The sequence below is a fragment of the Mobula hypostoma genome, chromosome 5 (genome assembly GCF_963921235.1).
Source record: "Mobula hypostoma chromosome 5, sMobHyp1.1, whole genome shotgun sequence".
Classification (NCBI taxonomy): domain Eukaryota; kingdom Metazoa; phylum Chordata; class Chondrichthyes; order Myliobatiformes; family Myliobatidae; genus Mobula; species Mobula hypostoma.
Genome location: NC_086101.1, coordinates 107,896,691 through 107,966,138, shown reverse-complemented (window position 1 = coordinate 107,966,138; position 69,448 = coordinate 107,896,691). Strand labels below are relative to the sequence as shown.

Here is a 69,448-nt window from a genome sequence, read left to right as displayed (position 1 = left end):
AGAGCCAACCACAGTGCTATCGGTCTGGCTGCTGCTGGGCAACCCCTCAGCAGTATCAAGGGGTATTCCCGTTACTGAGGGAAACGGCCACGTGGGGACCCTGCACTGACTTCTCCCTCCCTTAACTCTCTCGTGATCACCCATCTACTCCCGAATTCTGCACTCTGGGTGTAACCACCTGCTCAAAAGTCTTATCTATCAACTGCTCTGCCTCCCGGATGTATTATTTATTTGCCTTGTTATTTGTCTTCTTTTGCAAATTGGTTGCATTTTATTTTCCTGAAATTGCCCACAACAAAAATAAATCTCAGGGTAGTATACGGTGACATAAACGTACTTTAATAATAAATGTACTTTGACCGTTGAATTTCACCGAGGTTCCACCCCGTACACTTAGTCAGAACACGGTGGTGTAATGGGTGGAACCCGCTGAGACCTGAGTTCCATTCCCCCCCTACCCCCTGCACTGTGTGTGTGTGTGTGTGTGTGTGTAATTCGCACATTCTCTCTGTGACCAGCGTGTGTTCCCCCACCACCTCTAGGATGGTCAGGTAGGCGAGCTAACAGCGTAATAGATTGGGTGCTCGATGGCCAGCATAGATTCAATGAGCCAAATGGCCTTTTCTGCGCTACATCACTCTTTGCTGAACAGGCCGGTGACCATACACACCCAGGTTGTCAGTACATGCGAGGTAGCTTTTTGCAAAATCATCACAGTACGTCACAGACACGGCAAGCATAAAAAAAGTTAAACTTAACAAACGTAATATACCAAATCCTATCTGGAGAATACCCCAACTCTGTGTAGATAGACGGGGAGAAACCTATCCACGAGTCTACATGAACTTCAGCTCGTCGTTGGAAGACCCGATCCTCCGTCACTCATCTCAATGCATGAAGATCAAGGAGGACACACTTTCGTCCGGGAAACTACAAAAATCCTGGCCGAAACACAAATCAAGAAATGAAGAGATTTCGTAGAACCTTATTTCTCAGCGGAAGACGGTGGCCAAACGTGTTAATTCCCATTCCGACGAGTCGGTCCACAGCCTCCTCGTCTTGTCCCAAGATGAAGCCACCCTCGGAGTGGAGGAGCAACACATTGTATTCCATCCGGGCAGCCTCCAAGCTGATGGCCTGAACATCAATTTCTCCCTTTGGCAAAAAAAAATCCGACCCCTTTCCCTCTTCTCCGATTCCCCACACTGGCCTCTTACCTCTTCTCACCTGCCTATCATCTTCCCCACGGTCCCCTGCTCCTTCCCTTTCTCCTATGGTCCACTCTCCCCTCCGATCAGATTCCTTCCTCTCCAGCCCACCTGGCCTGACTTTCACCTTCCAGCTACACTCCTTCCCCTGACCCACACCTTCCTGTTCTGGCATCCTGACGAAGGGTCTCAGCCCAAAACGTCGATAGTTTATTCAAGTCCACAGATGCTGCCTGCCCTGCTGAGTTCCTCCAGCATTTCGTGTGCGTTGGTTTTTTATTAGCAAGCATATTGAACTGGATGCAGTTTACGAACCACTCTGTCTGTGGGATCGAGGTCGAGGGGTGAGCCGCGGACACTCGAGGAACCAAAGCTCCCAATGACCGATAACCAGGGATACACGCCAGCGGAGGTCACCCAGCTATCGGGTTGACCAGGATCCAGCCGAGCCTAGCGGTTAACGCGACAGCCAACCACCCAGAACAACGACTCGGACCAATATACTGTACAGTAAACGCGAGCCCGCAGAAACAACACTCAACGGTGTCACCTCACCGGTGAAGAAACATGGGCAACCCAGCGTCCATGGTCAGCGAACAACCGTACAAACCAGCAGCCAACCCGAGCTTCCAGTCCTCTCTTTCAATTAAATTATACATAATTTACACAAATGAGCAAAATTAAACGTAAATCGAGGGGAACATTGTTTGAAGGAGCACTCAAGGATTAGGAGATGCTGGAGAGGGCGAGGAGACTGGCGAAGAGGGGCTGAATGGACCACTCTCATCTTACAGGTCTGAGACTGGTCGTGAGTGTGGGGCAGACCCTCGATCGAGCAGCACTCCGGTGGGGAGCGGAGCTTTGGCTCACCGGGGGAGGTTGCGAGGCAGCTGGATGGGTCGCCTCTCTGCGGAGATCCTGTCCAGGGGGTTCCCGAATCCGTGAGCTAGCGGCCCCCTCGCTCCACGCCTGCCGGGGGTCTCCGCCGACAAGTCCGGGCCCTCGAAATCGGCATCATCGGCGAACCACGAGCGCAGGGGGTTCAGCTCTGCGGCGGGGACGTCCGCGGCCTGCAGTTCCCCATCCGTCAGGGGGAAGCGAAACGGGGGGAGAGAGGGATGGAGAAAGGGAAGGGGGGAGAGAGGGTGGAGGGAGGAGAGAGGGATGGAGAAAGGGGAGTGAGGGGAGGAGGAGAGTGAGGGTGGAGGGAGGAGAGAGGTATGGAGAAAGGGAAGGGAGGGGGAGAGTGAGAGAAAGGTAGGGGTGGAGGGAAGGGGACAGAGGAGACGAGGATGGAGGGAATGGAGAGAAGGATGGAGAGAGATGGGGATACAGAAATGAGGGAGGAGAGAGGTGGGTAAGGGAGGTCAGAGAGGAGAGAGATGGTGTGTGTGAGAGGCTCTGATGTTTAGCTTCCCCTCTCCCTTACCCTCTCTATCATTCACTGCTTCTGCCCCACCCTTCCTTATCACACTCCCTCTCTTGCTCTGTCTAGTTCCCTCTCTCTCTCTGCCTCACTCCCTCCATCTTACTCCTTTCCTGTCTCTCCTTTCCTCACTCATCCTCTCTGTCTTACACCCTCTTTCTTCCTCCCTCTCTGCCTCACTCCCTCCACCCTACCCTCACTCCCTTCCCTCCTCAGCATACTCCCTTCCTTATCATTCCCTTCCTCTTTCCCTCCTTCCCCCTCACACCCTCTTTTTCACTCCCTTTCTCATTCTATCTGGTCCCCTCCCTCTATCCCTCTTTCCCTCTCATTCTCTGTCCCACACCCTCTGTCTCCCCTTCCTCCTATCTTGTTCCCTCCTTTTCTCACTCACTCTCTCCCTCCCTGCCTTTCTCCTTCTGTCCCTTACCCTGCTCCATCCCATCCCTCATTTCCCTCCTCCTTCAGCCCACCTCTTGCCCCAACAATCTCACCTGCCTTCTGCTTCTCCTGAGGACGAGGCCCCCACTCAGATGGACGAGGAGACACACCAGCAGAAGGCGGCCCAGGGCTTGGGGCAAAAACATCTGAGGGAGAAGGACACTGGTTATCAATAGGCCGGGCAGAGAACGGGTCACGGGTATAACTGCTATCCGCCCCCTGCTCTAGTAATAGTTTCAACATAAAGATTAGCTTGGTTAGTCACACGTACATCGAAACACCAAAACATAGAGTGAAATGCGTCAACAGTCCGAGGATGTGCTGGGGGCAGCCTGCGTCTCACTATCACTGGTGCTGGAATAGTGTTGTAAGACAATGGAGCAGCATTAGGCCATTCAGCCCATCGAGTCTGCTCCGCCATCCAATCAGAGGCTGATTTATTTTCCCTCTCAACCCCATTCTTCTGCTTTTCTTTGACACCCTGACTAATCACAAACCTATCAACCTCTGCTTTGAATATACCCAATGACTTGCCCCCCGACAGCCATCCGTGGCAATGAATTCTACAGATTCACCACCCTCCGGCTAAAGAAAGGGACACCCTTCTATTCTGAGGCAATTCCCTCTGGTCCTAGACTCTCCCACTATTACAAACATCCTCTCTATGTCCTTTCAATATCTGATAGGTTTCAATGAGATCCCCCCAGTAAACTCCAGAGAGTACAGGCTGATAAACCTCAAATGTTCCTATTAACGCTTTCATTTCTGGGATAATTCTCATAAATATCTTCTGGAGCTTCTCCAATGCTAGCCCAGCATATCATTTCTTAGGTAAGGGGCCCAAAACTTCTCACAGTACTCCAAGTGCGGTCTGACCAAAGCCTCGGTATTACATTCCTGCTTTTATATTCTTGTCCTCTCGACCGGAATCTCCTGAATCTGCTCGCACTGCGTTCCCGACCACAATACCTTCCCCTCCTCTCCCCTCTGGTTCTTCGCTCCGTATCCTCTGGGCACCCGCCCTCCTATCCCCGGAACAGTTTCCCCATATTCACTGTCCCTCCCCCCCTAGATTCCCAGCACCTCCATCAGCCCGTCCTGAACCTACTCTGAGGGAGCACCCCCAGGTCCCCGGAATCCCCTGGAACTGATATGACTTTGGTATGTCACCAAAGGCACTCACAAATTTCTACAGATGTAACCCAGTGAAGAGCATTCTAACGCTGCATCACCGTCTGGTATGGTGCGAGGGGTAGGGGGGGATACTGCACTGGATCGAAGTAAGCTGCACAGAGTTGTGAACTCAGGCAGCCCCATCATGGGCACTGACCTCCGTAGTATCCAGGACATCTTCAAGGCGCGATACCTCAAAAAGGCAGTGTCCATCATTAAACACCCACATCACCCAGGACATGCCCTTTTCTCACTGTTACCATCAGGAAGGAGGTACAGGAGCCCGAAGGCACACACTCAGTGATTCAGGAACACCTTCTTTCCCTCTGCTATCTGATTTCTGAACGGACATCGAACCCATGAACACTACATCACTACTTTTTATTTCTATTTTTGCACTACTTATTTAATTTAACTATTTAATATATATATATATTTCCTGCTGTAATTCACAGTTTTTTCTATATTATATATTACATTGCACTGCAGCTGGAAAGACAACAGATTTCATGACATATGCCAGCGATAATAAATCTGATTCCAATTCTGAACATCCTTCTGCCCGGGACCATCTCTCCAAATTTCACTGTTCTTTTCTTTCAAGGACCTCACCACCTCTAACTCTGAGCTGGGAAGTGTTTTCCCTGATGCCCAGTGTGTGCACTCCCCAAGTGATATTAGCCAGCATCGAACGAATAAAAGTCCTGCACAGCAAAGGCCCCTCAGCTCACAAAGTTGTGCTCATCCTTTAACCAAATCCAAGATCAATCTAACCCTTCCCTCCCACATTATCCTCCATTTTTCTACAATCCACGTCACTTAAATCTCCCTAACGTATCTTCCTCTACCGTCACCTCTGGCAGGGTGTCCCTCGCACCCACCACTCTCTATGACACCCCTCCTAAGCTTTCCGCCAGTCACCTTAAACTTCTGTCATTTCCACTCTGGGTCTCCACTCAACCTATGCCCCTTATCACCTTCTACACCTCTGTCGTGTCACCTCTCATTAAAACAATTTACTTGGTAAATACCTCAGCCTCTTGTGGATCTTATCTTGTCTGCTACAGAGAACACATTCATGTGATTCACCACCATTAAGCCTACTGCAGTATCTATGTTAAAACCTTCTAAACATGGTGGGAATCCGCAAAGCAAATGAAACGAGACAATAATCTGCAAAGCTATTAATCGATAATCCCTCCCAACCTTTATTTGGAGATACTCACACCTTCAGTGTCTTAGTCAACCTTCTTCAGCCCCTTTCTTCGCTGCCTTTGGGATACACGGACTCTGCACTGCCTCCTCGTGTCAAGGGATTTATACAGTGTGCACTGGGTGGGTTTTTAACAAGTTTAAAGTCACGTGGATTGCTTTGACCTGGGTTCATTTGGGTTATTTTTTCCCCTCCCTATTTTAATCTTAATAAAAATCAATTGAAAACACAGTGGAGATCTACCCCTCCCAAAAACACAGACAGAGAGATGGTTTCAAAGTCAAAGTAAAAATAGTATCAAAGTACCTATGTGTCATGACATACTACCTTGAGATTAATTTTCCTGAAGACATTTACAGTAAAGAAATACAATAGAATATATGAAAAACTATACATAAACAAAGACCGAAACAATGAATGTACAAAAGAGGGAAAACAAATAAAAAATACTGAGAACATGAGTTGTAAAGTCCTTGAAAGTGAGTCTGTAGGTCATAGAATCAGGTCAGAGTTGTGGTGAGAGAAGTTATCCACACCAGTTTAGAAGTCTGATAGTTGAAGGGTAATAACTCTTCCCGAGCCTGGTTGTGTTGTACCTAAGGCTCCTGTACCTTCTGCCCGATGATAGTAGTGGGAACTGACCTGGCACCTTTGTGTCAAGTGAGTTTCAGACACAGTGGACAACGTCGCTTCAATGGATTTGATCACTAACTGGGTTCTCACTTCCGCAGCCCAATTTGAGCAGAAAGACCAACAAAAAGTTTAAAGAAATGTTATCTTGTAGAACTCTGATTATCCAGCACCATCAGGACTTTGGAGAATGCTGCAGATTTTATGAAATATTGTTAGTTATTCTTAAAATGAGTGGCATGGTAGCATAGTGGTTAGTATAACACTTCACTGCATCAGCAGTCCGCGATTGGAATTCAGTTCCTGCCTCTGCCAGTAAGGACTTCGGACTTTCTTCCCATTACACTGTGGGTTTCTTCCGGTGCTCTGGTTTCCTCCCACATTCCAAAGACATACCAGTAAGTTGTGGGCATGCTATGTTGACACCAGAAGTGTTGTGACACTTGTGGGCTGTGCCCAGCACATCATCGGATGTGTTGGTCATTGACACAAACACCAGAACCAGGGGAGGAGAAGATGGCGGTGCGATGCAGCATGCGCGGCGGCTCCAAATTGATATCGTATTTATGTAGTTGGATGCCGTGCACAATCCTGATTTGATGGAGGCAGCCGTGAGAAGCACGGAGGAACATCTGGAGAAACTTCCGAAATGCCTGCTTCGTTGCTGTTGCTACTGTGTTACTGAGAATCTCTGGAGGGGAAGGCCCGAATCCTTGGTTTTGCCTATTGCCTGTTGCCAGGGCCGGGGTCAAAGCGCTCGGCAGAGATGGTGCTTGGTGTCAGAGGCTTGAAGTTTTCGGACGGACTCGGAGTTGGACTGTGGTCGAGTGCTTCCAGGATGCTGCATCGACAAGTTTGCGGTGCTGGAAGCTCATGGCAGGAAGAGTTTTCTTCCTTCAACCATCTCCGTGAGATGATGGGATTTTCGAGAGACTTTGAGGCTTTTTTTTACCGTGCCCATGGTCTGTTCTTCTATCAAATTACGGTATTGCTTGCACTGTTGTAACTATCTGTTATAATTATGTGGTTTTTGTCAGTTTTTTTAGTCTTGGTTTGTCTTGTGTTTCTGTGATATCATTCTGGAGGAACAAATTGCATCATTTCTTAATGCATGCATTACTAAATGACAATAAAAGAGGACTGCGTGTCCTCATAATCCAATCTAATCTAATGTTTCGACGTACATATAATAAATAAAAGTTAATCTTTAATCTTAACCTTTAATGTTTTTAAAATGATACACAATGGTGTTTTTTCCAGTGAAAACAGTAAGTGTGGGAAATGGGGCCTGAGTGGGTTTACAGGGAAATAGGACCCTGGTGGGTTTAAAGGGAGTGTGGGGAACATTACTCAATGAGGCAGACACTGGATTATCAGAATTTCTAAACTGTCAGACGGAGAATTATCGGAGTCTTACTGCGATTGAATTGCCTCTGTAAAACACAGTCCCCACCAGGTTAAAGAAAATACCGACTGCACGAGAAACACAAGAGATTCTGCAGATGCTGAAAATCCAGAGCAACACACACAAAATGCTGGAGGAACTCAGTAGGTCAGGCAGCATCTACGGAGAGGAATAAACAGTCAATATTTCAGGCCGAGAAAAGCAGCAGCAGAGGAAGCCATGGACAGATGTCACCACGGAAACGGGCAGTGGAATTGATATGAGTGGCCATCAGGAGGTCCTCCCCCTTGCAGTGCTGGATGAAGCACTCCCCCAGCCTGCATCAGGTCCCGGTGATGTGGAGGTCACTGTACCTCACTGATGCAGTATATAACTCTCCACTGAGCTACCCTGCTTAAAATGACAATTTTCTTTCAACCTATCAGAGACATTCATGCCAACAGCCAGTTCAAGTGTCAGAGTGATACACAGTGGTCCAGAGCATTAACTATAGGAAAGGAGAAGCTTTTTCCCACAGTGTACTCCCAACAAGAGCTGGCTCACGTTGACCAGATCACCTGCTTCTGTGTTCTTTTAAGGAATTACTTGAAACTGGATGATCTACTGAGTTCCCAGATCACTGCCTGTGTTTAAATTTTCATTGATGGTGGAATTATTTGGGACATGCAGACCCGATATATTTTCACTAACAATGAACCTGCATTTGTTGGATGCGTTCAGGGGATTTTAATTTTTTTGTGTTTATGACTGATAAAAATCATCCAGGTGTTCTTCCTGTGGTCTGTTCTCCTATTTTCTTTCTTCTTCCTGGTGGCCACATATTTTAATTCAATTCCCATACCCATTCCAATATATCTGTCCATGTTCTCCTCTACAGCCATGATGAGGCCGCTCTCAGGCTGGAGAAGATCATCTCATATTCCAACTGGGTAGCCTCTAACTTGACGCCACGAACATCAATTTCTCCAACTTCTGGTAATATCTCACCCACTCCCCTCTCTTTTATCGTCCATTCCCCATTTTGGTTCCGGTTTCACCCTTCTCCTTGTCTGCCCATCACCTCCCTCTGCTTCCCCTCCTCCTTCCCTTTAGAATAGAATAGAGCTTAGTCATTGCTCAGGACAACGAGATTGCAGTTCTACTCCAGTCCGTGTAAAACTGATAGTTACGATGCATGCTTAGTTACAACAAAAGTTCCCATATTCCTCCCATGGTCCACTCTCTTCTCCTATCAGACTCCTTCTTCAGCCCTTTACCTCTTCCACCCATCATCTCTCAGCTTCTTACTTCATCACCCCACCCCACCTGCACACCTTCCCCCTCACTTGGTCCTTCCTTTCACCTGCCAGCTTGTACTCTTCCCCCTCCCTCCACCTTCTTATCCTGGCTTCTGTCCCCTTCCCTTCCAGTCCTGATGAAGGGTCTCAATCCAAAATGTCAACTGTTTATTCATTTCCATGGATGCTGCCCAACCTGCTGAGTTTTTCCAGCAGTGTGTGTGTGCGTGTGCGTGCGTGTGTGTGTGTGTGTGTGCGTGTGTGTGCGCGTGCGCGCGTGTGTGTGCGTGTGCGCGCGTGTGTGTGTGCGTGTGTGTGCGTGCGTGTGTGCGCGTGTGTGTGTGCGTGCGTGCGTGTATGTGTGTGTGTGCGTGTGTGTACGCGTGTACGTGTGTGTGCGCGCGCACGCGTGCGTGTGTGCGTGTGCGCGCGTGTGTGTGCGTGTGCACGTGTGTGTGCGCGCGCGTGCGTGTGTGCACGTGTGTGTGTGCGCGCGTGTGTGCACACGTGTGTGCGTGTGTGTGCGTGCGTGTGTGTGCGTGTGTGTGTGTGCGTGTGTGTGTGCGCACGTGTGTGTGTGTGCGTGTGTGTGTGCGCACGTGTGTGTGTGTGTGTGTGTGTGTGTGTGTGTGTGTGCGTGTTTTTTTTTAGTCATTGCCGACACTTGTCTGATGGTAGAACATTCCGAAAGCTAATTAGATACTGGAATTAAATTTTAAAATATCTTTGATCCAAAGCTGTGGATTTGGGAGGAGGTAGCACTGGTTGTCTTGCTCCTGGGACCGGCCAAACTGGCTATCCATGGGTCACAGAGGTGGGCAACTGAGGGCTCCACCCCTGTTGACTGCCTAGCAATCTTACAGGGGTAAGTTCGTGCTCAGCTGCTCCTGGAAAGAAAATGTGTGGTGTCCACAGTCACTATGGAGGAGTTCTGGGATCATTGCACACTGAAGGGGATAAATGGCATCCTGAATATAAGCAGCAGATAGAGTTAAACTCAGAAAAGTGTTAAGATATTCACTTTGGAAGGTCGAACTTGAAGGAAGAGTACAGGGTTAATGATAGGATGTAGAGGTACAGAGGGATCTTGGTGTCCAGTCACGTAAGTTGTTGGGGTGGGTAAGAAGACATGTGGTGTGTTGGAGTTCATTACTCGGGGGAGGGGGATGGGGATTGAGTTCAGGAGCCATGAGATAATGTTGCAGCTCTATAAAATCCTGGTTAGACCACATTTGGAGTGTTCAGTTCTGATCGCTTCATTATAGGAAGGGAGTGGAAGCTTTAGTGAACGTGCAGAGGAGATTTACCAGGCTGCTGCCTGGGTTAGAGAGTATGACTTATGAGGAAAGGTTGAGTGAGCTGGGACTTTTCTCTTTGGAGTGAAGGAGAATGAGAGGTGACTTGATAGAGGTGTACAAGACGATAATAGCCATAGATAGAGTGGGTAGCCAGAGACTTTTCCCCGAGGTGGAAATGGCTAATGCATGGGTGGATATTTTAAGGTAATTAGAGGAAAGATGGGGGGCGGGGGATGTGAGAAGTATGTTTTTTACATGGAGAAAGAGGCGAGTATGTAGGACACCCTGCCAGCAGTGGTGGTAAAGGCAGATACATTTTTTTTAGATTATGGGGACACTCAGTCCTCATTTTGGGCATTTAAAAAACACTTAGATAGGCACCAGGAATGATAGAAAAATGGAGGGAGGTCTATGTAGGGAGAAGGGTTAGAGTAAGTTAAAAAGTCAAAGTTAAGAAGGGCTTGTACTATGTTGTAATGTTCTGTGTTCGATAGTTAAGAGTTACAAACAACACAGAAACAGGCCCTTCAGCCCATTCAGTCAAACCTACCTGCTATTCTGCCTAGTCTCACCAACCTTCACCCTCTAACCCTTCCCATCCAAACTTCACTTAAATACAGTAGCTGTCGCCCTTTAACCTTGGTATCATCCAGACTCAAAGTTCAAAGTACATATACGTCACCATTACAACCTTGAGATTCCTTACTTTGTGGGCATTCACAGTAAGTACAAAGATACACAATAGAATCAATGAAAAACATACACAACAGACAGACAAACAACCAACGTGCAAAAGACAAACCATGAAAATACAGAAACAATACATAAATAAATAAATATTAAATTTTGAGAACGTGAGATGAAGAGTCTTCGAATGTGAGTCCATAGGTTGTGGGAACAGTTCAGCTTTGCATTGAGCGAAGTTATCTCCTCTGGTCCAACCTTGCCATGGTTGGAAGGCTTGTGTGCCTCAACCACCGGGAGAGCTTTGTTGGTTGGAGTCAGGGCTTTGTGCTTTGGCTCTTGGTAGGGTCACCCGTGCTAAACAGGTCAAAGGGTGGAGGCCAGACTGAGTGGTCCACCGGCCCTCCAGATTCGGGGGCTCAGCTCAGGGCTAACAACCCTGACTGGTCAAACAAAGTTGTTACGGAAATAGCAATGAAGAATCCTTCAATATCTGAGTGAGATGGGATTCCTGAGCCTCCACCCAGGACTGCAGTGAAAATGGAGAGGAATCTATCAACACGGTGAACATCGTCAGAGATGGAGGACCTTCATAGGTGTAACGGGCAGTAAGCAGAACCTGGTGGTACGGAAATATTTTAATTTGACTGCTGTTTAGTTATTGTTGTAGTGACTTGCAGAACATTTAATAAACTTGCTTTTGTGAAAAACAAGCCCTGGGTGTTAAGCAAATACAATTCATGATGGATTTCAGAAATTAAAAGACAACATAAGTTAGCAGATTTCTGAATGACCTGAAACGATAACCTGTTTCTCTCCTCTTATACGCTGCTTGATTCCGGAGGTAGAGGCCTGAAGGTCAAAGCCCCTGGGTCAGCTTGTCCAAAAGTCAGAAGCCCGATATCTGAGAGTCTGGGTCACGGACAGAAGGTTGAAGTCCTGATGTGGAGATTCTGAGGCCAAGGACTGGAGGCCCGATGTGGCCTATCCTGGGTTTGGAGGCTGTGTGTGTGAGAGAGATGGTGAGTGGGAAAGGGGATTGTTGTGCTATTTCTTTTGTCTTGCTTTATTCTGTTATTGTTGTTGCTGACTGTGTTGTTCTGCTGAACATTGTGGGTATGCTATGTTGGTGCTGGAAGCGTGGTGTCACCTGTAGTCTGTCACAAGCACATCCTCGGACTGTGTTAGTCATTGACGCAAAAAGTTGCATGTTTGGATGTACATGTGACATATAAAGCTCGTCTTCATCTGTGAATGCAGTAAGAAATAGTTTAAGAAGGTGGCAAAAAGTGAGAGAAAACCAGTCAAAAGAATAAATGTTCTTAAACCTTGCTTGGGAAGAGGTTTAGGAAAGTCAATCCTTATTTCGGACACAGTTTAGGCCTTAGCAAGACTTGGGATGTACATTTAAACTAGCCCACCATAATTCCTACAAACAGTTGTGGTGGAGTTCCGGTAGCATTGGTTTGTGTCTGTCCCCAAAGTAGACTATTACCCAGGATCGAAATAAGCTGCAGAGCATTGTGGACTCAGTCAGCTCCATCATGGGCACTATCCTCCCCAGCATCCAGGACAACCTCAAGGAGCGATGCCTCAAAAAGGCAGCATCAATCATTAAGCACCCCCATCACCCAGGGTATTCCCTCTTCTCATTGCTACCATCAGGAAGGAGGTACAGGAGCCTGAAGGTACACACTCAACAATTCAGGAACAGCTTCTTTCCCTCTGCCATCCGATTTCTGAATGGACATTGAACCCATGAACACCACTTCACTACTTTTCTTTTTGCATTACTGATTTGATTTAACATATATTTCTTACTGTAATTCAGTTCTTAAAATTATGTCTTGTACTGCACTGCTGCCACGTAACAACAAATTTCACGACATATGCTGGTGATATTAAACCTGATTTTGATTTTCTGAAGAGTGAATTCAGAAACCAAAGGTGCAAATGGACCTTCGATTGAGTCAGTAGTAAGGAAGGGCAAATGCATTCATTTTGAAGGGACGAGAATATAAAAGCAAGACCATGAAGCCGAAGCTTTATAAAGCTCTGGGAAGACCCCTTTTGGGGCATTGTGAGAAGTTTTGGGCCTTGTAAGAAAGCATATGCTAGCATTTGAGAGGGTCCAGAGGAGGTTCACAAGAATGATCCTGGGAATAAAAGGGTTAATGTATGAGTATTCGATGGCTCAGGGCCTGTAGTTGCTGGAGTTTAGAAGAATGACGGGGGATCTATCTGAGTTGTAGATTGGATCAGTTGAGAGTTGAGGTTATCCACGCCGGTTCAGGAGCCAGGTGGCTGTAGGGTAATAACCGTTCCTGAACCTGATGGCATGGAGCCCAGTGGTTGTAGGGTAATAACCGTTCCTGAACCTGATGGCCTGGAGCCCAGTGGTTGTAGGGTAATAACTGTTCCTGAACCTGATGGCGTGGAGCCCAATGGCTGTAGGGTAATAACCGTTCCTGAACCTGATGGCGTGGAGCCCAGTGGTTGTAGGGTAATAACCGTTCCTGAACCTGATGGCGTGGAGCCCAGTGGTTGTAGGGTAATAACCGTTCCTGAACCTGATGGCGTGGAGCCCAGTGGTTGTAGGATAATAACCGTTCCTGAACCTGATGGCCTGGAGCCCAGTGGTTGTAGGGTAATAACCGTTCCTGAACCTGATGGCGTGGAGCCCAATGGCTGTAGGGTAATAACCGTTCCTGAACCTGATGGCGTGGAGCCCAATGGTTGTCGGGTAATAACTGTCCCCAATCCTGGTGGTGTGGAGCCTGAGACTCCTGTACCTCCTGAAAGTACAGGTAAGTGTAGGCACGTTATCTTGGCGCTGGATGTGCGGCAACACTTGTGGGCTGCTCCTAGCACATCCTTAGGTTGTGTTGGTTGTTAAGGCAAACAATGCATTTCCCTGCATGGTTCCATGTACAAGTGATCAATAAATGAATCTGATTCTGAGTGGTGAGGATGGTGGGGGTCCTTAATGACAGATACTTTCTTGTGGCAGCACTCCTTCTAAATGTGCTCAATGGTGGGGAGGGCTTTTCCAGTGATGGACTCGGCTGCATCCACCACTTTCTGTTGACTCTTCTGTTCCTGGGCGTTGGTGGCTGTGATGCAACCAGTTCGGATACTCTCCACTCTGCATATATAGATGTTTGTCAAAGCTTTTTGGTGACATGCTACATGTATGCAAACTTCTAAGAGAACCGGTGTCGTGCCTTCTTCTGTTAATTTTTACATGCACAATTTGTCTTCTTGCACATTGGTTGTTTGTCAGTCTTTATGTATAGTTTTTCATGAATTCTGTTGTATTCCTTTGTCTGTAAATGCCTGTGAGAAAATGAATCTCAAGGTAATATATGGTGATATACATGAACTTTAACAGTAAATTTGACTGACTTGAGAATGGCAATGGCCACATACAGAGCCATCTCCGTGGGTGGCAACACTCACTGTCACCGCCTTGCGCCCTGATTGTTCTGAGCAATGCGAACAACTCCCTCCCAAAGCACCATTCCGATGCATATCACGGGCGGCACTAATTGGCGAGACACCCCAGACTATACCTTCCCTTCTTCCCTTTTGTTCTCTGCTGGAACAACGGACTGATTTGCCGAGTGATTTGGGAAACTCATCCCTGCCGGGCAGCTGCTGGCTAATTACAGGAAGCTGGACTTTCTAAACAAGCTTGGGAGCAAACCTTCAGAGTGACACGTTTGCACGGCCCACAGGGATGTACGCCGCCGTGCTCTCTGTTTTATTTACAGAGCCTCGGGCGGGATGAGACATAAATAGACCGGCTGTTGACAGCCCATCCGTCGCTTGGGATCCGCTCTCCATCCATCTGTAGCCACCTCCCAGGGCCCTCCTCAATTGTCGGCTAATGGGGTCTCATTTCACTGGGCAAGGTCAGCGATCACAGGCACAGATAAGGAACCATCACGCCTCAGCGCTGCAATGTGGCTCCTGTCCTCAGTGCCTCGCCCTCGTACGATTCTGCACCAAGGTGGGGTCCCTGTTCTATTTTTACCCACAGTTAAAAGTGCCAAGTTAGATGAACGACAATGGCCCAGAACATCAGTCAGGAGGTCAGGCTGCCCTTTGCATGGATTCAGGCAATTAAAAAAATTACAGATACAGTACAGTCACAGGGCCTTCTAGACCAGCAAGTTCACACTGCCCAATTAACCTACTAACCTGTACATCTTTGGGATGTGGGGGGAAACAAGAGCACCCAGAGAAAACCACAGTCATGGTGAGGAAATACAAACTCCATACACCACAGCAGCAGGAAGTGAACACCAATCTTACCTGCAATAGCCTTGCGCTAACTGTCACACTTCCGTTCTCACCACAGTAACACCCTTACATCCTCTATGGTGTGCTTTGCCCAAGACTGGAGTTCAGAGGAGTGAGAGGGACCTTACTGGGTGTTCAGATGGAGGCTAAGATCATGCAAGTTCTTAGAAGTAAAGGGTCAAGAGGAGCGTCCATTTTAGACGGGCATGAGATCCAATCTCTTTCCCCGGAAGGGTAAAAAATACTTATTTAGAAAAATGCTGGGCTACGTGGGAAGGGTTAGGGTGAGATTAGTTTAAAAGGTTGACATAACATCATGGACCAAAGGGTCTCTATTGTGCAGTAATGTTCTAGAGATACAGAACAGTAACAAACTCTTCCTTCCAGCCTGTGCTGCCCAATTATACCCAAGAGATCAATTCACCTACTAAGGGAATGTGGGAGGAAACCCATACGGTCACAGGAAGAACGTACGAACTCCTTACCGGCAACGGGCCGGAAATGAACCCAGGTCACTCTTGTAGTAGCCATATGCAATATACTGCCCAAATTTGGCTGCAGCTCTAAGTCCTTCCTGCAGTCCTGGCTGCTGTGCTAAAGGGACAATACAATGGCACTGGAGAGGATGGAGAAGTAGTTTACAGTTTTGTTGGAACTGGAATATATTTTTAGAGGAGAGAGTGCAGAGGAGATTCACAAGAACATCATGAATAACGCTTTAGAGTGCTGGCGATTGGGGTTCAATTCCTGCCGTTGTCTGAGTGGAGTTTGCACATTCTCCCTGTGACTGTGTAGGTTTCCTTCCACATTCCAAAGACATCCGGGTTAGTAGGTTAATTGGTCACATGGGTATTAATGGGCAATGAGGGCCTGTTACTGTGCTGTATCTCTAAACACACAACCCCGCAACTCCCTTACCCACATTCAGCTGAGATGTCATTGACACTTCTCCCTCAACTACAAACACAGGAGCTGACCACCTCAGCTCTTCCACCCCCTCTTGTCCACGTTGAGGTTTTAAGTCCCACTCCACGGTCTCGAGTTTAAAAATTTAGGCTGCTATACCTTATGCATTTCTTGGAAGTGCTGCCTACTCTCATGCATTGGACAGTGAAAGCTTCACCCGGTGAGACTCAAGATCCCTCAGTTTCATTATAGGCAGCAAGGAAGATCCTCCAATACTCAAAGCAAATACCTATTCCAATTCAAACATTGTACTATCCAGTTACTATACCCGTATGGTTTCTTTCCCCACAGTGATTACACCACAAAAAAAATATTCTAAGTCTCCTTGGAAAGTTTGGATATTTGAAAAAAAGAGCAAAGCATTTCTAGACCTCACATTAAATCGTTCATTTTTGACCTCATGTTGAAAAATTAGTGGATGTGGCTTGTTGACTATCTCACTGAAACCTATGTTGAAAGGCCCAGATAGTGGATGTGGAGATGTGGGTAAGTCTAGGGCCAAAGGGCACAGCCTCAGAAGAGAAGGAACCTCACCTTTAGAACAAAGATGAGGAGGAATTTCTTTACCTGTCATTGCCACAGACAGCTGTGGAGGCCAATTCATTTTGTGTATCTAAAGTAGAGGTTGACAGGTTCTTGATTAGTAAGTGTATCAAAGGTTATGGAGAGAAGGCAGGAGAATGGGGTTGAGAGGGAAAATAAATCAGTCATGACAGAATGGTGGAACGGACTCAATGGCCTAACCCTAATGTCTTGTGGTTTATCAGAATTCAGTGAATAAACACAGGTAACAAGCAGAAACTATTAGCAGTGGTATCAAATGTTCAGTTAACTAGTTAGCAACTAGCTCTTATAAAACAACACATACACAACAGTTACAAAAAAAACAACCTTTTTATTTTCTCCAAAAGTGTTGGATCCTTTATCAGAATCTTCTTCCTACAGACACTTATTTACAACAGCATTGCAAAAATACAGCTTCAGTCGACATCCCTGAGGCTCTGGGCAGCAACTTTCCACAGGTGCTCACAGTTCAAAACCCATTCAACCTCATGCTCTGCACTGAAGTTACATGGAGTCCCATGCAACATCAAAACGAAGACATACAGAGTATGTTTGAGTGGAAATACAGGCATGCTGTGACCATACCCAATCCTCCTCAAATCACTGAATGGTGGTGGGCAGCAGTCAGCTGTTCCCACCAATTCCCATGTTCCATCTTCCACCCTTGAACCAGCATCAGACAGCGACAGATTATTTAACAACAGACACGAGATTTTGCAAATGCTGGAAATCTTAAGGAACACACAAAAGGCTGGAGGAACTCAGCAGGCCAGGCAGCATCTATGGAGAGAAATAAACAGTTGGACATTTTGGGCTGAGACCCTTCATCAAGTCTGGAAAAGAAGGAGGCAGAGTCGGAATATAGTGGGGGGAAAGGGGAAGGAAATAAAAACTGACAGATGATATTGAAACCAGGTGAGGGGGAGGCTGGATAATGTGAGAAGGTGGGAGGTTATTGGTGGAAGAGGTAAAGGACCAAAGGAAATATGACAGTGGACCATGGGAGAAAGAAGGGTCCGTCACCCAACCTTACCCATCATCTGCTAGCTTGTGCTCCTCGCCGCCTTCCTATTGCCTTCTTCTCTATTCCTTTCCAGTCCTGAAGGGCCACAGACTGAAAAATCAAATCTTTATATCCCTCCATAGCTGATGCCCGACCTGCTGAGTTCCTCCAACATTTTGTGTATTTGATAACTGGACACAAGACCAACCAGCAATCCTCCTATACCTCCCCCCTCCTCCCCAGACAAGACTGCTTCCACTCCCGTGTTTTCCACAAAGGGCAGTGAACTCAGAGCCTTACACAGTCACTGTGGTTCAGTTGCTCATGGCCAGGCTGACCTGCTCAAGCTGGCCACCTTCCTTAACTTGTAACCTGCCCCATTTTTCCAAACAAGGAAGAAACCAGCCCAAACTTGGAACATCAAGTTTGACATCAAACCATCAATAATTAAAAATAAAGGCAGAGATCGTGGTAGTCTGCTTCAACTCTCCTCCCTACTCTCTCAATCAAAGCAGAGCCACACCACCCACAGCTGACCAAGGGCAAACTCTGCTGCCAATGCCCAGTGAGGATATTCTGGCCCTGCTCTGCAAAGGCACGCTAAGTATTTTCAGAATGTGTGTCACTTGGATTTCACCCACCCTTTGTAGTTTCAGACTGTTGGAGATTTGCTCCAAGCTACTGAGTCCTGAGTAAATGAATATTAATTCCTTTGTTTTATCCCTGCTTCCGGTTTACACCTTATTATCTGGACTTCAGCACCCTCACTTCAACTCCCAGCACAAGACACAACTACTGCCATTTGTTCTTTTCCCTCTCTGTAGGGCACAGATGGACGGAACGATGTTTTCAGAATGGATGCACAATGCTGAGCAGGGGCAGGAGATGCAACCACAGAGTAGGGTCACAAACACCAAACGTTCCTGCTGCTTAACTGGCCCTACGATTCTCAGCTCTGAGTGGGGGATCAAGCAAAGATCAATCTCACAAGTAGGTGATTTTCCCAGACCTCATCTCCCCATCCATCCAACCCCTCCACTTCACCCAAGGACAAAGTAATTAAGCCCAATATGCTGACTTGGCTGTAAAAGGTCAGGGGGATGGGACAGGAGATAAAAATTAAAATATAGGAATCTGCTTTGCCTAGATTTAATGAGTTATTATAGGATTCTCATCTCGTTTATGCTCTGAATCTAAAGAACTGAAAGACAAGGAGGATACAGCTTACAAACATCTTGAATCATGACATCTCCCCACAACATCCCATAGACTCGATTCTGCAACCCCCACCGTGAGGCATATGGTGCTGTCTCTCCACACCAGTTAATTTAGCCAAACTCCACTTTCAAAACCTCACATTTCAAACCCTGCAGATTTCTTTCAAAGCTACAAGTTTAACACTGCGCACAATTCAAGATCAGACCTGTGTCAAAGCCTTGTTTAATCCGGTCTACCTTTCACAGACAACACATGCATATTATCCCTCTGAATTCAATCTTAAAATATCCGGGTCTCTCGTACTATGAAAATAAACCTCCAGTATTTAAATAAAGAAAGCTTTCAATTCCAGCAAGGGGCAGTGGAATCCAAATGGATTTGGTGGCGCACAGCCCAAAATGGGAGCTTGGAAGGTTCACGGACGCCCAGTTAAAACGCTGACCTAATTCAACTTCTGGCTGAACCACATCTGGCTTGCATCCCTAGACACTTCAACGCGCCAACATCCAAGACATAAAGGCTACCATCACTGTGCCTAGGGAACAGAGGCAGCAACAAAAACAAACTCTTGCTAGGAACTGCGCACAGAATAGTCTCACTGGTCAACAAATCGCTAACGAAAGTACTTAAACCTCCTAGTCTGTTTCCAATTCAAACCCAAGGTTGCTCAAAAAAAAAACAAAAGCAGAAAAAACTTTCATAAATGGAGGAAGTTATTATTTATTTGATATTCACTTTTCCGCCCAGTCCTTCCATGATGGTTGAGTGCGCCATGCTCAGACAAAGACGAAACATCCCATCTGAACAGGGACAACTGACCTGCCTTCTAATCAAGGCTTTCCTGGTACTGACAAAAACACTCATAAGTACATTATTCCATTCTTCTTGGATAAGGAAGCAGTAAAGAATCTTTTTTTTAATGCCAGCTGCGACCATTCTGAGGACAGACTTGAACTGCTTCGCCAGCTAAAACAAAATCATTGCTCCAGACAGTTAAGATATCTTGATGGGGTAAAACAAATGGTCTTGCTCTTGTACCCAAACCTTTCATTCTGACCCTTAAGGTACTGAAACATGAATGGGATGCATCCAGAATGAAACATCCACACTTTTACAAGTGTTTGCAGATCCCTTACAGTTCAAGCAAGACTTACTTCTTTCTCCTGGGTGGTCTGTTAGATCCTCATCCCCACCCACCCCAAGTTTCTTTAGTTGACCTTGACCTTGCTTATTCTGTAAGTTTGTGTTTTGCCTCAGACGAGTCACAAGAACAGACTCACGAGGAGTTCATTCATGGAACTTTCTTCTGGCTTGAACCAGGCTTCCTGCCTTCTCTTGCATCTCTGCACTTCTCACAGAAGAACACATCAGGAACGTTGGACTTTCGGATTCGGGCACAGGACAGGTGGATCCAGGTGTTGCATTGGTTACACTCGATCATTGGACGGCCTGCGAAGGGCTTCCGACAGTAGCACGTCACCAAGCTCCAAGAGTCATCGTCTGGAACAAACACAAGATTCACCATCAGCTTGAACTCACATCTAAACTCAGTGCACCTTCTGCACCTCTCATCAATAACCATGTCCAGGACACTCTCCTCACCCTGAGCAACTACATCTTGCCAACAGCAAATGTGCCCATTTCAAAAGGACACAAACTCAATTTTCTATCATCTAGGTGTCTACCTAAGTTTCTTAAATGCCCATAATGTATCTGCCTCTACCACCAGCCCTAGCAGGGCATTCTATGCACTGTGTAAAAAAAACTTGCCTCTGACATCATATTAGCCATTTCTAGCCTGGGAAAAGTCTCTGGCCGTCCACTCGATCAATGTCTCCAGGAATTTTACAGACCTCTATTAAGCCACTTCTCATCTTCCTTCACTCCAAAGAGAAGTAACAATTAGGTCAGGAGTTGCCCATCCTCTCTCCCTCTATTTTTAAAATAGCACAGCAATATTTATTATCCTTCAGCTTGGTAGAATCTTTCCAGAACACACAGATTTTGGACAATAATCAGTTTGTGGAACTATTCCCATGGAGAAGCATGAGATGCAGTTGATTATTTATTGATAGCCTCTGGGAAATGCTCTTTATGAGACTAAAAATAAATTTTTATCAATTCTGATTGAAAAACAAGAAGGAAAACTATGGAAGATTAAGCCAGGCCCTTTGGCCCAACTCATCTATGCCAACCAAAACGACTACCAAGGCTAGCCTCATTTCTGTGTTTGGCCCACAAACTCTAAACATTTCCTACCCATCTACAAACGTTTGTAATTTATTTATTTAGCGACACAGCATGGTAGCTGGCCCAATGAGACTACCCTATTACACCACATGACCAATTAACCTACTAACTGCGCATGCCTTTGGATTGTGGGAGGAAACCAAAGCAGCTGGAAGAAACTTATGTGGTCACAGGGTGAACGTACAAATTCCTTACAGACAGTGGTGGGAATTGAACCCCGATCACTGGAGTTGTAATAACCATCCTAAATTATATCCTTTCCAGCTTTCTTGGTTTCATATTCTGACCACCCTGTCTGAACAAGTTACCCTTAGGTTCCTTTTAAATCTTTTCCCCTTACCTTAATTCTGTGCCCTCCTCTAGGTTTCAATACCCCTATCTGAGGAAAAGCAAGCTGAGATGTTAACTCCATTTCCCTTTCCGCAGAAGCTGTGTGACTTGGTGAGCACCTCCAGTGTTTCTGATTTTTATTTTACAAACTCTAAACAGCAAAACGAAATTTTAAAAGTGGGGGCACAAGAGACAGGTGTAATGTAGATGAATGTGGGGGGGGATAATTTCATGGAAACCTATTGAATATTGAAAGACCTAGACAGGGTGGACGTGGAGAGGATGTTTCCTATAGTGGGGGAGTCTAGGACCAGAGGGCAAAGTCTCAGAACACAAGGACATCCCTTTAGTTTAGAGATGAGAAATTTCTTTAGCCAGATGCTGGTGAATCTGTGGAATCCACTGCCAAAGATGACTGTAGAGTCTAATCACTGGGTTTCTCTACCGGAGGTTGATAGGTTCTTGGTTAGTGGGGGCGGGTGGGGGGGGTGGAACAAAGGTTACAGGGAGAAGGCACAAGAATGGGGTTGAGGGAAAATAAAGTAGCCATGATCAATTGCAGAGCAGACTCAATGGCCTAATTCTGCTGAAATCTGGAGTAATGGACAAACTGCAGGAGGAGCTCAAGAATGTTGATTTTAAGGTCATGGAGACTGGGGATGTTCACCAAAATAGAGCTCCAAGCTTCATTCTTTCAAAACCCTCCATGGAGAACATTGTCTCTTTGCCAACATTTTTCACACCACCGCCAACTCAACTTGTGTACCAAAAATAAATAAATATTTATTTTTTATGGTTTCTTAAGAATGAATATATATATATATATACACACACACACACACACACACACAGAAAAAGGTCCAATACACAGATCCAAAATCCTTTCAGTCGTAGCTTATTGCAGTTGAAGAACAAAATTAAATTCACAAAATTATTGGTAAAAAAATGACATAAATCATTTGAACACACAGACAGAAGGTGTTGAATCACTGTGGATTGAGCTAAGGAACTGTAAGGCTAAAAAGACTCTGATGCAAGTTGTATACAAACACCCAAATAGTAGTAAGGATGTTACCTACAAATTACAACAGGAGATAGAAAATGAATGCCAAAAGGACAAAGTTATAATAGTCATGGGTAGTTTCAACACGCAGGTAGATTGGGGAAATCAGATTGGCGCTGGATTACAAGAGGGGGAATTTCTAGAGTGCCTATGAGATGGCTTTTTAGAGCAGCTCATGGTTGAGCCACTAGAGAATCAGCAATTTTGGATTGGGTGTTGGGCAATGAAACAGAATTGGTAAGAGAGCTCAAGATAAAAGAACCCCTGCGGGCAAGTGATCATATTATGATCAAATTCACTCTGAAATACGAGAAGGTATAGTCAGATGTGTCAGTATCATAGTGGAGTAAAGGGAATTACAGGGGCATGAGAAAGGAGTTGGCCAGAACTGATTGGAAAAAAACACTGGCAGACCAGCAATGGCAGGATTTTCTGGAAGCAATTCAGAAGCACAGGATATATACATCCCAAAGAGGAAGAAGTATTCTAAAGAAAAGACAGAACCGTGGTTAACAAGAGAAGTCAAAGCTAACATTAAAGCCAAAGAGAGGGCATATAATAGAGCAAAAATTAGTTGGGAGTTAGAAGATTGGGAAGCTTTAACAAACCAACAGAAGACAACTAAAAAAGTCATCAAGTTAAAGATGGAATATAAAAGTAAGCTAGCCAATAATATTAATTAGGATACCAAAAGCTTCTTTAGATAGAGTATTAAAGAAGCGAGAGTGGATATTGGACCGCTGGAAAACAATGCAGGAGAGGTAGTTATGGGGTGGGGGGAGCAATGAAATAGTGGATGAACTGAATAAGTAGTTTGCATCGGTCTTCATTGTGGAAGACACTAGCAGTATGGTGGAAGTTTCAGGTGTCGGGGGCGTGTAGTGTATGAAGTTACCACTACTGGAGAGAAAGTTCTGGGAAACTGAAAGGTCTGAAAGTCACCTAGACTAGATGGTGCACACACCAGAATTCTGAAAGAGGTGGCTAAAAAGATCATGGAGGCGTCAGCAATAACCTTTTAAGAATCACTAGATTCTGGAATGGTTCTGGAAAGCTGGAAAATTGCAAATGTCACTCCACTCTTCAAGGGAGAGAGGCAGAAAAAAAAACATGAACCTATAGGCCAATTAGTCTCACCTCAGCGGTTGGGAAGATGTTGGGAGTCAATTGTTAAGGACATGGTTTTGAGGTACTTGGAAGCACATGATTAAATAGGCCATACTCAGCATGGTTGAAGAGAAAATCTTGCCTGCAAAATCTGTTGGAATTCTTTGAAGAAATAGGATAGACAAAGGAGAATTGGTTGATGTTGTGTACTTGAATTTTCAAAAGGCCTTTCACAAGGTGCCACACATGAGGCTGTTTTCACAAGCTATGAGCCATGGTATTACAGGATGGCTTCTAGTATGGATAAAGCGGTGGCTGATTGGCAGCAGGCAAAGAGTGGGAATAAAGAGCCTTTCCTGACTGGCTGCCAGCAACTAGTGGTGATCCACAGGGGTCTGTGTTGGGACCAATTCTTTTTATGTTATATGTCAATAATTTGAATGATAGGATTGATGGCTTTGTTGCTAAGTCTGCAGACGATATGAAAATAGGTGGAGCAGCAGGTAGTTTTGAGGAAGTACAGAGGCTATAAAAGGACTTCAATTTGGAGAAGGGCAAATAAATGGCAGATGGAATACAATGTCAGGAAATGTATGGTCATGCATATTGGTAGAAATGAAAGGGTTGAGTATTGTTTAAATGGAGAGAATATGGCCAAATTCTTCTCCTTTATCTTAATGGTACGTCAGCATTCATTTTGAGGACTAAGATGTAAAAGCAAAGATGTAATGTTGAAGCTTTATAAGGCACTGGTCAGACTGCAATTGGAGGACTGAGAGCAGGTTTGGGCCCCATAAATCAAGAAAGATGTGCTTGCATCGAAGAGAGTTCAGGGAAGGTTCACGAGAACGATATGGGAGTGAAAAGCTTAATGTATGAGGAGAATTTGATTTGATGGCTCTGGGTCTGTACTTGCTGAATTTAGAAAGTGGTGGTGCAGGGGTGTATGGGGGAGAACCTCATTGAAAGCTACAGAATAATGACAGGTCTGGATAGGGTGGACCTGAATGGAGAGGATGTTTCCAATACCATGAGAGCCTAGGACCAAAGGGCACAGCCTCAGAAGGACGTCCCTTCAGATGACGAAGAATTTCCTTAGCCAGAGGGTGGTGAATCTGTGGAAATTATTGCCACAGACAGCTGAAGGCCAAGTCATCGGGCACATTTAAAGCAGAGGGTGATAGATTCTTGATTAGTAAAGGCGTCAAAGGTGACAGGGAGAAGGCAGGAGAATGGAGTTGAGGGGAAAAATAAAGCAGCCTTGATGAAATGGCAGAGCAGACTCGATAGGCCAATTGGCTATTTCTGCTCCTATGTCTTATGGTCTAAGTTTTACATTTTTAGTTGACCAACACCCCCCCCCCCCGAAAAAGTTAACACTTAGCAGGGGAAATTATAAAAGGGAAGGTTGGGCTTTGGGAAAGAGGAAGAAAACCAAAATTACATCTAACTATTTCACTCTTCACTATTGCTGTATGTTTTTCCAGACAATATCTACAACAGCTTTTCAGTAATTGCTGTTTCTGAACCTGACAGATTCGCCTTCTTTTGACTTCTCCACATTTCCCATCTATTTACACCTTCTCGAGATTGGGTACCTTACTAATCCAACCAGCAATTGGTCCTACTTGTTTTCCCGTGGCCTCAGCTCTACCTACTCGCTTCTCTTCTCTACAAGTTAGAATGTGCCCATTTTAAACTTTCCTGGTTTTGAAGGCCACACTAAAAAGTCATCTGCTTCCATCTCTACCAGTACAGCCCAACCTATTGAATAGTGACAATTCTCTTTGTGATGTGATTTCTACTGAAGTGTGATTACAGTGGTTTAGCAGACTAATGGTTGCCCAGTGGTAAGCTTAGCACTATTACAACACCAGTGACCTGGGTTCAATTCCCACTGCTGTCTGTGAAGAGTTTTTACCTTCTCCCCATGATTGTGTGGGTTTCCTCCGGTATCCCCCCACGTTCCAAAGACATATGGTTTAGCAGGTTAATTGGGCGGTGTGGGCTCGTTAGGCCAGATACTGTGCTGTATCTCTAAATAAACAAAAATAATTAACAACCAAATTCTGACCAATGAGATGACTGACCTATTCAATTAGAGTTAGTATCAATCCTGGAGAACTCTAACAAAATACTGGAGGAACTCAGCAGGTCAGACAGCATCTATGGAGAGGAATAAACAGTCGACACTGAGCTGAGACACTTCTTCAGGACTCACTTGGCAACAGTATCACAAGGACACCCTGGACCACATCATCAACTCAGTACAATGGGAAATACTTTTTGCTCTTTTCTATAGTAAACTTCAAAGCTCATTATCTTTAGGGTGACAATAAGGCTGCAAGACATGCTCCAGAGATTCAAAGCTCTTTTTCACACCTCTGGACTGGACAGTCAAGTCAATCTTGCACTCAAGCTCAGAGATAGGGGTGACTTCTCCCTCACCTCCAAAGAAATATCAGGGCTAAATGGGCTGCAAATGCAAATTCAACCCCAGAACCAGAAGACAACAAACTAGTCAAAACTGACCTGATTCCACCATAATGTCCTCATCCATTATCCGCGGCTCACCCTCACTGGAGCTGGTCTCCCCGTCATGACTATTTCCCATGCTGAGGCATTCTTCAATTTCCATTTTACAGTTTTTGGTGTAAGCCACCTCAGCAGTGGGTCTCAGAGGTTCGGAGAGGAAGTTTGCCTTTACCACCTCCTCGTCGGAGTCCGTCTCGCTCAGGGAGCTCTTGACCTTTTTCTCGGTTCTCTCATTTTTCAGCTTCCGCTTCTTGCTTCTTTTGATGCGGGCAAAGCCGGACTTCTCCCCATCCAGGCCCCTCTGTGGCGGTTCCGCCTCCAGGCTCCATCTCTTGCCCTTCCGCTCCTTTTTCTTCTCTGCTGCTGGAGGGGGGTAGAGGGCATCCTTCAGCTTCAGTCTGTCCAGCAGCACGCCGTCTGACTTCAGCCGGTGGAAGCCATTCCCCTTGGAGGACTTTGCCTTCTTTACAAAGTTCTGGATAGTGTCAAAGTCAATAGACTGAGTGGAATCCCAGCTGTCGCTGTCCACCACACTCTCAGTCCTGAGGGGTGAATTTGAACTGGACTGTGTCCATTCACATTCCTGTAAATTTAAAATGCAAAGAGAATTTACAATGTTACAGAATCAAAGTTTTATTGACTGCCCCCTTCTCAAATGCACACACATTAAGAGCAAGTAAATAAAAAGCCATTCGGTCCCCCAGTCCTGTTCTTCCATTCAAAAAATCACAGCTGACTATCTGACAATTAGAAGGCAGAATACAGGGATAATGGCAGGACAAAAGAACAAGGGATCTTAAGGTTTACATCCACAGATCCCTCAAATTTGCCACATAAGGGTTGTTAAGAAGGTATATAGTACGTTGCCCTTTATTAGTTAGGGGATTGAGTTCAATAGCCACAAGGTAATGTTGCAGCTCTATAAAGCCTTGGTTAGATCCCGATCAAAACGTTTCCATAGAGGGCTTCCAGACCGTTTGGGCTGACCGGAATTGCACTGAGAGTGGTAAGCGTAAGGAAGGGGGGCTTGCTGTTCTGGTAAACAACAGATGGTGCAATCCCGGTCATATTACAATCAAGGAACGTGTTTGTAGGCCGAATATTGAACTTTTTGCTGCTGGACTCCGGCCATATTATTTGCCAAGGGAAATCTCACACGCAACTGTGGTTTTTGTGTACAAGCCTCCCTCTGCCAACCCCACGTCGGCATGTAACATCATTTACACCGTCATAGCCAGATTACAAACCCAGCACCCAAGTGCCCTCATTACCATCTTGGGTGACTTCAACCATGATACCATGGCTAGAACACTGCCCAACTTCATGCAGTATGTGAGTTGCACAACCAGAGGGGAGAGGACTCTGGATTTGCTGTATGCTAACGTTAAGGATGCATACAGCTCCTCTCCCCTCCCCCCATTGGGAAGGTCAGATCACAACCTGGTGCATCTAAAACCCTGCTACATGCCTCTGGTGAAGAGTAAACCTGCAACCTCGAGGACAGTGAGGAAATGGTCGGAGGAGGCTTATGAGGTGCTCCAGGGTTGTTTTGAGGTGACAGACTGGCAGGCACTCTGTGAGTCACATGGAGAGGATATTGATGGGCTCAGAGAGTGCATCACTGATTACATCTACTTCTGTGTGGACTGCAATGTTCCGACAAGAACTGTCCTTTGTTATTCAAATAACAAGCCATGGGTGACAAAGGACATCCTGAACGCTAAAAAGAGGGCGTTTAGAGATGGAGATAGGGAGGGGCTGAGGGCAATACAGGGGGACCTGAAAGCCAGGATCAGGGAGGCTTAAGACAGGTATAGGAGGAAGCTTGAGTGGAAACTCCAGCAGAACAACATGAGAGAGGTCTGGAGGGGGATGAGGACCATCACTGGGTTCCGGCAAACTAGCAACAAGAGGAGCTGAAGGCAGTGTGGACAGGGCCAACGAATTTAACCTGTTCTTTAACAGATTTGACATTGTGGGCCCTGCCCATCCTTCCACGAGTCATCTGTTGTCGGCCCCCAACCAACACATATTCCACTCTCCCCTCCTACCCCTCCTCACAGTCCCCCACCCTGCTCCCATGACTATACCCCTTCCCCACATGAAACCACCACGGTGGGCTTCACAGCTGAACAGGTGAGAAGACAGCTGAAATGTCTCAACCCAAGCAAGGCTGCAGGCCCGGATAGTGTCAGAACCAGGGTGCTTGCTCAAAGCCTGGGCCCCTCAGCTATGTGGAGTACTTTGCCATGTCTTCAACCTGAGCCTCAGTCTCCAGAGGGTTCCTGTGCTGTGGAAGACATCCTGCCCTGTCTCTGTTCTGAAGACACCGCGCCCCAGCGGCCTCAATGACTGCAGACCGGTGGCATTGACCTCCCACATCATGAAGACCCTGGAGAGACTTGTTCTGGAGCTGCTCCAGCCTATGGTTAGGCCACACTTAGATCCCCTCCAGTTCGCCTACCAGCCCCGGCTAGGAGTTGAGGATGCCATCATCTACCTGCTGAACCATGTCTACACCCACCTAGACAAGCCAGCGAGCACTGTGAGGGTCACGTTTTTTGACTTCTCCAGTGCGTTCAACACCATCCGCCCTGCTCTGCTGGGGGAGAAGCTGACAGTGATGCAGGTGGATGCTTTCCTGGTATCATGGATTCTTGATTACCTGACTGGCAGACCACAGTACGTGTGCTTGCAACACTGTGTGTCCGACAGAGTGATCAGCAGCCCTGGGGCTCCACAGGGGACTGTCTTGTCTCCCTTTCCCTTCACCATTTACACCTCGGACTTCAACTACTGCACAGAGTCTTGTCATCTTCAGAAGTTTTCTGATGACTCTGCCATAGTTGGATGTATCAGCAAGGGAGATGAGGCTGAGTACAGGGCTACGGTAGGAAACTGTCACATGGTGTGAGCAGAATTATCTGCAGTTTAATGTGAAAAAGACTAAGGAGCTGGGGGTAGACCTGAGGAGGGCTAAGGCACCGGTGACCCCTGTTTCCATCCAGGGAGTCAGTGTGGACATGGTGGTGGATTACAAATACCTGGGGATACGAATTGACAATAAACTGGACTGGTCAAAGAACACGGAGGCTGTCTACAAGAAGGGTCAGAGCTGTTTCTATTTCCTGAGGAGACTGAGGTCCTTTAACATCTGTCGGACGATGCTGAGGATGTTCTACGAGTCTGTGGTGGCCAGTGCGATCATGTTTGCTGTTGTGTGCTGGGGCAGCAGGCTGAGGGGAGCAGACACCAATAGAATCAACAAACTCATTCGTAAGGCCAGTGATGTTGTGGGAATGGAACTGGACTCTCTGACGGTGGTGTTTGAAAAGAGGATGCTGTCCAAGTTGCATGCCATCTTGGACAATGTCTCCCATCCACTACATAATGGACTGGATGAGCACAGGAGTACACTCAGCCAACTACTCATTCCACCGAGATGCAACACTGAGCATCACAGGAAGTCATTCCTGCCTGTGGCCATCAAACTTTACAACTTCTCCCTTGGAGGGTCAGACACTCTGAGCCAATAGGCTGGTCCTGGACTTATTTCCTGGCATAATTTACATATTACTATTTAATTATTTATGGTTTTATCACTATTTATTTATGATGCAACTGTAAGGAAAACCAATTTCCCTCAGGATCAATAAAGTATGACCATGAGATCACACTTGGAATGTTGTGCTCAGTTCTGGTCACCTCATTATAGAAGGATGTGAAAGCTTTAAAGAGGGTGCAGAGGTGATTTACCAGGACGCTGCAAGTCTTATGAGGTAAAGTTGAGCAAGCTGAGGCTTTTCTCTTTGGAGCGAAGTAGAATGAGGGGTGACTCAATAGAGGTGTATAAATGGCAGGGTGGAAATGGCTAATAACGGGGCATAATTTTAAGATGATTGGAGGAAAATTCAGAGGGGATGTCAGAGGTAGGTCTTTTCACACAGGATGCTGTCAGGACAAGACAGCATGTCTTGTGAGGGAATGTTCAGCGACCTAGCGCTTTTCTCTTTGGAGCAAAAGAGGATGAGAGGTGACTTGATAGAGGTGCATAAGATGATAAGAGGATAGTTAGTGGGCAGACAGCACCTCTTTCCCAGCTGGAAATACACAACAGGTGCAGGAGTAGGCCATTTGGCCCTTCGAGCCAGCATCACCATTCAATGTGATCATGGCTGATCATCCACAATCAGTACCCTATTCCTGCCTTCTCCCCATATCCCTCGACTCCGCTATCTTTAAGAGCTCTATCTAAATCTTTCTTGAAAGAATCCAGAGAATTGGCCTCCACTGCCTTCTGAGGCAGAGCATTCCACAGATCCACAACCCTCTGTGTGAAAGTTTTTCCTCAACTCCATCCTAAACTGTCTACCCCTTATTCTTAAACTGTGGCCTCTGGTTCTGGACTCCCCTAACATCGGGAACATGTTTCCTGCCTCTAGCGTGTCCAATCCCTTAATAATCATATATGTTTCAATCAGATTCCCTCTCATCCTTCTAAATTCCAGTGTATACAAGCCCAGTTGCTCCAATCTTTCAACATATGACATTCCCGCCATCCCGGGAATTAACCCAGTGAACCTACGCTGCACTCTCTGCATAGCAAGAATGTCCTTCCTCAAATCTGGAGACCAAAACTGTACACCATACTCCAGGTGTGGTCTCACCAGGGCCCTGTACAACTGCAGAAGGACCTCTTTGCTCCTATACTCAACTCCCCTTGTTATGAAGGCCAGCATGCCATTAGCTTTCTTCACTGCCTGCTGTACCTGTATGCTTACTTTCAGTGACTATTTCCTGAGGAGATTGAGGTCCTTTAACATCTGCCGGACGATGCTGAGGATGTTCTACGAGTCTGTGGTGGCCAGTGCTATCATGTTTGCTGTTGTGTGCTGGGGCAGCAGGCTGAGGGTAGCAGACACCAACAGAATCAACAAACTCATTCGTAAGGCCAGTGATGTGGGGATGGAACTGGACTCTCTCCGGTGGTGTCTGAAAAGAGGATGCTGGCTAAGTTGCATGCCATCTTGGTCAATGTCTCCCATCCACTACATAATGTACTGGATGGGCACAGGAGTACATTCAGCAAGAGACTCATTCCACCGAGATGCAACCCTGAGCGTCGTAGGAAGTCATTCCTGCCTGTGGCCATCAAACTTTACAACTCCTCCCTTGGAGGGTCAGACACCCTGAGCCAATAGGCTGGTCCTGGACTCATTTCCTGGCATAATTTACATATTACTAATTAATTATTTATGGTTTTATTACTATTAATGGTGCAATTGTAACGAAAACCAATTCCCCCTCGGGATCAATAAAGTATGACTGTGACTGATGAACAAGGACACCCAGATCTCGTTGTACTTCCCCTTTTCCTAACTTGACACCATTCAGATAGTAATCTGCCTTCCTGTTCTTGCCACCAAAGTGGATAACCTCACAGTTATCGATATAAAACTGCATCTGCCCACTCACTCAACCTGTCCAAGTCACTCTGTATTCTCATAACATTCTCCTTGCATTTCACACCGTCACCCAGCTCTGTGTCATCTGCAAATTTGCTAATGTTACTTTTAATCCCTTCATCTAAATCATTAATGTATATTGAAAATAGCTGTGGTCCCAGCACCGAGCCTTGCGGTACCCCACTAGTCACTGCCTGCCATTCTGAAAAGGACCCCTACTCTTTGTTTCCTGTCTGCCAGCCAATTTTCTATCCATGTCAGTACTCTACCCCCAATACCATTTGCTCTAATTTTGCCCACTAACCTCCTACATGGGACTTTATCAAAGGCTTTCTGAAAGTCCAGGTACACTACATCCACGGGCTTTCCCATATCCATTTTCATAGTTACATCCTCAAAAAATTCTATAAGATTAGTCAAGCATGATTTCCCCTTCGTAAATCCATGCTGACTCAGACCTACCCTGCTACTGCTATTTCATCTTTTATAATTGACTCCAGCATCTTCCCCACCACTGATGTCAGACTAACTGGTCTAGAATTGCCTGTTTTCTCTCTCTCTCCTTTCTTAAAAAGTGAGATAACATTAGCTACCCTCCAATCCTCAGGAACTGATCCTGAATCTATAGAACATTGGAAAATGATTACCAATGCATCCATGATTTCCAGAGCCACCTCCTTAAGTACCCTGGGATGCAGACCATCAGGCCCTGGGGATTTATCAGCCTTCAGTCCCATCAGTTTACCCAATACCATTTTCTGCCTAATGTGAATTTCCTTCAGTTCCTCCGTTACCCTAGGTCCTCTGGCCACTATTACATCTGGGAGATTGTGTCTTCCCTAGTGAAGACAGATCCAAAGTACCTGTTCAGCTCGTCTGCCATTTCCTTGTTCCTCATAATAATTTCACCCCTTTCTGTCTTCAAGGGCCCAACTTTGGTCTTAACTGATTTTTTCCTCTTCAGGTCACTAAAGAAGCTTTTACTATCCTCCTTTATATTCTTGGCTAGCTTACCTTTGTACCTCATCTTTACCCCCATATTGCCTTTTTAGTTATCTTCTGTTGCTCCTTAAAAGTCTCCCAATCCTCTGGCTTCCTGCTCATCCTTGCTATGTTATACTTCCTCTCTTTTATTTTTATACTGTCCTGGCTTCCCTTGTCACCCACTGTCGCCCCTTACTCCCCCTTAGAATCTTTCTTCCTCTTTGGAAGAAATAACTAATACGAGAGGACATAATAAGATGATTGGATGAGGGAACGTCAGAGGTAGTTGTTTTTTTAAAAAAAAAACCAGAGTGATGGTTTGATGGAACTCGCTGCCAGGTTGGGTGGTAGAGGTGAATACATTCCAGACTTTTAAGAGACTGTTAGGTAGACACATGGATTAAAGAAAAATGGAGAGCTATGTAGGATTAATCTAAGAGTAGGTTAAAAGGCTGGTGGGTCTGAATTGTGTTGAAGTATTCTATGTTCTTCCCACCCTTGCAGTAACAGCCCCTGATGCCCCACACTGTGATCAGTTTCAATATGCTACAGACCACCCCCAGATTAATAATACCCATTTTATGAAAATCCCAAAATTAAATAAGCTTCAGTATTAATCAAAAGTGAAATGTACGCATGTCTGTTTGTTTTTAAGAAACAGAACAAGTTTCTCTCTCCCCACTCTAGCAATTGTTCTTTCCTATCAGTCTTGTGTGTTTTTGTAACCATTCCATTACAATCCTTCTCAGGATACAAATGCCCAACTTAGGCAACACGCACACAAAATGCTGGAGGGACTCAGCAGGTCAGGCATCCACGGTCAATCTTTCTGACTGAGACTGGAAAGATAGGAGTACAAGCTGGCAGATGATGGGTGGACTAACAAGGGGGAAGGTGGGTGGGTGCCTGCCCCTTGTTCCCTTTCCTCCAAGGTACATTGCCCCATATCAGATTCCTTCTTTCTGTGTTTTTTTTGAAGTGGGCCACCCCTTACAAATTTTACAATGCTCCCACTGCATGGCAATTGGAACAACCTCTACACAAGCTGATGATGAAGTCCTGCTGAAGGGCCTCCGGCCAAAGCATCAACCATTTATTGCCATACACGTTGCCTGACCTGCAGAGTTTCTCCAGCATTTAGCGTTTGTTACTCTGGATTTCCAGCATTTACAGAGTCTCGTGTTTATGTTCTACATAGACTGAAAACTATTTGGAACTTTTTGCAAGTGGCAACAGACGCTAGAGTACTTGTAATTTTTAAGCAGAAATTGACTGACTAAATGTATATGAAGAAAGGGATGACTTACTGATTAAGGTAACAGACTAGCATTTAACAGCAGAACAGTATAATCTGTTCAGAGGTTTCCTGAATTTAATTCCCTTTGCCGGCTTTTCCCCACTCACTCAAGACAACTTTATATACATCCAAGTTGAAGCAAGGACAGGGGCTTCTATCTCAGAGAGGACTAGTGGGCTTACCTCCCTGGAGGGTGGAATGTATCCAGTGTACGCCAGAACGAAGTTGCAGAACTGATTGAAATCCTCCACCGTACGCTTCCGTTTCTCTGCTGGCTGCAGAGATACAAGACAATGAAGACAGGAAGTAAGGAAATCCTTAAAAGAGGTGCAACTGTACTAAAGCTTCAACAACTGTCCAGATATGATTTTATACTTGAAACCAAAGACTTTCTTTCCCATTACAAAATAAATTTTATTCATTATAAAATGTGATCTAGACATTCTCTTTGCCACTCTCCCATCAGGCAAAAGATGCAAAAGCCTGAAAGCACACATCGGCAGGCTCAAGGATTGTCAAGGAAGTCAAGGATTGCTATCAGACTCTTGAATGGATCTCTCATACAATAAGATGGCTGTTTGACCTTACAAGCTACATCATGGGCGCTGTACCTTATTGATTGTACTGCACTCTAAATGTAACATTTTCCTGTATCGTTATTGCTTTACCTTATTGCACCTCAATGCACTGTGTAAAGAATATTTAAGACCAGCTTTTCACTGTACTACACTAAACCAATGTCAAATTTAACACTAGTGGAATTGTACTAAAGCTTCAGCAACCATTGACATTAATGATTTTATAGACAGGTGATTTTCTTTCTCCCATTACAAAATGAACTCTCAGTATAACATATATACACACTAAAAGATAAAAGTACAAAACTCCTTACATTCTTAGTGTCATTTAGTCAATATTCAGTAGCTTTCAGTACTTTAAAAATGTAGTAACATTGGAACTCTTTCGTTGTTTAGGTGGGGTAGGAGAAAGAGAGGCTTCCCCACTGAACCCAGCCACTCCCATGTCCAGTCAACAGACTAAAGACTGTGGCCTTTGTAAAGGCTACACTGAAGATTATTTTCTTACCCGTTCTTGCCTAGACAAGGGATATTAGCGCCCATTTAGATAATGATGTTTCCACCAAGTGATGGAGATATTACTATTCAATGACTGAACAAAAGGTTATATTCTAATGGCAATAACAAATATAGTCACTCACCTGAGCGCACACACCAGCTGCCTGCAATGGATCTGAAAGAGAGGTAACCCAGTTAGAAACAATCACAAATATTAAACCGCAGATCGGTTAAGCAGGCAGAACAACCCCAATGTTGTAAACTCAGCCATTACCTGGAGCATCTAAACCCCCTTTCTCAGTCCTCTGACACCCCTCCCACACCCACCCTGCCCTATTATTTCAAACAGTCACCTCTCTTAGCTTTCCTCACCCACATCATAGACGATCCCACACATCTCAACCATCTAACCGTCTCCTGCGAAAGTCTGATCCATTTTCCCCGCATCCCTTCAACAAGTTCTCTACTCCTTCAGAACTCCCGCCATCACACACACCCATTCTCTCTCCAAGGCCCCAAACCCCTACATCACAACAGCCACCAAAACTTCACTCAACCCCCTCGATCCTCCAACCTCAAAACACCTCCTGGCCCCCTCGATCCTCCAACCACAAAACACCTCCACCACCCCCCCCGACATCTTCCTCTTCAAAACACCCCCGCCGCCACCTAGCTCCTCCAAAACATCCCCTATCTCCTCTCTTACCCCCTCCTGACCACCTTCCTCCCTAAAACATCCCCAACCACACCAGTCATCATCTGTCTCCGCAAAATACCTCCGGCCTCACTCCCCCCCCAAAAAGTAGCACCTCCCGAAGCCCCCAAATGAAAAATTCCCATCCCTTCTCTGTCCCATCCACCCTCCTCTCCACCTCCCCAAAACAGACTACAGGCCTATCGCTTCCCCTCACTACCAAACTCCCGGATTATTTCTCACAACACCCCCCTCAAAAAAGATCTTCGGGACCTTCGCTCTCATTTGCTGCCCTCCCCCTCCAATCCCTCTCTCCTCTCCTACCGGCATCCCCTCCCCCTCCCCACCCTTTCTCGGATCTATGGGCCTGGAAAAAGCCTCGACTCCCTCCTCTTCCCCCCACCCCCAACCTCCCTGCCCTCAGGTCTATGGGCCCGGGAACGGTCTCGGCTCCCTCCTCCTCCCCCACCCCCACCTCACCTTCTCCACTCTCCGCCATCTTCAGCATCTTCCTCCGCCAACGCGGTGCCCCGGCCGTCCGTCCGTCACTGCCGCTCAACGGCGGGCCCACCACCCAGGGGCGAGGCCCAGGCTCCGGTGGCTCGGGACCGGGACTGGGCCGTGTCCGTGTCCGGCTGCGCGCGCTCCGCCGCCTCGCGCCACTCGCCAAGCCCCCAGCTCACCGCGGTGACGTCACGCCCCGGTCCTGACCCCCCAAACAACTCAAGCGGCCCGCGGGAGCAAGAGGGCGGGGAGGGCGGAGCTGCTACAAACTGCACCGCAAACTTTACAGGATCCGAAATGCGCCGTTCGGTAGCGGTTAATTTGTGTGGAAATAATCACACAATGAGGCTGATCCACCACATTTGTTGAATTTCTGGCGATTCATCCGCACGCCTCCCCTCCCCACCACCCAGCGCCCACCACTTGTTTACTCACGGGGGGGTCCCCGCTGCCTGTCAATCAAATGAGACCACGCCCATTCCAGGCCGGCGCGCCAAAGACCGTGCGAGAGGCGTTTACGTGCGTACGTCATGCCCCGGTGGAGCGTTTCCCGCCTGACGTCACGAAAGAGGATGGCTAAGGCCGCCATGGCGGTAATAGAGTTCTGAAACTTTGGTTCTCCCTTCATTTCCGTAGATGCTGCATTCCTCCGGTATTTTGTGTGTTGCTCTGGATTTCCGGCATCTGCAGAATCTCCTCGTTTTCATGTTTGTTCGTCCTGTTGTGTGCGGTCTTTCATTGATACCATTGTGATTTTTGGATTTACTTTGTATGTATGTCTACAAGAAAATGAATCTCAGGGTTGCATATGGTGACATATATGTACTCTGATAATAAATTTACTTTGAACTTTTGAGCTGTCTGCCTAAAGAAACTCCTCATCTCTGTTCTAAAGGGACGTCCTGTGGCCTCTGGCCTGTGAGTTCCCCGCCATTGGAAACATTGCTAGACTCTCCCCCTGTCAGATGTAAACAGGAGAACAGCTAGTGCATAACATTGAATGAACGATAAAGTTGGGCTGAGGAGATAAGTGATATGTTACAACTTTTGTTTGAACTTCACTGGCCTCTAACCTTACTGCAGTATTGCACATTATCAAACAGCTCTGCAGGATGGAGAAACTGCTCAACCTTTGACATTTCTTTAGCCAGACGGTGGTGAATCTGTGGAATTTATTGTGACAGACAGCTGTGGAGGCCAGGTCATTGGGTGTATTTAAAGCGGGCATTGATAGGTTCTTGATTAGTATTGTCATCAAAAGTTACGGCAAAAAGGCAGGAGAATGGGGTTGAGAGGGATAATAAATCAGCCATGATTGAATGGCAGGGCAGACTTGATGGGCCAAATGGTCTACTTTCTAGGTCTTATGGTCTTATCTCCATTGAGGAGTGCAGGATCCATAATTTATTGAAAGTGGCATCATGGGTAGATAGGGTTGTTAAATCTTTTGGGACATTGGCCTTCATAAGTCAATGTATTGAGTACAGGAGTTGGAGTGTTTTGTTGAAGTTGTATAAGATGTTGGTGAGGCCTAATTCAGAGTATTGTGTGCAGTTTTGGTCACCTACCCAAGGGAAAGATCTAAATAAGACTGAAAGGGTACAGATGTTGCAGACCTGAATTATAAGGAAAGATTGAATAGGTTAGAACTTTATTCCCTACAAATAGATCTGATAGAGGTGTACAAAATTATGAGGGGTATAGATAAGGTAAATGCAAGCAGGCTTTTTCCACTGAGGTTGGGTGAGACTACAAGTAGAGGTCATGGGTTAAGGCTGAAAGGTAAAAAGTTTAAGGGGAGCATGAAGGGAAACATCTTCACTCAGGGCGGTGAGAGTGTGGAGTGAGCTGCCACACGAGTGGTGCATGTGATTTTGATTTCAACATTCAAGAGAAGTTTGGATAGGTACATAGGGGTATGGAGGGGTCCAGGTGCAGGTAGATAGGAGGATTCAGTTTAAATGGTTTGGCATGGACTAGATGGGCCAAAGGGCCTATTTCTGTGCTGTACTTTTCTTTGACTCCTCTCTGGAACCACGATCGCTCCAACTTAATGATCGAGTTACAATATCAAACGCTGGCACACTCCAATTCTTTGCTCTCTAATAAAGTAAACAAGATGGGCCTTAATGCAAACAGCCATGAGAGAGATCAGCACACAAGTTACCCACTGCAGCCTAGTATTGTTTCCCCTACACTCAGGATCACAAAGAGAGCCTGGAAACGTGGATGACTCTCAATATTTTGGCAGCTATATCCTGTTAAATATAGACATTGGTAATATAATTTACTCCTGCTTCCAATCTGCCAGTAGACTATCCAGCTGAATAAGAAAAAAAATACAAAGATGACAGTCTCAAATGTAATACCAAACCCATCATCTTTTAAAGATTCAAATTTATTTGTCACATGAACATCGAAACATAAGTGTGGAGATACAGGATGTCTCTACCAAAGAAGTTGTTAGGTGCTCCTTCCCTCCGCTAGTCTACAGGTCACCCTTGGGTAAGGTGCAACACCTGCTTAGCCCCCTTCCTGATCAGGGTCACATGAAGCCTTGGGAGAGGTGGTGGATGGTCATATGAACAGCTAGTGCATATCAAGTCCTGGTTATGTGATCGCTGACATCAGGCAGCCAGTCTCTGAAAGGCTGGAGTCACCCATCTTCTGAAGAGAGTGCCCAGAAGAAACCAATGGCAAACCACTTATGTAGAAGAATTTTTGCCAATAACTATCATGGTCATGAAAAGGCCATGATTGCCCACAAAATACGACACAGCACATAACAAACGAACATGGCAAGCAGCTTCCAGGATGGCTGAGAAAATGCTTCAAGGACTTTCTCAAAGTTTCAGTGGGGTAAGAAGTGTACCACTGGTACTGACGAATGGCAAGGGTTTTGGGCCGACACCCTTCATCAGGACTGAATCAGCGGAGTGCAGTGAAAGGTCTTGGCCCGAAGCATTCCTTTCCTGTTGAGTTCCTCCAGCATTTGTTTGTGTGTTTTGCTTAAGGAATTGTTGATGGTTCTGGGTTAAAACTCTGCATCAGGATATCAGTTATGTGGTTGTAAAATTTTGGAATTCTCTCTCATATAGCTATAGATACTGAGTAACTAAATATATTTAAACCGAGAAAGATACAGTAGATTTCTAGGCTACTGAGAAATCATGGCAACATGGTAGTGTAGTGGTTAGACCCTATTGCTGTCTGTAAGGAGATTCCATGTTCACTCCTTGACCATGTGTTTCTTCCAGTGCTTCACTTTTCTCCCACATTCCAAAGTCATTTGCGTTAGGATTAGTGAGTTGTGGGCATGATATGTTGGCACTAGAAGCGTGGTGATACTTGCGGGCTGCCCAACACCCTCAGACTGTGAAACGACACATTTCACTGCGTGTTTTGATGTACATGTGACAAGTAACACTCATCTTTCAGGCAATTTCTTCTGAAAATAAGCTCAAACAGAGAAGGTGTGTGGCAAAGAGTGTGAAAAGGCATTTTAGTTCATTGTGGGCAGTGCAGTCAGAGGATGAAGAGTAGATAATATACTCCTTGAAGATTTGGCACTTCTTATAAAGATTTATTTTAGCTAAATTTAATCCTAATTTTGTTTGGATTTGAAAACAGAATTGTATCATAAAATATTGTTATTTAAAAGGGTGAGGAGATGACATATTGTTCAATTTATTTAAAGGTCAATGCATAGAAAGTGTGGCAGGGTGGAGAATCGTCTCTACCAAAGGAGGTGTAAGGCACTCCTTCCTTCCACTACCCTGCAGGACACCTTTGGGCAAGGTGCAGCACCTGTTTAGCCCCCCAAACATGGTCATGGACAGAGTAAAGAGTAAGAATAACAGTGTGAAGGGGGTTTTCCCCACTGGCAGATTAAAGACAGGTAGAAGACCATGATCGCCCACGTCAAACAACGTGGCAGATGATAATGCTGCCCCTCCTCCAATTATCACGGATGCCAGATGGCTGGAGTGTCTTCAAGAAGGGTCTCAACCCAAAGCATCAACTGTTTATTCATTTCCATAGATGTTGCCTGACCTGCCGAGTTTTTCCAGCATTTTATGTGTGTTGCTCTAAGAATATCCTGTATAGAGATAGCAATGTGGAAATCAACAAGTTTATGTTCTGGTGAAGGATTCTCGACTTGAAAAGATAACTCTGTTTCTCTTCCATTGATGTTGCCCAGCCTGCTGACTGTTCCCAGCATTTTCTGTTTTTTGTTTTGGTTGTGTTGATGTGGATATTTTTACCTGCATCAAATACTTTTTAAGATCCTGGACAAAATAAATTGCAAAGTTTTGATTGCTGTGGATACAGCTGGCGGCCATTTTGTGCTCAGAAATGTCCCCAAGCAGCAACATCGATGTAGTACAAGGAAAAAGCAACAACAGAATGTAAAATAAGGTTCGAAGTTCAAATGTTCAAAGTAAATTTATTATCCAAGTACATGTATGTCACCATATACAACCCTGAGATTCATTTTCTTGCAGACATACTCAATAGATCTATAGAATAATAACCATAACAAAATCAATGAAAGACTACCCGCCCAAATAGGGCGTTCAACCAGAGTGCAGAAGACAACAAACCGTGCAACAACAACAAGAAAGAAATTATAATAATAAATAAACAACCAATAACGAGAACCTGAGGAGAAGAGTCCTTGAAAGTGAGTCAATTGGATTGACCAGGACCTTGAAATATTTACTGAAAATTGTTAAACTGAGTCCCAGGATTTTTGTAGTTCACTCAAAGTTTAACAATTCCATCTAGACAAAGAATTTTACAGCATAGAAACAGGCCCTTTAGCACCTAGTCTGTGTTTTGCCTGTGATGGACTGGGCTGTGTCCACTAGCAAAACCTTTCAACAATCCCTCGTGGGGGTTCATTAGTTTGTCTGCTACTCCCTCATTATACAGCCAAAGACCAGGTACTGCAGTGCAGCATCCCCTTTGAATGGTGCAGACAAAGAAGACACAATAGTGCCTCTGCATTCTTAGAAGTTTGCGTAGATTTGGCATGCCACCAAAAACTTTGACCAACTTCTGCAGTTACGCAGTGGTTAACGAGTTGTATCACAGCCTGGTATGGCAACACCGATTCTCAGGAATGGAAAAGCCCACAGAAAGTGATGGGTGCAGCCCAGTCAATCACGAGCAACGTCCTTCCCACCACTGAGAACATGTACAAGAAGCATTGTCACACGAAAACAGCATCCGTCAGCAAAGACCCCTCACATCTGGGCCTTGCTCTCTTCTTGCTACTGCCATTGGCCAAGAGATACAGGAACCCTGGGTCCCACACCACCAGGTTCAGGAATAATTATTACCCTTCAACCATCAGACTCCTGAACCAGTGTGGATAACTTTACTCACCACAACTCTGAACTTTTCTACAACCTGCAGACTCAACTTCAAGGACCCTTACAACTCATTTTCTTAGTATTTTAAAAAAATTTTCACTGTAAGAGCCTCATAACTATCTTCTGTCTGTATTGTGTTTTGTGTTGCATGTTTATTATGGGTAATTTGTTACATGGGTTGGGGCACGGTAGAAGTGAAGAGAATAGTTACGTATTCATTCTTTGTCTTGTGTTCAGTTTTCAGTCTTGCTACAGTTACAAGCAGTTGGGAATGATATTGTTTCGGTGACCACTACTTTGTTTATCATTTAAATACGTTTAAGAATGCTTGGTTTAAGTACGTTTAAATGTGCTCAGACTCTTTATTTTGTTATATCACTAGTTTAGTTTCATTAGGTTTGTCATTACAAGTTCCTTTTTTGTTGGTTTCTCAATAAAGGATTGACTTCTGGAACTTGGTTATTGTAGGAAGTTGACTGTTCCCAGCATTTTCTGTTTTTGTTTTGGTTGTGTTGGATGTGGATATTTTTACCTGCATCAAATACTTTTTAGGATTCTAGACAAAATAAATTGCAAAGTTTTGATTGCTGTGGATACAGCTGGCGGCCATTTTGTGCTCAGAAATGTCCCCAAGCAGCAACATCGATGTAGTACAAGGAAAAAGCAACAACAGAATGTAAAATAAGGTTCAAAGTTCAAATGTTCAAAGTAAATTTATTATCCAAGTACATGTATGTCACCATATACAATCCTGAGATTCATTTTCTTGCAGACATACTCAATAGATCTATAGAATAATAACCACTATATGCCCTACCATAGGAAGGATGGCGAGGCTCTGGAGAGGGCGCAGAAGAGGTTTACCAGGATGCTGCCTGGTTTAGAGGGCATGTGTTATCATGAAAGGCTGGATAAACTTGGGTTTGTTTTCCTGGAGCGACGGAGGCGTAGGTGAGATCCGATAGAGGTTTACAAGATTATGAGAGGCAGAGATAGGGCAGGCAGAGAGTATCTGTTCCCCAGGGTTGAAATGTCTAATACCAGAGGCCATGCATTGAAGGTGAGAGGGAGGGGTAGGTTAAGGAGGATAAGAGGGGTAAGTTCTTTACTTAGAGAGTGGTGGATGTCTGGAATGGGTTGCTTGGTGCGGTGGCAGAGGCAAATATATTAGAAACTTTTAAGGGATGTTTGGATAGACACATTTTATTTTAACTGGGTTCTTTGTATTTCTTTAAAAACGCAAACATGAGGAAATCTGCAGATGCTGGAAATTCGGGCAACACACATCGAAGTTGCTGGTGGACGCAGCAGGCCAGGCAGCATCTCTAGGAGAGAGAGAAAAAGATGGCATGAACATTGACTTCTCAAACTTCCGCTAATGCCCCACCTCCCCCTCATACCCCATCCGTTATTTATATACACACATTCTTTCTCTCTCTCTCCCTTTTCTCCCTCTGTCCCTCTCACTATACCCCTTGCCCATCCTCTGGGTTTTTCCCCCCCTCCCCCTTTTCCTTCTCTCTGGGCCTCCTGTCCCATGATCCTCTCATATCCCTTTTGCCAATCACCTGTCCAGCTCTTGGCTCCATCCCTCCCCCTCCTGTCTTCTCCTATCATTTTGGATCTCCCCCTCCCCCTCCCACTTTCAAATATCTTACTAGTTCTTCCTTCAGTTAGTCCTGACGAAGGGTCTCGGCCCGAAACATTGACTGTTCCTCTTCCTAGAGGTGCTGCATTCACCAGCAACTTTGATGTGTGTTCTTTGTGTTTCTTGCTTTGTGGCTATCTGTAAGCAAACAAATCTTAAAGTTGTATAATTTATTCATTCTTGGATGTAAGGAAGATGGAGGAATAGTTCCATTTTCCTTACATTTTGGTTTTGGTTTGCTTTTTATCTGGCTCAGCACGACATTGTGGGCTGAATGTCCTATTCCTGTGCTGTACTACATTCTACGTTCTATTTCCCCGTGCTTGTCTCTAAGCTGTTTTGCTTTGTTTGAAAGTAACCACTACATGTACAATTTGTCTTCATTTGCACATTGGTTGTTTGTCAGTCTTTTAGTATCGTTTTTCGTAAATTCAGCTGAATTTGTTTATTTCCCTGTAAATGCCTGCAAGGAAATGAATCTGGAGGCAGTAAATGGTAACATATACATATTTTGAACTTTCAGAAAGGCCCCAGACTCTCACACAGGAAACTCGGACATAGCAGGATTACAACACCAGAGGGAACCACATACCAGTGCTCCAGGTCGCTGAGAATCGAGGGCAGACTCAGAGCCTCTGCAGTAGGCACTGAGTGCTCCTAGATCAAAGTGTGAACGTGGTACTGCGGCGAACAGGTGATGGGGCAAAGCTGTTCCACCAGCACGAATGATTGGAAAAAGGCTTGTGTTTCTATGACAGGAGATTCTGCAGATGCTGAAAATCCTGAGCAAGACACACAATGCCGGAGGAACTCAGGTAGCATCTATGGAGAAAATAAACAGTTGATGTTTGGGGCCGAGACCCTTCATCAGGACTGGGAAGGAGGGGGAAGAAGCCAGAATAAGAAGGTGGGGTGGGGAGGAGCACAAGCTGGCAGGTGCCTCACCTCCCTCTGGTTGCCTTCCTTCCTCTTCTGCCAAGGTCCACTCCCCTATCGAATTCCTCCCTGTTCCATGCTTTACCTCTTCCACCTATCACCTCCCAGCTTCTGACTTCATTCCCCCCCCCACCCCCCGACCCTGGCCTCATCTATTACCTGTCAGCTTGTACACTTTCCCCTCCCCCCACATTCCAGCTTCTGCCCCCTTCTTTCCAGTCCCGATGAAGGGTCTCAGTCTGAAACAGTTATTCCTCTTCATAGATGCTGAGTTCCTCCAGCATGTTGTTTTATATATTGATTGGGATGCAGTGCAGAATAGGCTGTCCCGGCCCTTTCAGCTATGCTGCCCAGCGATCCCTGTTATCCTAATCACGGGACAATTCACAATGACCAATTAACCCACCGGCCGGTACAGCTTTGGACTGTAGGAGGAAACCGCAGCACCCGGAGGGGTGACAGGAGAGAATTTCGGAGTGAGAGGGAATTTTTGGTTGTGTTTGCCGCTTCACTGAGGCAGCAGGAAATCTAGAGAGCCCCATGAAAGGAAGACTGGTTTCTGCCATGTGCTGAGCTGCCATTTCCATGCCAAGCTGCGAGACATCCATAAAACTGGTGAAGAGCAGCTGCCCCAGAGGGTGCAATAGGAGCCCTGTGGCAGGAGGCAGGAGGTGAGCGGGGATTGCTGGTGGGGATAATTATTAGAAATGTAGAAGAGTACAGCATGGGAACAGAGCCTTTGGCCCACAATGTGCCGAACCAGCTAAAAGTAAATCAAAACTGCCCCCCCCAGAACTAATCCCTCCTACTTACACTATGTCTATATCTCTCCATCTTCCTCACATCCATGTGTCTATCTGAATGTCTCTTAACAGCCTCTAATGTATTTGTCTCTATCACCATACCAGGCATCCATCACTGTCTGAGTAAAAAAAAACTTACCCCTCACATCCCCTTTGAATCTACCCTCTCTCACCTTCAATGCATGCCCTCTGGTATTAGACATTTCAACCCTGGGAAACAGATACTCCCTGTCTACTCTATCTATACCTCTCATAAGGTATAGTGTGGACATGGTGGAGGGTTACAAATACCTGGGGATACGAATTGACAATAAACTGGACTTGTCAAAGAACACTGAAGCTGTCTACAAGAAGGGTCAGAGCCGTCTCTACTTCCTGAGGAGACTGAGGTCCTTTAACATCTGCTGGACGATGCTGAGGATGTTCTACGAGTCTGTGGTGGCCAGTGCTATCATGTTTGCTGTCGTGTGCTGGGGCAGCAGGCTGAGGGTAGCAGACACCAACAGAATCAATAACTTATTCGTAAGGCCAGTGATGTTGTGGGGATGGAACTGGACTCTTTCACGGTGGTGTCTGAAAAGAGGATGCTGTCTAAGTTGCATGCCACCTTGGACAATGTCTCCCATCCACTACATAATGTACTGGGTGGGCACAGGAGTACATTCAGCCAGAGACTCATTCCACCGAGATGCAGCACAGAGCGTCATAGGAAGTCATTCCTGCCTGTGGCCATCAAACTTCACAACTCCTCCCTTGGAGGGTCAGATACCCTGTGCCGATAGGCTGGTCCTGGACTTATTTCATAATTTACTGGCATAATTTACTTATTACTATTTAACTATTTATGGTTCTATGACTATTTATTATTTATGGTGCAACTGTAATGAAAACCAATTTCCCCTGGGATCAAAAAAGTATGACTATGACTATGACTATAATCTTATAAACCTCTATCAGATCTCCTCATCCTCTGCCACTCTAGTTTATCCAGCCTCTCGTGATCGCACGTTCCCTCTAAACCAGGCAGCATCCTGGTGAACCTCTTCTGCTCCCACTCCAAAGCCTCAGCATCCTTCCTGTAGCAGGGAATTGTTACTGATTGACATTGCTACAAAATATCCCAGCAGCAAAGTAAAAACAGAGCGAGGCTCTGCTCCGTTCTCACAGTTCAAGGATCAAAAATCACTGACGTCGATTCCAGTTCTCTCAACAGCAGGCGGAAAGATGATCTCATTCTTGATCTCTGTACAGTGTGGGGAAATCGGTCATCAAGTAGAATGGATTACTGCTGCTGATGATGCAGAAAAGTTGGAGGGTGGCAGCACTGTAATGTAGGGGTTAGCGTAATGCCAGCAACATGGGTTTATTTCCCACTGCTTTTTTTAACCCCATAACCGTGCGGGTTTCCCTTCCGTATCCCAACTGAGTAGGTTGCTTGTTCAGATGGGTGTAATTGGACGGCGTGACGACAGGCCTAGGCGAGGATGGTAAGATCCCAAGTGCTGAGGTATCCGAGACCAGAATCAGGACACGATTTAAGAAACTGAGATGAGAACAGGGTGAGAATCCAAACGAAACAGAAATCCTAAACACAGTCACAGACCGAACTAAGGGTGAGCCGACAATTGAGCCCTGAGCCTGTGTTCAGATGCTCTTTAAATGTCCAAATCTTGGAGCCAAAGCATGGCCGCCAATTACGAAGCGGGCCAAGATCTCTAAAGGCACCACACCAGTTATCCATACTCCAGAGAATCTAGAAGCGGGTGTGGTCAATTGTGTACCGTACAAGGTGACACAGGCTTGTTGGTCCAAGTGGACCTGTTACTGTACTGTATCTCTAAATAAAATAAGTGAAAAGAACAATAATGTAATCAGGACACTGCCCAAAGCCTCCCCTGTTTGACAGAACGGGTGGTTATCCACAACTAGAACTGATGTTGAGGAACAACTGCACAGGCACGTGGACGTCAGCGAGTTAGACTGGCGGGAAGAGTTTAAAAAGAAGACAGCTTTATAGAGCAGGTGTCAGAAAAGAGGGAGACAGAGTAGGAGGGCTGTGGCTCAATGGGACTTCGGCGATAACAGGTTGATGCGAGGTAAGTTACTTGTGAAGAATAGGAAGTATGTCTGTGAGGCCAGAGTTCTGTATTGGGTGTCAGATGCGGGATGTCCGGGAGAAGGTTAGGAGCTTGAAGACTCGTACGGCCAGATTTGGGAACAGCTTCTTTCCAACTGTGATAAGACTGCTGTACAGATCCTGACCCGGATCTGGGCCGTACCCTCCAAATATCCGGACCTGCCTCTCGGTTTTTTTGCACTACCTTACTTCCCATTTTTCTATTTTCTATTTATGATTTATAATTTAAATTTTTAATATTTACTAATTTTAACTATTTTTAATATTTATAATATTTAATATTTGTAATCCAGGGAGTGTGAAGCGCAGAATCAAATATCTCTGTGATGATTGTATGTTCTAGTACCAATTGTTTGGCAACAATAAAGTATAAAGTATAAAGACTCCGAGCCTCCCGGACAGCCACCTCTGCGCCAGGTGTGTCCAGCTGCAGCTCCTTAGGGACTGGGTTAGGGAACTGGAGATGCAGCGCGATGACCTTCATCTGGTCAAGGAAAGTGTGGAGGTGAGAGAGAGGAGCTATAAGCAGGTAGTCACACCGGGGCCTCGGAGACAGATAAGTGGGTAACAGTCAGGAGAGGGAAGGGCAGGAGTCAAATACTAGAGAGTACTCCAGTGGCTGTCCCCCTTAACAATAAGTACTCTTGCTTGAGTATTGTTGGGGGGAGGGAGCGACCTACCTGGGGGAAGCAACAGTGGCTCAGAAGGATAGGGAAAGGAAGAGGATGGCAGCAGTGATAGGGGACTCTATAGTTAGGGGGTGAGACAGGCGATTCTGTGGACGCAGGAAAGAAGCAAAGATGGTAGTTTGCCTCCCAGGTGCCAGGGTCTGGAACGTTTCTGATCACATCCACGATAATCTGAAGAGGGAAGGAGAACAGCCAGAGATTGTGGGACATATTGGTACCAATGACATAGATAGGAAAAGAGAGGAGGTCCTGAAAGCAGACTACAGGGAGTTATGATGGAAGTTGGGAAGCAGGACCTCAAAGGTAGTAATCTCAGGATTACTGCCTGTGCCACATGACAGTGAGTTTAAGAATAGAATGAGGTAGAGGATAAATGCGTGGCTGAGGGATTGGAGCAGGGGGCAGGGATTCAGATTTCTGGATCATTGGGATCTCTTTTGGGGCAGGTGTGACCTGTACAAAAAGGACGGGTGGCACTTGAATCCAAGGGAGACCAATATCCTGGCGGGGAGGTTTGCTACAGCTATTGGGGAGAGTTTAAACTAGAATTGCTAGGGGGTGGGAACCGAACTGAAGAGACAGAGGAAGAGGCGGTTAGCTCACAAATAGAGAAAGCTTGTAGACAGTGCGAGAGGGAGGATAGGCAGGTGATAGAGAAGGGATGCGTTCAGACTGATGGTTTGAGATGCAAGGAGTATCAACAAAGTGGATGAGCTTAGAGCGTGGATCAATACTTGGAGCTATGATGTTGTGGCCATTACAGAGACTTAGATGGCTCAGGGGCAGGAATAGCTACTTATAGAGTGCCAGGCTTCAAATGTTTCAGAAAGGAACAGGAAGGGGTCAATAACTCTACTGAGTGTTTTTTATAGACCACCCAATGGTAACAGGACCATCGAGGGGCAGCTAAGGAAACAGATTCTGGAAAGATGCAATAATAACAGGATTGTCGTGGTGGGAGATTTTAATTTCCCTAATATTGATTAGCATCTCCCTAGACCGAGGGGTTTAGTTGGGGTGGAGTTTGTTTGGTGTGTTCAGGAAGGTTTCCTGACACAATATGTAGATAAGCTTACAAGAGAAGAGGCTGTACTTGATCTGGTATTGGGAAATGAACCTGGTCGGGTGTCAGGTCTCTCAGTGGCAGAACATTTTGGAGATAGTGACCACAATTCTATCTCATTTACCATAGCATTGGAGAGGGATAGGAACAGGCAAGTTAGGAAAGTGTTTAATTGGAGTAAGGGGAAATATGAAGCTATCAGGCAGGAACTTGGAAGTATAAATTGGGAATAGGTGTTCTCAGGAAATATATGGCAAATGTTCAGGGGTATTTGCATGGGATTCTGCATAGGTACATTCCAATGAGACAGGGAAAGGATGGTACGGTACAGGAACCATGATGTACAAAGGCTGTTGGAAATTTAGTCAAGAAGAAAAGAAAAGCTTACGAAAGGTTCAAAAAACTAGGTCATAATAGAGTTCTAGAAAATTATAAGGCTAGCACGAAGGAGCTTTAGAATAAAATTAGGAAAGCCAGAAGGGGCCATGAGAAAGCCTTGGTGGACAGGATTAAGGAAAACCCCAAGGCATTCTACAAGTATGTGAAGAGCAAGAGGATGAGACATGAGAGAATAGGACCAATCAAGTGTGACAGTGGGAAAGTGTGTATGGAACTGGAGGAAATATCAAATATATTTAATGAATACTTTGCTTCAGTATTCACTATGGAAAAGGATCTTGGCGATAGTAGGGATGGCTTACAGCGGACTGAAAAGCTTGAGCATATAGACATTAAGAGGATGTTCTGGAGCTTTCGGAAAGCACTAAGTTGAGTAAGTCATCGGGACCGGACGAGATATACCCCAGGCTACTGTGGGAGGCGAGGGAGGAGATTGCTAAGCATCTTGCAATGATCTTTGCATCATCAATGGGGACGGTAGAGGTTCCGGAGGATTGGAGGGTTGCAGATGTTGTTCCCTTATTCAAGAAAGGGAGTAGAGATAGCTCAAGAAATTATAGACCAGTGTGTCTTACTTCAGTGGTTGGTAAGTTGTTGGAGAAGATCCTGAGAGGCAGGATTTATGAACATTTGGAGAGGCATAATATGATTAAGAATAGTCAGCATGGCTTTGTCAAAGGCAGGTTGTGCCTTACTACCTTGATTGAATTTTTTGAGGATGTGACTAAACATGTTGATGAAGGTAGAGCAGTAGATGTATATAGATTTCAGCAAGGCAGTTGATAAGGTACCCCATGCAAGGGTTGTTGAGAAAGTAAGGAGGCATGGGATCCAAGGGGACCTTGCTTTGTTGATCCAGAATTGGCTTGCCCACAGAAGGCAAAGAGTTGTTGTAGATGGGTCATATTCTGCATGGAGGCTGGTGACCAGTAGTGTGCCTCAGGGATCTGTTCTGGGACATCTTCTCTTCATGGTTTTTATAAATGACCTGGATGAGGAAATGGAAGGATGGGTTAGTAAATTTGCTGATGACGCAAAGGTTGGGGGTGTTGTGGATAGTGTGGAGGGCTGTCAGACATTACAGCCGGACATTGATAGGATGCAAAACTGGGCTGAGAAGTGGCAGATGGAGTTCAACCCAGATAAATGTGAGGTGGTTCATTTTGGTAGGTCAAATATGATGGCAGAATATAGAATTAATGGTAAGACTCTTGACAGTGTGGAGGATCATGGGGTCCGTGTCCATAGGACACTCAAAGCTGCTGCATGGGTTGTCTGGTTAAGAGTGCATTGGCCTTCATCAACTGTGGGACTGAGTTCAAGAACCGAGAAGTGATGTTACAGCTGTATAGAACCCTGGTCAGACCCTACTTGTAGTACTGTGCTCAGTTCTGGTCACCTCACTACAGGAAGAATGTGGAAACTATAGAAAGGGTGCAGAGGAGATTTACAAAGAGGTTGCCTGGATTGGGGAGCATGCCTTATGAGAATAGGTTGAGTGAACTTGGCCTTTTCTCCTTGGAGCGACAGAGGATGAGAGGTGATCTGATAGAGGTGTATAAGATGATGAGAGGCATTGATTGTGTGGATAGTCAGAGGCTTTTTTCCCGGGCTGAAATGGCTAGCACGAGAGGGCACAGTTTTAAGGTAAACACAAAATACTCTGCAGATGCTGGGGTCAAAGCAACACCCACAACATGCTGGAAGAACTCAGCAGGTCAGGCAGCATCTGTGGAAACGATCAGTCAATGTTTCGGGCCGGAACCCTTCGTCAGGACTGAAGAGGGAAGGGGCAGAGGCTCTATAAAGAAGGTGGGGGGAGGGTGGGAAGGAGAAGGCTGGTGGGTTCCAGGTGAAAAACCAGTAAGGGGAAAGATCAAGGGGTGGGGAAGGGGAAGCAGGGAGATGATAGGCAGGAAAGGTGAAGAAGGAATAGGGGAAAACACAATGGGTAGTAGAAGGAGGCAGAACCATGAGGGAGGTGATAGGCAGCTGGGGGAGGGGGCAGAGTGAAATAGGGATAGGGGAAGGGAGGGGGAGGGAATTACCGGAAGTTGGAGAATTCAGTGTTCATACCAAGGGGCTAGAGACTACCTAGACAGTATATGAGGTGTTGCTCCTCCACCCTGAGTTTAGCCTCATCATGGCAGTAGAGGAGGCCATGTATGGACATATCTGAATGGGAATGTGAAGCAGAGTTGAAGTGGGTGGCAACCGGGAGATCCTGTCTGTTGTAGCGGACAGAGCGCAGGTGCTCGACGAAGCGGTCCCCCAATCTGTGTCGGGTTTCACCGATGTAGAGGAGGCCGCACCAGGAGCACCGGATGCAATAGATGACCCCAACAGGCTCATAAGTGAAGTGTTGCCTCACCTGAAAGGACTGTTTGGGGCCCTGAATGGTGGCAAGAGAGGAGATGTAGGAACAGGTGTAGCACTTACACTTACAGGGATAAGTGCCGGGTGGGAGATCCGTGGGGAGGGACATGTGGATCAGGGAGTCACGGAGGGACCGATCCCTGCGGAAAGCGGAGAGGGGTGGAGAGGGAAAGATGTGCTTAGTGGTAGGGTCCTGTTGAAGGTGGCAGAAGTTGCGGAGGATAATGTGCTGGATCCAGAGGCTGGTGGGGTGGTAGGTGAGGACAAGGGGAACTCTGTCCCTGTTGTGGTGACGGGAGGATGGGGTGAGGACTGAAGTGTGGGAAATGGAGAAGATGCGGGTGAGGGCACCACTGATGACGGCAGAAGGGAAACCACGACCCTGAAAGAAAGAGGGCATTTGAGGTGTCCTGGAATGGAAAGCCTCATCCCGGGAGCAGATGTGGCGGAGATGAAGGAACTGAGAATAGGGAATGGCATTTTTGCACGAGGCAGGGTGGGAAGAGGTATAGTCGAGGTAGTTATGAGAGTCAGTGGGCTTGTAGAAGATGTCAGTGGACAGTCTGTCTCCAAAGATGGAGACCGAGAAAGGGGAGAGAAGTGTCCAAGATACACCAAGTGTTGAGCACCTCCGCAAGATCTCTGCAAACTCCTCAGGAAGTAGAGGTACTGCTGTGCTTTCTTTGTAATTGTATTTGTGTGCTGGGCCCAGGATGGGTCCTCTGAAATAATACCACCTCGCAATTTAAAGTTGCTAACACTTTCCACCTCTGATCCTCCGATGATTACCGGCTCATGGACCTCTGCTTTCCTTCTCCTGAAGTCTATAATCAGCTTCTTGGTCTTGCTGACATTGGGAGGTTGTTGTTATGACACTACTCGGTCAGATTTCCAATCTCCCTGCTGTATGCTGATTCATCAGCATCTTTGATTTGGACTACAACAGTGGTGTTATCAGCAAACTTGAAGATGCCATTGGAGCAGTGCTCAGCCACACAGTCATAAGTGTCAGGTGAGTAGAGCAGGGGCCAAGCACACAGACTTGTGGTGCTCCTGTGCTGATGGAGATCATGGAGGAGATGTTGTTGCCAATCCAAACTGACTGGGGTTTACAAGTGAGGAAACCTTACATCATTCTCACTCTCGTCCCTCCCTCAACTGGATCCACTGCCCAACTCTTGCTCCATGATGTTCCCACCTTTTTATATTAGCTATCTCCCCTTCTTTTCAGTCCCGAGCAAGAGCCTTGACTCAAAACATTTCCCTCCCTATATGGTATCTGACCCACTTAGTTCCTCCAGCTTTATGTCTGAGTTGCTCCAAATCTCCAGCATCTTGTGTCTCTGAGTTACTGAGGAATAGTATTGTTTCAAAAACCATATTCCCTTGTGGAGTACGTAGTAATGTCACTGAGAAGTGTATGGGGTAGATCTGGCTATTTCAGGCAATTTCTGTTGTGAGATACGTGTCATATATTTACACAATGTTAGGATATTAGGTTTCCTGTCCACAGATCCCTCAAAGTTGCACAAGTTGATCGGGTGGGTAAGAAGGTGGATGGTGTGTTGGCCCTCATTAGTTGGTGGATTGAGTTCAAGAGCCATGAGATAATGTTGCAGCTCTATAAAACTTTGATAAGACCACACTTGGAATATTGTGTTCAGTTCTGGTCGCCTCATTATAGGAAGGATATGGAAGTTTCAGAGAGCGTGCAGAGGAGATTTACCAGGATGCTGCCTGGATTAGAGAGCGTGTCTTGTGAGGGAACGTTGAGCGAGCTAGGTCTTTTCTCTTTGATGCGAAGGAGGATGAGAGGTGTACACGACAGGCATAGACAGAGTGAACAGCAAGCGTTTTGTTTTTCCAGGGCAGTAATGGCCAATATAAGGGGGCATAATTTCAAGGTGATTGGAGGAAAATATAGGGGGGTGTCAGAAGTAGTGTTGTTTTACACAGAGTGGTAGGTGCATGGAACACGCTGCCAGGGATAGTGGTAGAGGCAAATACATTACAACCATTAAAGGAGCTCTTAAATAGGCACATGGATGAAAGAAAAATGGAGGGCTGTGTGGAAGGGAAGAGTTGGATTGATCTTAGAGCAGGGTAAAAGGTGGGTATACACTATGGGCCCAAGGGTCTGTACTGGGCTGTGCTTTTCAAAGTTCTATGATATAACTTTGGCATGGGTGTATTAGGAGATTATTATCACGACAAATATGGGATATTTCATGATAATGTCACTGATTGGGTATGGTAAGAATGATTGCGCACAGTAGCATAAAGGTTAGCATTATGCGTCTCAGTGTACGATCGGGGTTCAATTCTTGTCATTTTATGCACGTTCTCCCTGTGACCACGTGGGTTTCCTCCCACATTCCAAAGATGAATGGGTTAGCATTGGTAAATTGTGGCCATGTTACATTGGTGTTGGAAGCATTGCAACACTTGCAATCTGCCCCAGCGTATCAGTGATGCAAACGATGCATTTCATTGTACGAACGACATCGAGTTCAAAAGTCAGGAGGTTATATTGCAACTTTATAAAACTGGATGCTGTGGTCGTCCCACTATAGGAAGGATAGTGAGACTTTGGAGAGGGTGCAGAAGAGGTTTATTAGGATGTTGCCTGGTTTAGGGGGCATTTTCTATCCCAAGAGGCTGGATAAACCTGGGTTGTTTTCTCTGGAGCATCGGAGGATGAGGGGCAGTGCCGGACTTTAGGCAGGGCTAGCCCTAGGGTGGGCTGCAGCCCAGGGGCCTGAGCTGCAGAGGGGCCCAAAATAGGTAGCTATCATCATGGCAGACAATAAAAAATAGGAGAGTGGAGCACAGAAAAGAAAATAGGAACAAGAAAAAGAGGACCGTGAGAAAGAAGCATTAAAAAGGACATTGAAATGGACAGAATTTTTAAAACCTGTTCTCGATGATGCAGCAGTACCATCGCTCTTGTCACAGTCTGAGACCGGTGGACAAATGGAGACTTGTTCAACAGCTAGCGTTAGCACCAGCGTTAGCACAGGACCACCGTCCTTGCCACAGTCAGCAGCTAACGTTGAAGAGGCAGAGAGCATGACTTTGGGATTCCCGACCACAGAGACCTCCGAACAACCAAGTCGGGCCGCCATTAACGTTAACGTAATCACTACTGAGGATCCTTACAGCTCTGATCCTGCTCTCTGGGGGAAGGAAACGTTAGATGATTCAGTCCGAGCGTACTGGGCTAAGAAAGGACCAGAGTCCTGCCAGAATAAGGATGTAGTTATCAAAGCTTCAGAACGAGTGTACAAACAGCAGAGACGTTTTTTCACTTCAAACTCAAGCTCGTAAATGGTGAGTACATATCAAGGCAATGGCTCTTATATTTCTCTTCCACTGGCTGTGTGTTTTGTTTTGCATGCCTCATCTTCAGTAACTGTCAGTCCATCTTCGAAACTGGCTTCAGCGACTGGAAACATGCCGCTGATTGCTTAGGAGAGCAAAGCGAACACCACAGGAAAATGATACTGACCTACGTTACACTAGCATCTGATGGCGGAAGAATAGATACAGAACTGCAAAAACAGTTTGAGTCAGAGTGTGTCTACTGGACCGACGTATTGAGAAGACTGCTGTGAAGTTTTTGGTCGAGTGGGGACTGGCTATCCGAGGCTCCAGTGACATATTTGGCAGGCCTGATAACAACAAATACACAGGCTTAGATCCACAATGGGACAGGACATGCTGAATCATCTCACTCTGATGTCACTTGAAAGTGATCCTGTTCGGAAACTGGATTTTAGTGGTCTGATCAAGGACTTTGCTGTGAAGAAATCCAGAAGCACTAGCCTTTAATTTTGAAAAACAGGCATTTGACTGTGTAAATATCTAGGCCTGTGTGTCAGTGCTGCTCCTGTTTTTGTGGCAATAGGCTAACAGTTGACTGTTTACAAAATCAGTAAGTAATAAGTGGTCTTTACTCTGCAAGCCACACAGTACAGCATTAGGTTAGTATGTGATAGATCTCATTTTTCAAAAAGATTGTTGGAGTATTGTCAAGTTTCCTAGTTTGCCATAGTGATTGAGGTTTATAAGATTATGGGAGATGTGTAGATAGGGTAGATGGGGAGTATTTTTTCCCGAGGTAGAAATGTCTAATACCAGAGGGTATGCATTGAAGGTGAGAGGAGGATGTGAAGGGTAAGGCTTTACTCAGAGAGCAGTGGATGCTTGGAATGCGCTGCCTGGTGTGGTGCTGGAGGCAAATACATTTGAGGCTTTTAAGAGATATTTGGATAGGCACATGAATGTAAGGAAGGTGGAGGGATATGGACATAGTGTAGGTTGGAAGTATTAGTGTTTGGGTGTTTTTGCTTTGCTTTTTAGCTGGTTTGGCACAGCACTGTGGACCAGAGGGACTATTCCTGTTTGAGGTTTTGATGTCCATGTGACAAATAAAGCTAATCTCTATCTTTATCACTGAGGTATGCTGTATACCAAGGTAAGGTTACTGTGAGGTAAAGGAATTACATCAGGGTATATTTCTGTGAGGAACCAGAAATGTTCAGGCTGTGTAACAAAGCAGGGAAGAGAAGTGAGTGCAGTTACTATTACAAGGGAGAAGGTGCTCAAAAGGCTGAAAGATATCAAGGTGCTTAAGTCATCTGAACCAGGTGAACCGCACCCTAGGTTTCTGAAAGAGGTAGCGGTAGATTGTGGAGGCGTTAGTAATGATGAGGGGGGAATCTCACTGAAACCTTTCAAATGTTGAAAGGCCTAGACAGAATAGATGTGGTAAGGATGTTTCCCATGGTGGGGGAGTCTAGGACAAGAGGGCACAGCCTCAGGATAGAGGGGCGTCCATTTAAAACAGAGATGCAGAGAAATTTCTTTCGTGAGAGGGTGGTGAATTTGTGGGATTTGTTACCACAGCAGCAGTGGAGGGCAGGTCGTTGGGTGTATTTAAGGCATAGCTTGATAGGTTCTTGATTGGACACGGCATCAAATGTTACGGGGAAGAGGCCAGGGAGTGGGGCTGAAAAGGGTAAAAAAGGGTCAGCCATGATTAAATGGCAGGGCAGACTCGATGGGCCAGATGACCTAATTCTGCTCCTATGGTCTTGTGGTCTAAACCAGTTCTGTTTTTACAGAAGTCCATATCTCAATATATAAAAAACATTTGATATAGTAGCAATATCTCCACAGTGTAATAATGACTGGCATCAAAGAAATAGGAAACAGATGAGTAGAACAATTACTTAAAGTGCAGGGAAAGGGTGTGGGGGAGAGTGAATAACTGGTTCTGCCGTTTGTAGAAACAAACACACACACTCTATGTACCTGAGGATTGTGAGTTGAATATTACAGGAGCTCGTTCATATGTAGGTGGGAGTCCATAAGTCAATTGTTCCCAGCATGGGGATGGCAGCTTTTTACTGAGCACAGTTGGATGAAAAGCAAGGTGTGGGAAGAGCAGTATAACACTGAGAGGAATTTTACAATGAGGAGTGCAAGGGTACAGTGATGCTACTGTGAGGAGTGTGGGTGTAATGTACGGTAGTAAGGCAGGGGTTTCCAACCTGGGGTCCGCAGATCCCTTGTTTAATAGTATTGGTTCATGGCATAAAAAGATTGAGAACCCCTGCTGTGTGGGGGTATTGTTACCCCTCTGATTCCTGGGATGGAAGGATGGGTGTACAAAGGCAAACTGGCTTAATCAGGCTTATATTCACAAAAGTTCTGAAGACTGAGAAACCTGCACAATTGTAGTCGGACTGGATGCAGGAAACATGTTCCTTTATCATGGGAAGTCGAGGACCAAGGCCACACTCGGTACAAGAGAAAAGCCATTCAAGTATGGGAGAGGGAGACACTACCGTGCTAAAACAGCATCATTAATTATATTCAAGAAGTCCATCTAGAGCAGAGGAGAGGAGGGATTTCTTCAGCCAGAGTAAATGTGTGGAATTCGGTGCCACAGGTGGCTGTGGAGACCAGGTCATTAGTGTATTTAAGGCGAAGGTTGATAGGTTCTTGATTAGTCAGGGCCTGAAAGCTTATAGGGAGAAGGCAGGGGAATGGAGGGGTAAGAGGGAAATGGATCAGCCATGATGAAATGGCAGAGCAGACTCGATGGGCTGAATGGCTCAATTCTCTCCTATGTCTTATGGTTAAGTACCAGTAGCGTATTTTTCCAGAGGCTAAATGCGTCACGGGGTATGGGAAGAAAGGTGGACCACGGTATGAATCTGAAGGCAATCATGTTGAATGGCCCACTGCTATTGTCTGACAGTTTCTATATATACCAGAGTAATGTTAAAGGTGAAAGGTGCAGATAACAGTGGTGTATAACTGGGTAAAGTTACTATGAGGAGTACTGGGTTTATCAGGGTGATATTACTATGAGAAATGTGAGGACAAGAGTATCACTATGTAGCCTATCAGAATGATGTTACCATGAGGTACATGGCGTATATCAAGTTACTGTGAGGGGGTATATGTGGGGTATATTAGGGTAAAGTTACTGCCAGATGAGTGGTGTATAGAGGTGATACCATTGTGAGGTCTATCAGGATGATGATACAATGAGGTATTTGGGAGTATATCAGAGTAAAGTTAGTGAGGGGGTGTATCAGAATGACGTTTCTATCAGGAGTGTGGTGTATAGGGGTAACATCACCGTGAGGTCTATCAGGGTGATGTTGCAGGGAGGAGTATGGCGTACAAGAGTGTCATAGAGATAGATTGAAAAGCACAGAAAATGGCCCTTTGTCCCGTCCGTGTCTGTGCCTACCAAAGTTTATATTCAACTAATCCACTTCCCCAGAAATCTCTTTGTCTTCTATATACTGTAGTTTGTTTTACATTCTTAGACTGGCCACAATCATCTTATATGGAGCTTGTAAACTCAGTGGCCACTTTATTCGGTACAGCTGCTCGTTTATGCAAGTATCTAATCAGCCAATCATGTGGTGGCAACTGAGTGCCTTAGAGCATGCAGACATGGTCAGGAGGTTCAGTTGTTGTTCAGACCAAACATCAAAATGGGGAAGAAATGTGATCTCGGTGACTCGACCATGGAATAATTGCTGTTGCCATACAGGGTGGTTTATCTCAAAAACTGCTGATCTCCTTGGATTTTCATGCACAAGTCTCTAGAACCCCTACCATTAACCAAGGGATCCATGGACCCCACATTGGGAACCACTGCTCTAGAGTTTTCAGAGAACGGTCCAAAGAATAAAAAAAACATCCAGTGAGTGGCAGTTCTGTGGGTGAAAGTGCCTTGTTAATGAGAGAGGTCAGGGGAGAATGGTCAAACTAATTCAAGCTGACAGGAAGGTGGCAGTAATGCAAATAACCGCACGTTACAACGATGGCGTGCAGCATCTCTGAATGCACAGCATGTTGAACCTTGAAGTGGATGGGCTACAGCAGAAGACCATGAACATACCTAATGAAGTACCTCCTTACCCAATAATGAAGTATGGCGCGTGGCTAAGTGGTTAAGGTGTCGGTCTAGTGATCTGAAGGTCGCTAGTTCGAGCCTCAGCTGAAGCAGCATGTTGTGTCCTTGAGCAAGGCACTTAACCACACATTGCTCTGCGACGACACCGGTGCCAAGCTATATTGGCCAGTGTGCCCTTCCCTTGGACAACATCGGTAGCGTGGAGAGGGGAGACTTGCAGCATGGGCAACTGCCTGTCTTCCATACAATCTTGCCCAGGCCTCAGTCGACATCGAAAATTGATGGACAGCCAAAGAAGAAGAAGACCTAATGAGTGTTTATCTGCTTACTGCATGCCCCAGTCAATACATCCCAAAGAAGAAGTATGCTAAAGGCAGGATGATGCAACAGTGGCTGACAAGGGAAGTCAAAAACAACATAAAAGCAAAAGAGAAGCAAAAAGTAGTGGGAAGTTAGAGGATTAGGAAGCTTTTATATAAAGAATGGTGAGAGTAGATATTGGACCACTGGAAAAAGATTTGGAGTGTCAGTAATGGGGGACAAGGAAAGGGCAGAAGAGCTAAATAAGTACATTGCCTCAGTCTTCACTGTGGAAAACACATCCAGTATGCCAAAAATTTGAGTATGACGGGGGGCAGAAGTGAATGTGGTTACTATTACTAAGGAGAAGGTACTTAGGAAGCTGTAAAGTCTGAAGGTAGATAAGTCACCTGGCCCAGATGGTGTACACCCAAGGGTTCTGAAAGAAATGGCTGAAGAGATTGTGAAGGCATTAATAATGATCTTTCAATAATCACTAGATTGTGTTATGGTTCCGGAGGACTGAAAAATTGCAAATGTCACTCCACTCTTTAAGAAGGGAGAGAGACAGAAGAAAGGATATTATTGGCTAGTTACCCTGACCTCAGTGGTTGGGAAGATGTTGGAGTTAATCATTAAGGAGGTGGTTTGGGGTACTTGGAGGCACATGATAAAACAGGCCATAGTCAGCATGGTTTCCTCAAGGGAAAATCTTGCCTGATAAATCTGTTGGAATTCTTTGAACAAATAACAAGCAGGATAGACAAAGGAGAATCAGTGGATGTTGTGTACAAGGATTTTCAGAAGGTCTTTGACCAGGTGCCACTTGTGAGACTGCTAAACAAACTACGAGCCCATGATATTACAGGAAAGATACTAACATTGATAGAGGATTGGCTGATTGGCAGGAGATAAAGGGAACCTTTTCTGGTTGGCTGCCAGTAACTTGTGGTGTTCTACAGGGATCTGTGTTGGGATCACTTCCTTTTACATTATATTTCAATGACCTGGATGACAGAATTGATGGCTTTTGGCCACATTTGCAGAGGATACAAGATAGGTGGAGGGGCAGATAGTGTTGAGGAAGCATGGAGACTGCAGAAGGACTTAGATAGGTTCTGAAGAGTGAGCAGATGGAATACAGTGTCATGAAATATATGCCTTGCACTTTGGTAGAAGGAATAAAACCATAGGCTATTTTCTAAATGGGCAGAGCATTCAAAAATATGAGGTGCAAATGGACTTGGGAGTCCTTGTGCAGGATTCCTTGAAGGTTAACTTGCAGGTTGAGTCGGTGGTAAGGATGGCAAATGCGATGTTAACATTCATTTTGAGAGGACTAGAATAGGAAAGCAAGGATGTGATGTTGAGGCTGTATAAAGCACTGGTGAGGCCTCACGGAGCAGTTTTGGGCCCCTTGTCTAAGATGTTGCAGAGGGTTCAAAGGGAGTTTGGAATGGTTCAAGAATTAAAGGCTTGTCGTATGAGGAGCATTTGATGGCTCTGGGCCTCTACTACAGGAATTTAGAAGAATCGGGGTGGGGGTGAGATCCCATTGAAACCTATCGAATGTTGAAAGGGCCAGATAGAGTGGCTGTGGATGGGATGTTTCCGTTGGTGGGTGTGCCTAGGACCAGAGAACACAGCCTCAGAATGGAGATGCGGACTTTCTTTAGCCAGGGGGTGCGAATCTCTGGAATTTGTTGCCACAGGTGGCTGTGGAGATCAGGTCATTGAGTGTATTGAAGGCAGAGGTTGATAGGTTCAGGGTGTGAAAGGTTACAGGGGGAAGGCAGGAGAATGGTGTTGAGAAGGAAATGCATCAGCTATGATCTGACTCAATGGGCCAAGTGGCCTAATTCTCCTATCCCTTAATGTCTCTTGATCTATACGGTTTTTTGCAGACTGCAGTGATGTTGGTGTTATCTTGAAGATTATCGACTGTTAAAACGTTAGTCTCTGGAGTTATGCAGAAAGATGCAGTGTAAAAATGTTCTGATCTGTAGTGTGATGTTAGGCGCCTCCTTCCCAGAAAGATGTCAGGGCCAGACGAAGCAACACTCTGCCCCCTCTAAACATGCGTGTTCACACAACCGCATGCCTCAACATTGCGTGTATGTGATCAACTGTGGTGATGGGTACGACAGAGGGGCAGATTTACCTGTGAATTTCATGCTCCCACCTCGGAGCAGGATGTCTATGGTAGTGAGTGATGTCGGGGCTGTCTCACCAACCCCACCAACAACCAGAGTAACAGGGCAAACCTTTTTCTGTGAGGTGACCCCCTGCCAGGAGTTACCCTCTTCCTCCCTCAATACAACTGTGTTCGCCTACTTTGACCTCAGGATAAGTGTATCTTCCTTTAAGATTACATGGTATAATTCTCATTCTTAAGCATCATTTTCTGACCGATTTTAAAAACTGGCCTATGACCTAATTTTTGACATCTACTACAAAGTTTGACTGGAATGTTAGTTGTGTGATACGAGTGGCGCTGTTGTGAAATTCACATTGAACAATGTGGCAAAGTTCAAAACGTTATGAAGGGTCTCGGCCCTAAACATCTGCTGTTTATTCCTCTATAGATGCTGCCCGACCTGTCGAGTTCCGCCATAATCTTGTGTATACTGCTGAAGATTTCCAGAATCTCGTGTTTCTAGATTTCAAAACATCACACTCAGTTTCAGTGTGTTTGTAGTTTTGGACCATTTGTAGACCAGTGGTATCGATAGGAGTGGCCAGAGCTTGTCAGCCATTGTTCAAGGAACCTAAGCTCTGTTTACCTCATCAATCACATACGTTTAATCTGTTTGTAACGTGGATGAAGGTGAGTTCATGCCCTCCTCAAGATCAATTCTCATTCAACTGCACATGTATATAGAATCAGAATCAGGTTTATTATCACTGGCATGTGTTGTGAAATTTGTTAACTTAGCAGCAGCAGTACAAAGCAATACATGATAATATAGAACGGAAAAATAATTAAGTAAATAAATTACAGTAAGTATATATATTTATATTGAATAGATTTAAAATAGTGCAAAAACAAAAATAATATATATATATAAAAATATGAGGTAGTTTTCAAGGGTTGAATGTCCACACAGAAATCAGATGGCAGAGGGGAAGAAGCTGTTCCTGAATCGCTGAGTGTGTGCCTTCAGGCTCCTGTACCTCCTTCCTGATGGTAACAGTGAGAAAAGGGCATGTCCTGGGTGATGGGGGTCCTTAATGATGGACGCCACCCTTTTGAGGCACTGCTCCTTGGAGATATTTTGGGTACTATGGGGGCTAGTACCCAAGATGGAGCTGACTAAGTTTACAACTTTCCGTAGCTTCTTTCAGCCCTGCGCAGTAGCACCACCCCATAACCAGACATTGATGCAGCCTGTCAGAATGCACTCCACAGAATATGGCCAAATGAAACAGCGTTACTCCATGGCCAAGGTGTAAAGCACATTATCAGCAGGGCATAGCACATATAGTTATGATTTTAGAAAAACATACAGAAACAAACAACAAATTAATATCGTCCAAGTCCCTGATCAGAAGTTGCCCTGGTCTAGCTTGTTCTTCTGCTGAGCAAACACTAGAGGGCAGCAAACGCCAATGCTTCCTGAGTTGCTGAGATCCAATAGAATACCCCCTCCCACTTTCAAATCTCTTACTAGCTCTTCTTTCAGTTAGTCCTGACAAAGGGTCTCGGCCCGAAACATCGACTGTACCTTTTCCTAGAGATGCTGCCTGGCCTGCTGCGTTCACCAGCAACTTTTATGTGTGTTGCTTGAAATTCCAGCATCTGCAGATTTCCTCGTGCTCCAGAATTTTGTGCATGTGGAAGATCAGCCCGGTCTCTAAGTTTGTGTGTTCTTTCCAACTAAGTGTGTTTCTTCTAGGCACTCCTGTCTCTTCCATGTGCTCCAGTATCCTCCCACTATCATAGAAACATAGAAACATAGAAAATAGGTGCAGGAGTAGGCCATTCGGCCCCTCGAGCCTGCACCGCCATTTATTATGATCATGGCTGATCATCCAACTCAGAACCCAGTCTTCCCTCCATACCCCCTGACCGCTGTAGCCACAAGGGCCATATCTAACTCCCTCTTAAACATAGCCAATGAACTGGCCTCAACAGTTTGCTGTGGCAGAGAATTCCACAGATTCACCACTCTCTGTGTGAAGAAGTTTTTCCTAATCTCGGTCCTAAAAGGCTTCCCCTCTATCCTCAAACTGTGACCCCTCGTTCTGGACCTCCCCAACATCGGGAACAATCTTCCCGCATCTAGCCTGTCCAATCCCTTTAGGATCTTATACGTTTCAATCAGATCCCCCCTCAATCTTCTAAATTCCAACGAGTACAAGCCCAGTTCATCCAGTCTTTCTTCATATGAAAGACCTGCCATCCCAGGAATCAATCTGGTGAACCTTCTTTGTACTCCCATACGGGTTAGTTGTGGGCATGCCATGTTGGCATCAGGTGTGGTGACACGTGCAGGCTGCCCCCAGCACATCCTCAGGCTGTCTAAGTCTTTGGAGAGGGGCAAAGGGGTAGGGGGAAGGAGAAGGGCAAAATGGGTAGGGGAAGGCTTTAGAGGGTGGGATGGTGGGAGAAGGGAGGGGGGCTGGGGGAAGGGGTTAGTGGTGAGAGGGAGGGGGAGGGTGAAAGGGGTCAAGGGGGGAAGGGATTTCTAGACTCCTCCACTATATGATGTGTTTCTGGTTACTCTTTTTTTAATTGCTATTTTGGAGTGATTTTGATTGGGGTGGACTGGCTCTGCGACCTGTAATCAACAAATGACACTGCATGAAATTGAACTGAGCTACACTATGGTTTGATGTTTTATATTATGCGTTTTTCACTCGTTTTTTGCCCTTCGCAAGATTTGGTTTGTTTTTGCGTGTTGTGTGTTTGAAGTTTCTCTGTTTCGTGGCTGTTTGTGGGGAAGACGACTCTCAGGGTTGTATACTATCTACACTGATAATAAACATACTTTGAATCTTTGGATCTTCAGAAGAAATATCCACTCTATCTAGGCTTTCAATAGGTTTCAATGTGATCTCCTCTCATTTTTCTAAACTCCAGTGAATACAGGTACAGAGCCAAACACTCCAATGTTAACCCTTACATTCCTGGAATCATTCTTGTGAACCTCCTGTGGACCCTCTCCAATGCCAGCACATCTTTTCTTAGAAACAAGGTCCAAAACTGTTCACAATAAACCATATAACAATTACAGCACGGAAACAGGCCATCTCGGCCCTTCTAGTCCGTGCTGAGCTCTTACTCTCATCTAGTCCCACTGACCTGCACTCAGCCCATAACCCTCCATTCCTTTCCTGTCCATATAGCTGTCCAATTTAACTTTAAACGACAACATCGAACCTGCCTCAACCACTTCTGCTGGAAGCTCTTTCAATACTCCAAATGTGGTCTGACCAATGCTTTAAACATCCTGAGCATCACATCTTCAGCACACAGGTTCTCCAGTTCTGACTTTAGTTATTCATCAGCGAACAAAACTGCAGATGCCAGATGCTAAAAATACTTAGCAGGTGTGGAGACCGATACAGGCGCCATTTTAGTTTGATGACCTTTCAGCAGGACCTGGTGAAACATTAACCCTGTTTCTCTCTCCACAGGCACTGTCTGACCTGCTGAGTACTTCGGTAATTTTTTTCTTAATTTTAATCTTGCTCAGATCCAAAATGTAACAGGTCTTCAATAAGAACACTTCACATTGCTCTAGGCTGGTTACGTCAGGACCAAAGCTGAATTAGTTGTAGGGCTGCGATGTAACACAGCCCATCAGAGAGTACTGGTTGCAGGCGGAAGCAAGACAAGAAACTTGACACGCGGAGAAGATGCTTGAGAAAGGACTTCAATCTGGAAAGGTACAAGGTGATTCACTTTGGAAGGGCAAACTTGAAGGCAGAGTACAAGGTTAACAGCAGAGTTCTTACAAAGTGGAGGAACAGAAGGATTTTGGGGTTCACATGTGTAGACCCCTCAAGATTGCCGTGCCTTGAGAGGGTGGTTTAGACGATGTATGGTGTGTTGGGGTTCATTAGTCAGACTGAATTCAGGAGCCATGAGGTAGTGTTGCAGCTCTATAAAACCATAGTCAGACCACACTTGGAGTATCGTGTTCAGTTCTGCTCACTTCATTATAGGAAGGATGTGGAAGCTTTAGAGAGGGTGCAGAGGAGATTTACCAGAATGCTGCCTGGATTAGAGAGCATGTCTTGTGAGGGTAGGTTGAGTGAGCTAGGGCTTTTCTCTTTGGAGCAAAGGAGGACGAGACGTGACCCGATAGAGGTGTACAAGATGATAAGATGCATAGATAGAGTGGACAACTAGAAACTTTCTCCAAGGGCAGAAATGCCTAATATCAGGGGGTGTATTTTTAAAGTGATTGGAGGAGAGGTAGGAGGGATATCAGAGGAAGTTGTTTTTTAAACAGAGAGCGGTGGGTGTGTGGAATGCCCTGCCAGGAGTGGTGGTACAGGCAGATACATTGGGAGCAGTTAAGTAGACACATGGGTAATAGAAAAGTAGAGGCTATGTGGGAGGCAAGGGTTAGATTGATCTCAGAATAGATTAAAAGCTCGGCGCAACATTGTGGGTTAAAGGGCTGTACTGTACAGTACAGTATTGCTCTATGTTCTAAAAATCGGGACCAGTTGAGAATGGGGATCCAGAGAGAGAGAACAGCCCTGGTAACGCACAGATCACTCACCACACGCAGCTGAAGTATCTGTAATTTATTTACAACAATACTTGCATCACTAAAGGAACCTCAGACACTGAGCGGGAATCTGTATAACCATTTAATTGTGAATCAATAATGTCAGCGACCGTTGCCGTTCGTTGCCCCTGCGTGTCATTCAGAGACGGAGAACGGAGGCCAGGAAGGGTCATTCTGCAGCTCCCGGTGCAGTTTCCTGTGCTTCAGCAGCGAGGCAGACGAACAGTCCACACGGCTCAGCCAGTCCCACAGGCGGTGGTTGTTGGTCACCATCTCCTACAACAGACCAGACCATCCTCAGCGGGAAGCACGCCCTTCGAGAGGGGTCATCCCCAGTCCCCCGTCCAGAGCAGGGACAGGTCTTACACTCAGAGAGTGAGGCTGGATTGGGGAAAGTGGATGGTGGGAGGGGGGGAGAGGGGCAGACTGGGGAACAGGAATAGAGAGAATGGAGGAGGGACCGTGGGAGAGGGGGACAGAGTACAGACTATGGAAGAGGGATTAGAGCAGGGGTTGCCAACCTTGAGTCCATAGACCCCTTGTTAAATGTTATAGGTCCATGGGATAAAAAAAGGTTGGGAACCCCTGGTTAGAGAAAGGGGAATTCACTCGAGAGGAGGGGATAGAGAAAGGGGAACACAGACTGGAGAACTGGTGGATGGACTGGGGAGTAGGGGCATGGGCTGTGGAATAGTGGGAAGGAGAGGAGATTGACAAGGGAACAAGGAATATAGGGAGAGGGGGACAAACTTGGGATTGGAATAGAGAGAGGGATTGGAGGGAGTCATCCTGGGGGGGGGGAGGGAATGGACTGAGGAATGGAATAGAATAGAGAGGGATTGGAGGGAGTCATACTGGGCAAGGGGAGGAGGGAATGGACTGAGGAATGGAATAGAGAGAGAGAGAATGGTAAGGACCAAACTGGTGAACAGAATGGAGAGGGGAGACAGACAAGAGAACAAGGTGCGTGAAGAGGGACTATTGATTGGGGGATGGCAGAGAGAGGGGGGATGGAAGATAGAGAAGGGGTGGATGGACTGGACAATAGTAGGGGAGGGGAGGGGATGGACTGGGCAATGGTAGGGTAAGGTGGGGAGGGTAGAGACAGACTGGGCAATGGTAGGAGAGGGGAGGGGACGGACTGGGCAATGGTAGGGGAGGGGAGGAGATGGACTGGGCAATGGTAGGGTAGGGTGGGGAGGGTAGAGACGGACTGGGCAATGGGAGGGGAGGGGAGGGGATGGACTGGGCAATGGTAGGGTAAGGTGGGGAGGGTAGAGACAGACTGGGCAATGGTAGGAGAGGGGAGGGGACGGACTGGGCAATGGTAGGGGAGGGGAGGAGATGGACTGGGCAATGGTAGGGTAGGGTGGGGAGGGTAGAGACGGACTGGGCAATGGGAGGGGAGGGGACAGACTGGGCAATGGTAGGGTAGGGGAGGGGACGGACTGGGCAATGGTAGGGTAGGAGAGGGGAAGGGACGGACTGAGCAATGGTAGGGTAGGGTAGGGAGGGACAGTGGAATGGTAGGGTAGGGGAGGGTAGAGACGGACTGGGCAATGGGAGGGTAGGGTAGGGGAGGGGACGGACTGGGCAATGGTAGGGTAGGGGAGGGGAGGGGACGGACTGGGCAATGGGAGGGTAGGAGAGGGGAGGGGACGGACTGGGCAATGGTAGGGTAGGGGAGGGGAAGGGACGGACTGAGCAATGGTGGGGTAGGGGAGGGGAAGGGACGGACTGAGCAATGGTAGGGTAGGGTAGGGAGGGACTGTGGAATGGTAGGGTAGGGGAGGGTAGAGACGGACTGTGGAATGGTAGGGTAGGGGAGGGTAGAGAAGGACTGGGCAATGGGAGGGTAAGGGAGGGGAGGGGACAGACTGGGCAATGGGATGGGAGGGGAGGGGATGGACTGGGCAATGGTAGGGTAGGGTGGGGAGGGGACGGACTGGGCAATGGTAGGGGAGGGGAGGGGACAGACTGGGCAATGGTAGGGCAGGGTGGGGAGGGTAGAGACGGACTGGGCAATGGGAGGGGAGGGGACAGACTGGGCAATGGTAGGGTAGGGGAGGGGACGGACTGGGCAATGGGAGGGTAGGAGAGGGGAGGGGACGGACTGGGCAATGGTAGGGTAGGGGAGGGGAAGGGACGGACTGAGCAATGGTAGGGTAGGGTAGGGAGGGACTGTGGAATGGTAGGGTAGGGGAGGTAAAGACAGACTGGGCAATGGTAGGGGAGTGGAGGGGACGGACTGGGCAATGGTAGGGTAGGGGAGGAGAGGGGACGGACTGGGCAATGGTAGGGTAGGGTAGGGAGGGACTGTGGAATGGTAGGGTAGGGGAGGTAGAGACAGACTGGGCAATGGTAGGGGAGGGGAGGGGTGGACTGGGCAATGGGAGGGTAGGGTGGGGAGGGTAGAGATGGACTGGGCAATGGGAGGGGAGGTGACGGACTGGGCAATGGTAGGAGAGGGGAGGGGACGGACTGGGCAATGGTAGGGTAGGGTGGGGAGGGTAGAGACGGACTGGGCAATGGGAGGGGAGGGGACAGACTGGGCAATGGTAGGGTAGGGGAGGGGACGGACTGGGCAATGGGAGGGTAGGAGAGGGGAGGGGACGGACTGGGCAATGGTAGGGTAGGGGAGGGGAAGGGACGGACTGAGCAATGGTAGGGTAGGGGAGTGGAAGGGACGGACTGAGCAATGGTAGGGTAGGGTAGGGAGGGACTGTGGAATGGTAGGGTCGGGGAGGTAGAGACAGACTGGGCAATGGTAGGGGAGTGGAGGGGACGGACTGGGCAATGGTAGGGTAGGGTAGGGAGGGACTGTGGAATGGTAGGGTAGGGGAGGTAGAGACAGACTGGGCAATGGTAGGGGAGGGGAGGGGCGGACTGGGCAATGGGAGGGTAGGGGAGGGTCAGAGCAATGGTGGGGTAGGGTAGGGGGCAGATTGTGGAATGGGAGGATTGTGGAGCAGAGAACGTAACTTGTGGAGAACACAGCAGAGATCTCTGTGGAGTTGGAGGAGGGGTGTTGCACCACAATTTCGGAATGTACAGCCCCACCCTTACGTGTAAATAGCAATTCTGCGTTACCTCCAGCAGGACGGACAATGCAAAATGAGCGATGACCATGAGCAAGATGTAGATTCTCCAGATGTAGGGTATGCACACAAACTGGGAGAGAGAGAGAGAGAGAACAATTAGCAATGGCCTCAGACCAGGACCTGACTGTGGGTCACAGCACCGCCCTTCACACAGCGACACCACCCACATGGCATCTCACATCCAGGTCTGTGCAGAGACCACAGCCCCTCCTGTACCTGACCCCCACATCTCTGCGATTCCTACTCCATGAATACGGACACTGGATCACTGGGCCAAAAGAAGCAATTAGTCACAGACAGAAATTAGCTGTC

The 69,448-nt window shown here is 46.3% G+C and overlaps 2 protein-coding genes across 5 annotated transcripts in view; both read right to left on the bottom strand.

Moving 5' to 3' along the window:
• Window positions 1-8,889: 8,889 nt before the first annotated feature.
• Window positions 8,890-36,557, bottom strand: LOC134346897 (PHD finger protein 23-like). 3 transcript variants are annotated; one of them, XM_063048723.1, is made up of 5 exons: window positions 36,093-36,557; window positions 35,062-35,093; window positions 34,025-34,117; window positions 26,094-26,679; window positions 8,890-14,091 (listed from the first exon to the last, which is right to left on the bottom strand). In XM_063048723.1, the coding sequence occupies exons 1-5, from the start codon at window positions 36,118-36,120 to the stop codon at window positions 14,042-14,044; spliced, it is 789 nt and encodes a 262-aa protein (XP_062904793.1). In that variant the 5' UTR covers window positions 36,121-36,557; the 3' UTR covers window positions 8,890-14,041. The 3 variants fall into 3 exon arrangements, with proteins under 3 accessions (XP_062904793.1, XP_062904791.1, XP_062904792.1); XM_063048721.1 differs by lacking the exon at window positions 8,890-14,091 and adding an exon at window positions 16,920-20,311; XM_063048722.1 differs by lacking the exon at window positions 8,890-14,091 and adding an exon at window positions 16,920-17,370.
• A 29,354-nt stretch (window positions 36,558-65,911) lies between these two features.
• The window catches only part of LOC134346901 (polyamine-transporting ATPase 13A3-like), a 224,126-nt gene continuing 220,589 nt past the window's right edge, over window positions 65,912-69,448 (bottom strand). For both annotated transcript variants that reach the window (XM_063048732.1, XM_063048733.1), the window contains exons 30-31: window positions 69,126-69,206; window positions 65,912-66,311 (exon numbers count right to left, since the gene is read on the bottom strand). In XM_063048732.1, the coding sequence (XP_062904802.1) occupies window positions 66,171-66,311; window positions 69,126-69,206 (222 nt within the window). In that variant the 3' untranslated portion in view covers window positions 65,912-66,170. The remainder of the gene's footprint in view (window positions 66,312-69,125; window positions 69,207-69,448) is intronic.

Coding starts and splice junctions, on each gene's coding strand:
- LOC134346897 (XM_063048721.1), bottom strand. CDS start 36,120: ATGCTGAAGATGGCGGAGAGTGGAGAAG. Junction 35,094..36,092: donor GATGGCGGAGAGTGGAGAAG/GTGAGGTGGGGG, acceptor CCTCTCTTTCAG/ATCCATTGCAGGCAGCTGGT. Junction 34,118..35,061: donor CAGCTGGTGTGTGCGCTCAG/GTGAGTGACTAT, acceptor GTATCTCTGCAG/CCAGCAGAGAAACGGAAGCG.